This window comes from Heterodontus francisci, unplaced genomic scaffold (genome assembly GCF_036365525.1).
Source record: "Heterodontus francisci isolate sHetFra1 unplaced genomic scaffold, sHetFra1.hap1 HAP1_SCAFFOLD_54, whole genome shotgun sequence".
NCBI classification, from domain to species: domain Eukaryota; kingdom Metazoa; phylum Chordata; class Chondrichthyes; order Heterodontiformes; family Heterodontidae; genus Heterodontus; species Heterodontus francisci.
This window is the reverse complement of record NW_027140250.1, coordinates 3,174,417-3,246,505: the sequence shown is the minus strand read 5'-3', so window position 1 is coordinate 3,246,505 and position 72,089 is coordinate 3,174,417.

The following is a 72,089-nucleotide window of genomic DNA, read 5'->3' as shown; positions in this document are numbered from 1 at the left end:
CACCCAGTAACACAGACAAACACTTACACCAAGTAACAAAGACATACACTGACACCCAGTAACAAAGACATACACTGACACCCAGTAACACAGACACACACTTACACCAAGTAACAAAGACATACACTGACACCCAGTAACAAAGACATGCACTGTCACCCAGTAACACAGACACACACGGACACCAAGTAACAAAGACACACAATTACACCAAGTAACAAAGACACACACTTACACCAAGTAACAAAGACAGACACTGATACCAAGTAACACAGACAGACACTTACACCAAGTAACAAAGACATACACTGACACCCAGTAACAAAGACATACACTGACACCCAGTAACACATCAAACACACACTGACACCCAGTAACACAGAGAAACACTAATAAACAGTAACAAAGACATACACTGACACCAAGTAACACAGTCACACACTGACACCCAGTAACAAAGACATACACAGACACCAAGTAACAAAGACATACACAGATACCAAGTCACAAAGACATACACTGACACCCAGTAACACAGACACACACTGACACCAAGTAACAAAGACATACAATGATGCCAAGTCACAAAGACATACACTGATACCCAGTAACACAGACACACACTGACACCAAGTAACAAAGACATACACTGACACCAAGTAACAAAGACACACAATTACACCAAGTAACAAAGACACACACTGACATCAAGTAACGAAGACACACACTTACACCAAGTAACACAGGCATACATTGACACCAAGTGACAAAGACATACACTTACACCAAGTCACAAAGACACACACTTACACCAAGTAACAAAGAAATACACTGACACCAAGTAACAAAGAAATACACTTACACCAAGTAACACAGACATACACTGACACCAAGTATCAAAGACAAACACTGACACCAAGTATCAAAGACATACACTGACACCAAGTAACAAAGACATACAGTTACACCAAGTAACAAAGACATGCACTGATACCCAGTAACACAGACACACACTTACACCAAGTAACAAAGACGGACACTGATACCCAGTAACAGAGACACACACTTACACCAAGGCACAAAGACATACCTTTACACCCAGTAACAAAGACATACACTGACACCCAGTAACAAAGACACACACTGACACCAAGTAACAAAGACATCCACTGACACAAATTCACAAAGACATACACAGATACCAAGTAACAAAGACATACACTTACATCAAGTAACAAAGACAAACACTGACACCAAGTAACAAAGACATACACTGATACCCGGTAACACATACACCAATTATCACAGACATACACAGACACCAACTAACAAAGACATACACTGATACCCAGTAACACAGACAAAGAATTGCAGCAAGTAACAAAGACATGCACAGACACCAAGTAACAAATACATACACTTACACCAAATAACACAGACATACACTGACACCTAGTAACAAAGATATACACTTACACCAACTAACAAAGACACACACTTACACCAGGTTACACAGACATACACTGACACCAAGTAACAAAGACATGCACTTACACCAAGTAAGAAAGACACACACTTACACCAATTAACACAGACCTACTCTTACACCAAGTAACAAAGACATACACTGATACCCAGCAACACAGACACTCTCTTACACCAAGTGACAAAGACAGTCACTGATACCCAGTAACAAAGACACACACTGACACCCAGTAACAAAGACATACACTGACACCAAGTCACAAAGACATACACTGATACCCAGGAACACAGACACTCACTGACACCCAGTAACAAAGACATACACTGACACCAAGTCACAAAGACATACACTGATACCCAGTAACACAGACACGCTCTTACACCATGTAACAAAGACATACACTGACACCAGGTAACAAAGACATTCATTGACACCCAATAACACAGACACACACTTACACCAAGTAACACAGACATACACGAACACCAAGTAACAAAGACAGACACTGATACCCAGTAACACAGACACACACTTACACCAAGTAACAAAGACATACACTGACACCCAGTAACAAAGACATACACTGACACCCAGTAACACAGACACACACGGACACCAAGTAACAAAGACACACACTTACACCAAGTAACACGGACACACACTGACACCCAGTAACACAGACAAACACTTACACCAAGTAACAAAGACATACACTGACACCCAGTAACAAAGACATACACTGACACCCAGTAACACAGACACACACTTACACCAAGTAACAAAGACATACACTGACACCCAGTAACAAAGACATGCACTGACACCCAGTAACACAGACACACACGGACACCAAGTAACAAAGATACACAATTACACCAAGTAACAAAGACACACACTTACACCAAGTAACAAAGACAGACACTGATACCAAGTAACACAGACACACACTTACACCAAGTAACAAAGACATACACTGACACCCAGTAACAAAGACATACACTGACACCCAGTAACACATCAAACACACACTGACACCCAGTAACACAGAGAAACACTAATAAACAGTAACAAAGACATACACTGACACCAAGTAACACAGTCACACACTGACACCCAGTAACAAAGACATACACAGACACCAAGTAACAAAGACATACACAGATACCAAGTCACAAAGACATACACTGATACCCAGTAACACAGACACACACTGACACCAAGTAACAAAGACATACAATGATGCCAAGTCACAAAGACATACACTGATACCCAGTAACACAGACACACACTGACACCAAGTAACAAAGACATACACTGACACCAAGTAACAAAGACACACACTTACACCAAGTAACAAAGACACACACTGACACCAAGTAACGAAGACACACACTTACACCAAGTAACACAGACATACACTGACACCAAGTGACAAAGACATACACTTACACCAAGTCACAAAGACACACACTTACACCAAGTAACAAAGAAATACACTGACACCAAGTAACAAAGACATACACTTACACCAAGTAACACAGACATACACTGACACCAAGTATCAAAGACAAACACTGACACCAAGTATCAAAGACATACACTGACACCAAGTAACAAAGACATACAGTTACACCAAGTAACAAAGACATGCACTGATACCCAGTAACACAGACACACACTTACACCAAGTAACAAAGACAGACACTGATACCCAGTAACAGAGACACACACTTACACCAAGTCACAAAGACATACCTTTACACCCAGTAACAAAGACATACACTGACACCCAGTAACAAAGACATACACTGACACCCAGTAACACAGACACACACTTACACCAAGTAACAAAGACATACACTGACACCCAGTAACAAAGACATGCACTGACACCCAGTAACACAGACACACACGGACACCAAGTAACAAAGACACACAATTACACCAAGTAACAAAGAAACACACTTACACCAAGTAACAAAGACAGACACTGATACCAAGTAACACAGACACACACTTACACCAAGTAACAAAGACATACACTGACACCCAGTAACAAAGACATACACTGACACCCAGTAACACATCAAACACACACTGACACCCAGTAACACAGAGAAACACTAATAAACAGTAACAAAGACATACACTGACACCAAGTAACACAGTCACACACTGACACCCAGTAACAAAGACATACACAGACACCAAGTAACAAAGACATACACAGATACCAAGTCACAAAGACATACACTGATACCCAGTAACACAGACACACACTGACACCAAGTAACAAAGACATACAATGATGGCAAGTCACAAAGACATACACTGATACCCAGTAACACAGACACACACTGACACCAAGTAACAAAGACATACACTGACACCAAGTAACAAAGACACACACTTACACCAAGTAACAAAGACACACACTGACACCAAGTAACGAAGACACACACTTACACCAAGTAACACAGACATACACTGACACCAAGTGACAAAGACATACACTTACACCAAGTCACAAAGACACACACTTACACCAAGTAACAAAGAAATACACTGACACCAAGTAACAAAGACATACACTTACACCAAGTAACACAGACATACACTGACACCAAGTATCAAAGACAAACACTGACACCAAGTATCAAAGACATACACTGACACCAAGTAACAAAGACATACAGTTACACCAAGTAACAAAGACATGCACTGATACCCAGTAACACAGACACACACTTTCACCAAGTAACAAAGACAGACACTGATACCCAGTAACAGAGACACACACTTACACCAAGTCACAAAGACATACCTTTACACCCAGTAACAAAGACATACACTGACACCCAGTAACAAAGACACACACTGACACCAAGTAACAAAGACATCCACTGACACAAATTCACAAAGACATACACAGATACCAAGTAACAAAGACATACACTTACATCAAGTAACAAAGACAAACACTGACACCAAGTAACAAAGACATACACTGATACCCGGTAACACATACACCAATTATCACAGACATACACAGACACCAACTAACAAAGACATACACTGATACCCAGTAACACAGACAAAGAATTGCAGCAAGTAACAAAGACATGCACAGACACCAAGTAACAAATACATACACTTACACCAAATAACACAGACATACACTGACACCTAGTAACAAAGATATACACTTACACCAACTAACAAAGACACACACTTACACCAGGTTACACAGACATACACTGACACCAAGTAACAAAGACATGCACTTACACCAAGTAAGAAAGACACACACTTACACCAATTAACACAGACCTACTCTTACACCAAGTAACAAAGACATACACTGATACCCAGCAACACAGACACTCTCTTACACCAAGTGACAAAGACAGTCACTGATACCCAGTAACAAAGACACACACTGACACCAAGGAACAAAGAGATACACTTACACCAAGTAACAAAGACATACACTTACACCCAGTAACAAAGACATACACTGAAACCCAGTAACAAATTCATGCACTGACACCCAGTAACAAAGACACACACAGACACCAAGTAACAAAGACATACACTGATACCCAGTAACACAGACACACACTTACACCAAGTAACAAAGACATACACTGTTACCCAGTTACACAGACATACACTGATACCCAGAAACACAGACACACTCTTACACCAAGTAACAAAGACATACACTGACACCAAGCAACAAAGACATACACTTACACCAAGTAAAAAAGACTAACACTGACACCAAGTAACAAAGACATACACTGATACCCAGCCACACTGATACACACTTACAACAAGTATCACAGACATACACAGACACCAAGTAACAAAGACATACACTGAGACCCAGTAACACAGAAACACACTTACACCATGTAACAAAGACATACACTGACACCAAGTAACAAAGACATACACTTACACCAAGTAACAGAGACATACAGTGACACCAAGTAACAAAGACATACACTGATACCCAGGAACACAGACACACACTTACACGAAGTATCAGAGACATACACTGATACCCAGTAACACAGAAACACACTTACACCATGTAACAAAGACATACACTGACACCAAGTAACAAAGACATACACTTACACCAAGTAACAGAGACATACAGTGACACCAACTAACAAAGACATACACAGATACCCAGTAACACAGACAAAGAATTGCACCAAGTAACAAAGACATACACCGACACCAAGTAACATATACATACATTTACACCAAATAACAGAGACATACAATGACACCTAGTAACAAAGATATACATTTACACCATCTAACAAAGACACACACTTACACCAAGTTACACAGACATACACCGACACCAAGTAACAAAGACATGCACTTACACCAAGTAAGAAAGACACACACTTACACCAAGTAACAAAGAAATACACTGACACCCAGTAACAAAGACATACACTGATACCCAGTAACATAGAAACACACTTACACCATGTAACAAAGACATACACTGACACCAAGGAACGAAGACATACACTTACACCAAGTAACAAAGGCATGCATTTACACCAAGTAACAAAGACATGCACTGACACCAACTAACAAAGACATACACTTACACCAAGTAACACAGACATACACTGACACCCAGTAACAAAGAAACACACTGACACCCTGCAACAAAGAAACACACTGACACCAAGTAACAAAGACACACACTTACATCAAATATACAAAGACAAACAGACTCCAAGTAACAAAGACATACACTGATACCCAGTAACGCAGACACACACGTACACCAAGTAACAAAGACATACACTGAGGCCCAGCCACACAGATACACACTTACAACAAGTATCACAGACATACACAGACACCAAGGAACAAAGACATACACTGATACCCAGTAACACAGAAACACACTTACACCGTGTAACAAAGACATACACTGACACCAAGTAACAAAGACATACACTGACACCAAGTAACACAGACATACACTGACACCAAGTAACAAAGACATACACTTACAACAAGTAACACAGACATACACTAACACCAAGTAACACAGACATACACTGACACCAAGTAACAAATACATACACTGACACCAAGTAACAAAGACACAAACTTACACCAAGTAACAAAGACATGCACTGACACCAAGTAACAAAGACATACACTGATAACCAGTAACACAGACACACACTTACACCAAGTAACAAAGACAGACACTGATACCCAGTAACAGAGACACACGCTTACACCAAGTCACAAAGACATACACTGACACCCAGTAACAAAGACATACACTGACACCCAGTAACAAAGACACACACTGACACCAAGTAACAAAGACATCCTTTGACACAAATTAACAAAGACATACACTGATACCCAATAACAAAGACACACACTTACACCAAGTAACAAATACATACACTGACACCAAGTAACAAAGACATACACTTACACCAAGTAACAAAGACATACACTGATACCCGGTAACACAGACACACACTTACACCAAGTAACACAGACATACACAGACACCAACTAACAAAGACATACACTGATACCCAGTAACACAGACAAAGAAGTGCACCAAGTAACAAAGACATACACCGACACCAAGTAACAAATACATACACTTACACCAAATAACACAGACATACACTGACACCTAGTAACAAAGATATACACTTGCACCAACTAACAAAGACACACACTTACACCAAGTTACCCAGACATACACTGACAACCAGTAACAAAGACATGCACTTACACCAAGTAAGAAAGACACACACTTACACCAAGTAACACAGACCTACACTGACACCAAGTAACAAAGACATACACTGATACCCAGCAACACCGACACACACTTACACCAAGCAACAAAGACAGACACTGATACCCAGTAACAAAGACACAAACTTACACCAAGTAACAAAGACATACACTGACACCAAGCAACACAGACACACACTGACACCATGTAACAAAGATATACACTTACACCAAGTAACAAAGACATACACATACACCCAGTGACAAAGACATACACTGACACCCAGTAACAAAGACACACACAGACACGCAGTAACAAAGACATTCACTGATCCCCAGTAACACAGACACACACTTACACCAAGTAACAAAGACATACACTGACACTAAGTAACAAAGACACACACTGACACCAAGTAACAAAGACATACACAGACACCAAGTAACGAAGACACACACTTACACCAAGTAACACAGACATACACTGACACCAAGTAACAAAGACATACACTTACACCAAGTCACAAAGACACACACTTACACCAAGTAACAAAGAAATACACTGACACCAAGTAACAAAGACATACACTTACACCAAGTAACACAGACATACACTGACACCAAGTAACAAAGACACAAACTTACACCAAGTAACACAGACATACACTGACACCAAGTATCAAAGACATACACTGATACCCAGTAACACAGACAGACACTTACACCAAGTAACAAAGACATACACTGATACTCGGTAACAGAGAGACACACTTACACCAAGTCACAAAGACATACCTTGACACCCAGTAACAAAGACACACACTGACACCCAGTAACAAAGACACACACTGACACCAAGTAACAAAGACATACACTGATACTCGGTAACACTTACACCAGGTATCACAGACATAGACAGACACCAACTAACAAAGACATACACTGATACCCAGTAACACAGACAAAGAATTGCAGCAAGTAACAAAGACATGCACAGACACCAAGTAACAAATACATACACTTACACCAAATAACACCGACATACACTGACACCTAGTAACAAAGATATACACTTACACCAACTAACAAAGACACACACTTACACCAGGTTACACAGACATACACTGACACCAAGTAACAAAGACATGCACTAACACCAAGCAAGAAAGAAACACACTTACACCAATTAACACAGACCTACTCTTACACCAAGCAACAAAGACATACACTGATACCCAGCAACACAGACAATCTCTTACACCAAGTGACAAAGACAGTCACTGATACCCAGTAACAAAGACACACACTTACACCAAGTAACAAAGACGGACACTGACACCCAGTAACAAAGACACACACTGACACCAAGGAACAAAGAGATACACTTACACCAAGTAACAAAGACATACACTTACACCCAGTAACAAAGACATACACTGAAACCCAGTAACAAATTCATGCACTGACACCCAGTAACAAAGACACACACAGACACCAAGTAACAAAGACATACACTGATACCCAGTAACACAGACACACACTTACACTAAGTAACAAAGACATACACTGTTACCCAGTTACACAGACATACACTGATACCCAGAAACACAGACACACTCTTACACCAAGTAACAAAGACATACACTGACACCAAGCAACAAAGACATACACTTACACCAAGTAAAAAAGACTAACACTGACACCAAGTAGCAAAGACATACACTGAGACCCAGTAACACAGAAACACTCTTACACCATGGAACAAAGACATACACTGACACCAAGTAACAAAGACATACACTTACACCAAGTAACAGAGACATACAGTGACACCAAGTAACAAAGACATACACTGATACCCAGGAACACAGACACACACTTACACGAAGTATCAGAGACATACACTGATACCCAGTAACACAGAAACACACTTTCACCATGTAACAAAGACATACACTGACACCAAGTAACAAAGACATACACTTACACCAAGTAACAGAGACATACAGTGACACCAACTAACAAAGACATACACAGATACCCAGTAACACAGACAAAGAATTGCACCAAGTAACAAAGACATACACCGACACCAAGTAACATATACATACATTTACACCAAATAACAGAGACATACAATGACACCTAGTAACAAAGATATACACTTACACCATCTAACAAAGACACACACTTACACCAAGTTACACAGACATACACCGACACCAAGTAACAAAGACATGCACTTACACCAAGTAAGAAAGACACACACTTACACCAAGTAACATAGACCTACACTGACACCAAGTAACAAAGACATACACTGATACCCAGCAACACAGACACACACTTACACCAAGTAACAAAGACATACACTGATACCAAGCAACACAGACACACTCTTACGCCAAGTGACAAAGACAGTCACTGATACCCAGTAACAAAGACACACACTTACACCAAGTAACAAAGACAGACACTGACACCCAGTAACGAAGACACACACTGACACCAAGTAACAAAGACATACACTTACACCAAGTAACAAAGACATACACTGACACCCAGTAACAAAGACACACACAGACACCAAGTAACAAAGACATACACTAACACCCAGTAACACAGACACACACTTACACCAAGTAACAAAGATATACACTGACACCAATTAACAAAGACATACACTGATACCCAGTAACACAGACACACAATTACACCAAGTAACAAAGACATACACTGACACCAAGTAACGAAGACATACACTGACACCAAGTAACAAAGACATACACTTACACCAAGTAACAAAGACATACACTGATACCAAGTAACAAAGGCATACACTGATACCCAGTAACACAGACACACACTTACACCAAGTAACAAAGACATACACTGTTACCCAGTTACACAGAAATACACTGATACCCAGTAACACAGACACACTCTTCCACCAAGTAACAAAGACATACAATGACACCAAGCTACAAAGACATACACTTACACCAAGTAAAAAAGACATACACTGACACCAAGTAACAAGGTCATACACTGATACCCAGTAACATAGAAACACACTTACACCAAGTAACAAAGACATACACTGATACCCAGCCACACAGATACACACTTACAACAAGTATCACAGACATACACAGACACCAAGTAACAAAGACATGCACTGATACCCAGTAACACAGAAACACACTGACACCCTGCAACAAAGAAACACACTGACACCAAGTAACAAAGACACACACTTACATCAAATATACAAAGACAAACAGACTCCAAGTAACAAAGACATACACTGATACCCAGTAACGCAGACACACACGTACACCAAGTAACAAAGACATACACTGAGGCCCAGCCACACAGATACACACTTACAACAAGTATCACAGACATACACAGACACCAAGGAACAAAGACATACACTGATACCCAGTAACACAGAAACACACTTACACCGTGTAACAAAGACATACACTGACACCAAGTAACAAAGACATACACTGACACCAAGTAACACAGACATACACTGACACCAAGTAACAAAGACATACACTTACAACAAGTAACACAGACATACACTAACACCAAGTAACACAGACATACACTGACACCAAGTAACAAATACATACACTGACACCAAGTAACAAAGACACAAACTTACACCAAGTAACAAAGACATGCACTGACACCAAGTAACAAAGACATACACTGATAACCAGTAACACAGACACACACTTACACCAAGTAACAAAGACAGACACTGATACCCAGTAACAGAGACACACGCTTACACCAAGTCACAAAGACATACACTGACACCCAGTAACAAAGACATACACTGACACCCAGTAACAAAGACACACACTGACACCAAGTAACAAAGACATCCTTTGACACAAATTAACAAAGACATACACTGATACCCAATAACAAAGACACACACTTACACCAAGTAACAAATACATACACTGACACCAAGTAACAAAGACATACACTTACACCAAGTAACAAAGACATACACTGATACCCGGTAACACAGACACACACTTACACCAAGTAACACAGACATACACAGACACCAACTAACAAAGACATACACTGATACCCAGTAACACAGACAAAGAAGTGCACCAAGTAACAAAGACATACACCGACACCAAGTAACAAATACATACACTTACACCAAATAACACAGACATACACTGACACCTAGTAACAAAGATATACACTTGCACCAACTAACAAAGACACACACTTACACCAAGTTACCCAGACATACACTGACAACCAGTAACAAAGACATGCACTTACACCAAGTAAGAAAGACACACACTTACACCAAGTAACACAGACCTACACTGACACCAAGTAACAAAGACATACACTGATACCCAGCAACACCGACACACACTTACACCAAGCAACAAAGACAGACACTGATACCCAGTAACAAAGACACAAACTTACACCAAGTAACAAAGACATACACTGACACCAAGCAACACAGACACACACTGACACCATGTAACAAAGATATACACTTACACCAAGTAACAAAGACATACACTGACACCCAGTGACAAAGACATACACTGACACCCAGTAACAAAGACACACACAGACACGCAGTAACAAAGACATTCACTGATCCCCAGTAACACAGACACACACTTACACCAAGTAACAAAGACATACACTGACACTAAGTAACAAAGACACACACTGACACCAAGTAACAAAGACATACACAGACACCAAGTAACGAAGACACACACTTACACCAAGTAACACAGACATACACTGACACCAAGTAACAAAGACATACACTTACACCAAGTCACAAAGACACACACTTACACCAAGTAACAAAGAAATACACTGACACCAAGTAACAAAGACATACACTTACACCAAGTAACACAGACATACACTGACACCAAGTAACAAATACATACTCTGACACCAAGTAACAAAGACACAAACTTACACCAAGTAACACAGACATACACTGACACCAAGTATCAAAGACATACACTGATACCCAGTAACACAGACAGACACTTACACCAAGTAACAAAGACATACACTGATACTCGGTAACAGAGAGACACACTTACACCAAGTCACAAAGACATACCTTGACACCCAGTAACAAAGACACACACTGACACCCAGTAACAAAGACACACACTGACACCAAGTAACAAAGACATACACTGATACTCGGTAACACTTACACCAGGTATCACAGACATAGACAGACACCAACTAACAAAGACATACACTGATACCCAGTAACACAGACAAAGAATTGCAGCAAGTAACAAAGACATGCACAGACACCAAGTAACAAATACATACACTTACACCAAATAACACCGACATACACTGACACCTAGTAACAAAGATATACACTTACACCAACTAACAAAGACACACACTTACACCAGGTTACACAGACATACACTGACACCAAGTAACAAAGACATGCACTAACACCAAGTAAGAAAGAAACACACTTACACCAATTAACACAGACCTACTCTTACACCAAGCAACAAAGACATACACTGATACCCAGCAACACAGACAATCTCTTACACCAAGTGACAAAGACAGTCACTGATACCCAGTAACAAAGACACACACTTACACCAAGTAACAAAGACGGACACTGACACCCAGTAACAAAGACACACACTGACACCAAGGAACAAAGAGATACACTTACACCAAGTAACAAAGACATACACTTACACCCAGTAACAAAGACATACACTGAAACCCAGTAACAAATTCATGCACTGACACCCAGTAACAAAGACACACACAGACACCAAGTAACAAAGACATACACTGATACCCAGTAACACAGACACACACTTACACCAAGTAACAAAGACATACACTGTTACCCAGTTACACAGACATACACTGATACCCAGAAACACAGACACACTCTTACACCAAGTAACAAAGACATACACTGACACCAAGCAACAAAGACATACACTTACACCAAGTAAAAAAGACTAACACTGACACCAAGTAGCAAAGACATACACTGAGACCCAGTAACACAGAAACACTCTTACACCATGGAACAAAGACATACACTGACACCAAGTAACAAAGACATACACTTACACCAAGTAACAGAGACATACAGTGACACCAAGTAACAAAGACATACACTGATACCCAGGAACACAGACACACACTTACACGAAGTATCAGAGACATACACTGATACCCAGTAACACAGAAACACACTTACACCATGTAACAAAGACATACACTGACACCAAGTAACAAAGACATACACTTACACCAAGTAACAGAGACATACAGTGACACCAACTAACAAAGACATACACAGATACCCAGTAACACAGACAAAGAATTGCACCAAGTAACAAAGACATACACCGACACCAAGTAACATATACATACATTTACACCAAATAACAGAGACATACAATGACACCTAGTAACAAAGATATACACTTACACCATCTAACAAAGACACACACTTACACCAAGTTACACAGACATACACCGACACCAAGTAACAAAGACATGCACTTACACCAAGTAAGAAAGACACACACTTACACCAAGTAACATAGACCTACACTGACACCAAGTAACAAAGACATACACTGATACCCAGCAACACAGACACACACTTACACCAAGTAACAAAGACATACACTGATACCAAGCAACACAGACACACTCTTACGCCAAGTGACAAAGACAGTCACTGATACCCAGTAACAAAGACACACACTTACACCAAGTAACAAAGACAGACACTGACACCCAGTAACGAAGACACACACTGACACCAAGTAACAAAGACATACACTTACACCAAGTAACAAAGACATACACTGACACCCAGTAACAAAGACACACACAGACACCAAGTAACAAAGACATACACTAACACCCAGTAACACAGACACACACTTACACCAAGTAACAAAGATATACACTGACACCAATTAACAAAGACATACACTGATACCCAGTAACACAGACACACAATTACACCAAGTAACAAAGACATACACTGACACCAAGTAACGAAGACATACACTGACACCAAGTAACAAAGACATACACTTACACCAAGTAACAAAGACATACACTGATACCAAGTAACAAAGGCATACACTGATACCCAGTAACACAGACACACACTTACACCAAGTAACAAAGACATACACTGTTACCCAGTTACACAGAAATACACTGATACCCAGTAACACAGACACACTCTTCCACCAAGTAACAAAGACATACAATGACACCAAGCTACAAAGACATACACTTACACCAAGTAAAAAAGACATACACTGACACCAAGTAACAAGGTCATACACTGATACCCAGTAACATAGAAACACACTTACACCAAGTAACAAAGACATACACTGATACCCAGCCACACAGATACACACTTACAACAAGTATCACAGACATACACAGACACCAAGTAACAAAGACATGCACTGATACCCAGTAACACAGAAACACTCTTACACCATGTAACAAAGACATACACTGACACCAAGTAACAAAGACATACACTTACACCAAGTAACAGAGACATACACTGACACCAAGTAACAAAGGCATACACTGACACCAAGTAACAAAGGCATACACTTACACCAAGTAACAAAGGCATGCATTTACACCAAGTAACAAAGACGTACATTTACACCAAGTAACAAAGACGTACACTTACACCAAGTAACAAAGACGTACACTGACACCAAGTAACAAAGACATACACTTACACCAAGTAACACAGACATACACTGACACCATGTAACAAAGACACACACTTACACCAAGTACAAAGACAGACACTGACACCAAGTAAAAAAGACATACACTGATACCCAGTAACACAGACACACACTAACACCAAGTCACAAAGACATACACTGACACCCAGTAACAAAGAAACACACTGACACCATGTAACAAAGAAACACACTGACACCAAGTAACTAAGACACACATTTACATCAAATATACAAAGACATACAGACTCCAAGTAACAAAGACATGCACTGATACCCAGTAACGCAGACACACACGTACACCAAGTAACAAAGACATACACTGATACCCAGCCACACAGATACACACTTACAACAAGTATCACAGACATACACAGACACCAAGTAACAAAGACATACACTTACACCAAGTAACACAGACATACACTGACACCAAGTAACAAAGACACACACTTACACCAAGTAACACAGACATACACTGACACCAAGTAACAAAGACATACACTGATAACCAGTAAGACAGACACACACTTACCCCAAGTAACAATGACAGACACTGATACCCAGTAACACAGACACACACTTACACCCAGTCACAAAGACATACACTGACACCCAGTAACAAGGACATACACTGACACCCAGTAGCAAAGACAAACAATGACACCAAGTAACAAAGGCCCACACTGACACAAAGTAACAAAGACATGCACTGATACCCAGTAACACAGAAACACACTTACACCATGTAACAAAGACATACACTGACACCAAGTAACAAAGACATACACTTACACCAAGTAACAAAGACATACACTTACACCAAGTAACAGAGACATACACTGACACCAAGTAACAAAGGCATACACTGACACCAAGTAACAAGGGCATACACTTACACCAAGTAACAAAGGCATGCATTTACACCAAGTAACAAAGACGTACACTTACACCAAGTAACAAAGACGTACACTTACACCAAGTAACAAAGACGTACACTGACACCTAGTAACAAAGACATACACTTACACCAAGTAACACAGACATACACTGACACCATGTAACAAAGATACACACTTACACCAAGTACAAAGACAGACACTGACACCAAGTGAAAAAGACATACACTGATACCCAGTAACACAGACACACACTAACACCAAGTCACAAAGACATACACTGACACCCAGTAACAAAGAAACACACTGACACCATGTAACAAAGAAACACACTGACACCAAGTAACAAAGACACACATTTACATCAAATATACAAAGTCATACAGACTCCAAGTAACAAAGAAATGCACTGATAACCAGTAACGCAGACACACACGTACACCAAGTAACAAAGACATACACTGATACCCAGCCACACAGATACACACTTACAACAAGTATCACAGACATACACAGACACCAAGTAACAAAGACATACACTTACACCAAGTAACACAGACATACACTGACTCCAAGTAACAAAGACACACACTTACACCAAGTAACACAGACATACACTGACACCAAGTAACAAAGACATACACTGATAACCAGTAAGACAGACACACACTTACCCCAAGTAACAATGACAGACACTGATACCCAGTAACACAGACACACACTTACACCCAGTCACAAAGACATACACTGACACCCAGTAACAAGGACATACACTGACACCCAGTAGCAAAGACAAACAATGACACCAAGTAACAAAGGCCCACACTGACACCAAGTAACAATGACATACACTGATACCCAGTAACACAGACACACACTTACACCAAGTAACAAAGACATACACTGACACCAAGTAACAAAGACATTCACTGATACCCAGTAACACACACACACTTACCCCAAGTAACAAAGACATACACTGACACCAAGTAACAAAGACAGACACTGACAACAAGTAACAAAGGCATACACTGACACCCAGTAACAAAGACACACACGGACACCAAGTAACAAAGACATACACTGACACCCAGTAACAAAAACAAACACTGACACCCAGTAACAAAGACATACACTGACACCAAGTAACAAGGACATTCACTGATCCCCAGTAACACAGACACACACTTACACCAAGTAACAAAGATATACGCTGACACCAAGTAACAAAGACACACACTGACACCAAGTGACAAAGACATACACAGACACCAAGTAACGAAGAAATACGCAGATACCCAGTAACACAGACACACACTTACACCAAGTAACAAATTCATACACTGATACCCAGTGACACAGACACACACTTACACCAAGTAACAAAGACATACACTGACATCAAGTAACAAAGACATACACTTACACCAAATAACACAGACATACACTGACACCAAGTAACAAAGACATACACTTACATCAAGTCACAAAGACACACACTTACACCAAGTAACAAAGACACACACTTACACCAAGTAGCAAAGACACACACTGACACCAAGTTAGAAAGACATACACTTACACCAAGTAACACAGACATACACTAACACCAAGTAACACAGACAGACACTGACACCAGGTAACAAATACATACACTGACACCAAGTAACAAAGACACAAACTTACACCAAGTAACACAGACATGCACTGACACCAAGTAACAAAGACATACACTGATACCCAGTAACACAGACACACACTTACACCAAGTAACAAAGACAGACACTGATACCCAGTAACAGAGACACACACTTACACCAAGTAACAAAGACATACACTGACATCAAGTAACAAAGACATACACTTACACCAAATAACACAGACATACACTGACACCAAGTAACAAAGACATACACTGACACCCAGTAACAAAGACACACACTGACACCAAGTAACAAAGACATCCACTGACACAAATTAACAAAGACATACACTGATACCCAGTAACAATGACACACACTTACACCAAGTAACAAATACATACACTGACACCAAGTAACAAAGACATACACTGACACACAGTAACAAAGACAAACACTGGCACCCAGTAACAAAGACACACACTGACACCAAGTAACAAAGACATCCACTGACACAAATTAACAAAGACATACACTGATACCCAGTAACAATGACACACACTTACACCAAGTAACAAATACATACACTGACACCAAGTAACACAGACATACACTGACACCAAGTAACAAATACATACTCTGACACCAAGTAACAAAGACACAAACTTACACCAAGTAACACAGACATACACTGACACCAAGTGTCAAAGACATACACTGACACCAAGTAACAAAGACATACATTTACACCAAGTAACAAAGACATGCACTGATACCCAGTAACACAGACACACACTTACACCAAGTAACAAAGACAGACACTGATACCCAGTAACAGAGACACACACTTACACCAAGTCACAAAGACATACCTTGACACCCAGTAACAAAGACATACACTGACACCCAGTAACAAAAACACACACTGACACCAAGTAACAAAGACATCCACTGACACAAATTCACAAAGACATACACAGATACCAAGTAACAAAGACATACACGTACATCAAGTAACAAAGACAAACACTGACACCAAGTAACAAAGACATACACTTATACCCGGTAACACTTACACCAAGTATCACAGACATACAAAGACACCAACTAACAAAGACATACACTGATACCCAGTAACACAGACAAAGAATTGCAGCAAGTAACAAAGACATGCACAGACACCAAGTAACAAATACATACACTTACACCAAATAACACAGACATACACTGACACCTAGTAACAAAGATATACACTTACACCAACTAACAAAGACACACACTTACACCAGGTTACACAGACACACACTTACACCAAGTAACAAAGACAGACACTGATACCCAGTAAGAAAGACACACACTTACACCAATTAACACAGACCTACTCTTACACCAAGCAACAATGACATACACTGATACCCAGCAACACAGACACTCTCTTACACCAAGTGACAAAGACAGTCACTGATACCCAATAACAAAGACACACACTTACACCAAGTAACAAAGACAGACACTGACACCCAGTAACAAAGACACACACTGACACCAAGGAACAAAGAGATACACTTACACCAAGTAACAAAGACATACACTTACACCCAGTAACAAAGACATACACTGAAACCCAGTAACAAATTCATGCACTGACACCCAGTAACAAAGACACACACAGACACCAAGTAACAAAGACATACACTGATACCCAGTAACACAGACACACACTTACACCAAGTAACAAAGACATACACTGTTACCCAGTTGCACAGACATACACTGATACCCAGAAACACAGACACACTCTTACACCAAGTAACAAAGACATACACTGACACCAAGCAACAAAGACATACACTTACACCAAGTAAAAAAGACTAACACTGACACCAAGTAACAAAGACATACACTGATACCCAGCCACACTGATACACACTTACAACAAGTAACACAGACATACACAGACACCAAGTAACAAAGACATACACTGAGACCCAGTAACACAGAAACACACTTACACCATGTAACAAAGACATACACTGACACCAAGTAACAAAGACATACACTTACACTAAGTAACAGAGACATACAGTGACACCAAGTAACAAAGACATACACTGATACCCAGGAACACAGACACACACTTACACGAAGTATCAGAGACATACACTGATACCCAGTAACACAGAAACACACTTACACCATGTAACAAAGACATACACTGACACCAAGTGACAAAGACATACACTTACACCAAGTAACAGAGACATACAGTGACACCAACTAACAAAGACATACACAGATACCCAGTAACACAGACAAAGAATTGCACCAAGTAACAAAGACATACACCGACACCAAGTAACATATACATACATTTACACCAAATAACAGAGACATACAATGACACCTAGTAACAAAGATATACACTTACACCATCTAACAAAGACACACACTTACACCAAGTTACACAGACATACACCGACACCAAGTAACAAAGACATGCACTTACACCAAGTCACAAAGACACACACTTACACCAAGTAACAAAGAAATACACTGACACCAAGTAACAAAGACATACACTTAAACCAAGTAACACAGACATACACTGACACCAAGTATCAAAGACAAACACTGACACCAAGTATCAAAGACATACACTGACACCAAGTAACAAAGACATACAGTTACACCAAGTAACAAAGACATGCACTGATACCCAGTAACACAGACACACACTTACACCAAGTAACAAAGACGGACACTGATACCCAGTAACAGAGACACACACTTACACCAAGTCACAAAGACATACCTTTACACCCAGTAACAAAGACATACACTGACACCCAGTAACAAAGACACACACTGACACCAAGTAACAAAGACATCCACTGACACAAATTCACAAAGACATACACAGATACCAAGTAACAAAGACATACACTTACATCAAGTAACAAAGACAAACACTGACACCAAGTAACAAAGACATACACTGATACCCGGTAACACTTACACCAAGTATCACAGACATACACAGACACCAACTAACAAAGACATACACTGATACCCAGTAACAAAGACAAAGAATTGCAGCAAGTAACAAAGACATGCACAGACACCAAGTAACAAATACATACACTTACACCAAATAACACAGACATACACTGACACCTAGTAAGAAAGATATACACTTACACCAACTAACAAAGACACACACTTACACCAGGTTACACAGACATACACTGACACCAAGTAACAAAGACATGCACTTACACCAAGTAAGAAAGACACACACTTACACCAATTAACACAGACCTACTCTTACACCAAGTAACAAAGACATACACTGATACCCAGCAACACAGACACTCTCTTACACCAAGTGACAAAGACAGTCACTGATACCCAGTAACAAAGACACACACTGACACCAAGGAACAAAGAGATACACTTACACCAAGTAACAAATACATACACTTACACCCAGTAACAAAGACATACACTGAAACCCAGTAACAAATTCATGCACTGACACCCAGTAACAAAGACACACACAGACACCAAGTAACAAAGACATACACTGACACCAAGCAACAAAGACATACACTTACACCAAGTAAAAAAGACTAACACTGACACCAAGTAACAAAGACATACACTGATACCCAGCCACACTGATACACACTTACAACAAGTATCACAGACATACACAGACACCAAGTAACAAAGACATACACTGAGACCCAGTAACACAGAAACACACTTACACCATGTAACAAAGACATACACTGACACCAAGTAACAAAGACATACACTTACACCAAGTAACAGAGACATACAGTGACACCAAGCAACAAAGACATACACTGATACCCAGGAACACAGACACACACTTACACGAAGTATCAGAGACATACACTGATACCCAGTAACACAGAAACACACTTACACCATGAAACAAAGACATACACTGACACCAAGTAACAAAGACATACACTTACACCAAGTTACACAGACATACACCGACACCAAGTAACAAAGACATGCACTTACACCAAGTAAGAAAGACACACACTTACACCAAGTAACAAAGAAATACACTGACACCCAGTAACAAAGACATACACTGATACCCAGTAACATAGAAACACACTTACACCATGTAACAAAGACATACACTGACACCAAGGAACGAAGACATACACTTACACCAAGTAACAGAGACATACACTGACAGCAAGTAACAAAGGCATACACTTACACCAAGTAACAAAGGCATGCATTTACACCAAGTAACAAAGACATGCACTGACACCAAGTAACAAAGACATACACTTACACCAAGTAACACAGACATACACTGACACCCAGTAACAAAGAAACACACTGACACCCTGCAACAAAGAAACACACTGACACCAAGTAACAAAGACACACACTTACATCAAATATACAAAGACAAACAGACTCCAAGTAACAAAGACATACACTGATACCCAGTAACGCAGTCACACACGTACACCAAGTAACAAAGACATACACTGAGACCCAGCCACACAGATACACACTTACAACAAGTATCACAGACATACACAGACACCAAGGAACAAAGACATACACTGATACCCAGTAACACAGAAACACACTTACACCGTGTAACAAAGACATACACTGACACCAAGTAACAAAGACATACACTGACACCAAGTAACACAGACATACACTGACACCAAGTAACAACGACATACACTTACAACAAGTAACACAGACATACACTAACACCAAGTAACACAGACATACACTGACACCAAGTAACAAATACATACACTGACACCAAGTAACAAAGACACAAACTTACACCAAGTAACAAAGACATGCACTGACACCAAGTAACAAAGACATACACTGATACCCAGTAACACAGACACACACTTACACCAAGTAACAAAGACAGACACTGATACCCAGTAACAGAGACACACGCTTACACCAAGTCACAAAGACATACATTGACACCCAGTAACAAAGACATACACTGACACCCAGTAACAAAGACACACACTGACACCAAGTAACAAAGACATCCACTGACACAAATTAACAAAGACATACACTGATACCCAATAACAAAGACACACACTTACACCAAGTAACAAATACATACACTGACACCAAGTAACAAAGACATACACTTACACCAAGTAACAAAGACATACACTGATACCCGGTAACACAGACACACACTTACACCAAGTAACACAGACATACACAGACACCAACTAACAAAGACATACACTGATACCCAGTAACAAATTCATGCACTGACACCCAGTAACAAAGACACACACAGACACCAAGTAACAAAGACATACACTGATACCCAGTAACACAGACACACACTTACACCAAGTAACAAAGACATACACTGTTACCCAGTTACACAGACATACACTGATACCCAGAAACACAGACACACTCTTACACCAAGTAACAAAGACATACACTGACACCAAGCAACAAAGACATACACTTACACCAAGTAAAAAAGTCTAACACTGACACCAAGTAACAAAGACATACACTGATACCCAGCCACACTGATACACACTTACAACAAGTATCACAGCCATACACAGACACCAAGTAACAAAGACATACACTGAGACCCAGTAACACAGAAACACACTTACACCATGTAACAAAGACATACACTGACACCAAGTAACAAAGACATACACTTACACCAAGTAACAGAGACATACAGTGACACCAAGTAACAAAGACATACACTGATACCCAGGAACACAGACACACACTTACACGAAGTATCAGAGACATACACTGATACCCAGTAACACAGAAACACACTTACACCATGTAACAAAGACATACACTGACACCAAGTAACAAAGACATACACTTACACCAAGTTACACAGACATACACCGACACCAAGTAACAAAGACATGCACTTACACCAAGTAAGAAAGACACACACTTACACCAAGTAACAAAGAAATACACTGACACCCAGTAACAAAGACATACACTGATGCCAGTAACATAGAAACACACTTACACCATGTAACAAAGACATACACTGACACCAAGGAACGAAGACATACACTTACACCAAGTAACAGAGACATACACTGACAGCAAGTAACAAAGGCATACACTTACACCAAGTAACAAAGGCATGCATTTACACCAAGTAACAAAGACATGCACTGACACCAAGTAACAAAGACATACACTTACACCAAGTAACACAGACATACACTGACACCCAGTAACAAAGAAACACACTGACACCCTGCAACAAAGAAACACACTGACACCAAGTAACAAAGACACACACTTACATCAAATATACAAAGACAAACAGACTCCAAGTAACAAAGACATACACTGATACCCAGTAACGCAGACACACACGTACACCAAGTAACAAAGACATACACTGAGACCCAGCCACACAGATACACACTTACAACAAGTATCACAGACATACACAGACACCAAGGAACAAAGACATACACTGATACCCAGTAACACAGAAACACACTTGCACCGTGTAACAAAGACATACACTGACACCAAGTAACAAAGACATACACTGACACCAAGTAACACAGACATACACTGACACCAAGTAACAACGACATACACTTACAACAAGTAACACAGACATACACTAACACCAAGTAACACAGACATACACTGACACCAAGTAACAAATACATACACTGACACCAAGTAACAAAGACACAAACTTACACCAAGTAACAAAGACATGCACTGACACCAAGTAACAAAGACATTTACTGATACCCAGTAACACAGACACACACTTACACCAAGTAACAAAGACAGACACTGATAGCCAGTAACAGAGACACACGCTTACACCAAGTCACAAAGACATACATTGACACCCAGTAACAAAGACATACACTGACACCCAGTAACAAAGACACACACTGACACCAAGTAACAAAGACATCCACTGACACAAATTAACAAAGACATACACTGATACCCAATAACAAAGACACACACTTACACCAAGTAACAAATACATACACTGACACCAAGTAACAAAGACATACACTTACACCAAGTAACAAAGACATACACTGATACCCGGTAACACAGACACACACTTACACCAAGTAACACAGACATACACAGACACCAACTAACAAAGACATACACTGATACCCAGTAACACAGACAAAGAAGTGCACCAAGTAACAAAGACATACACCGACACCAAGTAACAAATACATACACTTACACCAAATAACACAGACATACACTGACACCTAGTAACAAAGATATACACTTGCACCAACTAACAAAGACACACACTTACACCAAGTAAGAAAGACACACACTTACACCAAGTAACACAGACCTACACTGACACCAAGTAACAAAGACATACACTGATACCCAGCAACACAGACACAAACTTACACCAAGTAACAAAGAAATACACTGACACCAAGCAACACAGACACACACTGACACCATGTAACAAAGATATACACTTACACCAAGTAACAAAGACATACACATACACCCAGTGACAAAGACATACACTGACAACAAGTAACAAAGACATGCACTGACACCCAGTAACAAAGACACACACAGACACGCAGTAACAAAGACATTCACTGATCCCCAGTAACACAGACACACACTTACACCAAGTAACAAAGACATACACTGACACCAAGTAACAAAGACATACACAGACACCAAGTAGCGAAGACACACACTTCCACCAAGTAACACAGACATACACTGACACCAAGTAACAAAGACATACACTTACACCAAGTCACAAAGACACACACTTGCACCAAGTAACAAAGAAATACACTGACACCAAGTAACAAAGACATACACTTACACCAAGTAACACAGACATACACTGACACCAAGTAACAAATACATACTGTGACACCAAGTAACAAAGACACAAACTTACAGCAAGTAACACAGACATACACTGACACCAAGTATCAAAGGCATACACTTACACCAAGTAACAAAGGCATGCATTTACACCAAGTAACAAAGACATGCACTGACACCAAGTAACAAAGACATACACTTACACCAAGTAACACAGACATACACTGACACCCAGGAACAAAGAAACACACTGACACCCTGCAACAAAGAAACACACTGACACCAAGTAACAAAGACACACACTTACATCAAATATACAAAGACAAACAGACTCCAAGTAACAAAGACATACACTGATACCCAGTAACGCAGACACACACGTACACCAAGTAACAAAGACATACACTGAGACCCAGCCACACAGATACTCACTTACAACAAGTATCACAGACATACACAGACACCAAGGAACAAAGACATACACTGATACCCAGTAACACAGAAACACACTTACACCGTGTAACAAAGACATACACTGACACCAAGTAACAAAGACATACACTGACACCAAGTAACACAGACATACACTGACACCAAGTAACAACGACATACACTTACAACAAGTAACACAGACATACACTGACACCAAGTAACAAATACATACACTGACACCAAGTAACAAAGACACAAACTTACACCAAGTAACAAAGACATGCACTGACACCAAGTAACAAAGACATTTACTGATACCCAGTAACACAGACACACACTTACACCAAGTAACAAAGACAGACACTGATAGCCAGTAACAGAGACACACGCTTACACCAAGTCACAAAGACATACATTGACACCCAGTAACAAAGACATACACTGACACCCAGTAACAAAGACACACACTGACACCAAGTAACAAAGACATCCACTGACACAAATTAACAAAGACATACACTGATACCCAATAACAAAGACACACACTTACACCAAGTAACAAATACATACACTGACACCAAGTAACAAAGACATACACTTACACCAAGTAACAAAGACATACACTGATACCCGGTAACACAGACACACACTTACACCAAGTAACACAGACATACACAGACACCAACTAACAAAGACATACACTGATACCCAGTAACACAGACAAAGAAGTGCACCAAGTAACAAAGACATACACCGACACCAAGTAACAAATACATACACTTACACCAAATAACACAGACATCCACTGACACCTAGTAACAAAGATATACACTTGCACCAATTAACAAAGACACACACTTACACCAAGTTACACAGACATACACTGACAACAACTAACAAAGACATGCACTTACACCAAGTAAGAAAGACACACACTTACACCAAGTAACACAGACCTACACTGACACCAAGTAACAAAGACATACACTGATACCCAGCAACACAGACACACACTTACACCAAGCAACAAAGACAGGCACTGATACCCAGTAACAAAGACACAAACTTACACCAAGTAACAAAGTCATACACTGACACCAAGCAACACAGACACACACTGACACCATGTAACAAAGATATACACTTACACCAAGTAACAAAGACATACACATACACCCAGTGACAAAGACATACACTGACAACAAGTAACAAAGACATGCACTGACACCCAGTAACAAAGACACACACAGACACGCAGTAACAAAGACATTCACTGATCCCCAGTAACACAGACACACACTTACACCAAGTAACAAACACATACACAGACACCAAGTAACGAAGACACACACTTCCACCAAGTAACACAGACATACACTGACACCAAGTAACAAAGACATACACTTACACCAAGTCACAAAGACACACACTTGCACCAAGTAACAAAGAAATACACTGACACCAAGTAACAAAGACATACACTTACACCAAGTAACACAGACATACACTGACACCAAGTAACAAATACATACTGTGACACCAAGTAACAAAGACACAAACTTACAGCAAGTAACACAGACATACACTGACACCAAGTATCAAAGACATACACTGACACCAAGTAACAAAGACATACAGTTGCACCAAGTAACAAAGACATGCACTGATACCCAGTAACACAGACACACACTTACACCAAGTAACAAAGACAGACACTGATACCCAGTAACAGAGACACACACTTACACCAAGTCACAAAGACATACCTTGACACCCAGTAACAAAGACATACACTGACACCCAGTAACAAAGACACACACTGACACCAAGTAACAAAGACATACACTGACACGAAGTAACAAAGACATACACTGACACCAAGTAACACAGACATACACTGACACCAAGTAACAACGACATACACTTACAACAAGTAACACAGACATACACTAACACCAAGTAACACAGACATACACTGACACCAAGTAACAAATACATACACTGAGACCAAGTAACAAAGACACAAACTTACACCAAGTAACAAAGACATGCACTGACACCAAGTAACAAAGACATACACTGATACCCAGTAACACAGACACACACTTACACCAAGTAACAAAGACAGACACTGATACCCAGTAACAGAGACACACGCTTACACCAAGTCACAAAGACATACACTGACACCCAGTAACTAAGACATACACTGACACCCAGTAACAAAGACACACACTGACACCAAGTAACAAAGACATCCACTGACACAAATTAACAAAGACATACACTGATACCCAATAACAAAGACACACACTTACACCAAGTAACAAATACATACACTGACACCAAGTAACAAAGACATACACTTACACCAAGTAACAAAGACATACACTGATACCCGGTAACACAGACACACACTTACACCAAGTAACACAGACATACACAGACACCAACTAACAAAGACATACACTGATACCCAGTAACACAGACAAAGAAGTGCACCAAGTAACAAAGACATACACCGACACCAAGTAACAAATACATACACTTACACCAAATAACACAGACATACACTTACACCAAGTTACACAGACATACACTGACAACAACTAACAAAGACATGCACTTACACCAAGTAAGAAAGACACACACTTACACCTAGTAACACAGACCTACACTGACACCAAGTAACAAAGACATACACTGATACCCAGCAACACAGACACACACTTACACCAAGCAACAAAGACAGACACTGATACCCAGTAACAAAGACACAAACTTACACCAAGTAACAAAGACATACACTGACACCAAGCAACACAGACACACACTGACACCATGTAACAAATATATACACTTACACCAAGTAACAAAGACATACACATACACCCAGTGACAAAGACATACACTGACAACAAGTAACAAAGACATGCACTGACACCCAGTAACAAAGACACACACAGACACGCAGTAACAAAGACATTCACTGATCCCCAGTAACACAGACACACACTTACACCAAGTAACAAAGACATACACTGACACCAAGTAACAAAGACACACACTGACACCAAGTAACAAAGACATACACAGACACCAAGTAACGAAGACACACACTTCCACCAAGTAACACAGACATACACTGACACCAAGTAACAAAGACATACACTTACACCAAGTCACAAAGACACACACTTACACCAAGTCACAAAGACACACACTTGCACCAAGTAACAAAGAAATACACTGACCCCAAGTAACAAAGACATACACTTACACCAAGTAACACAGACATACACTGACACCAAGTAACAAATACATACTCTGACACCAAGTAACAAAGACACAAACTTACACCAAGTAACACAGACATACACTGACACCAAGTATCAAAGACATACACTGACACCAAGTAACAAAGACATACAGTTGCACCAAGTAACAAAGACATGCACTGATACCCAGTAACACAGACACACACTTACACCAAGTAACAAAGACAGACACTGATACCCAGTAACAGAGACACACACTTACACCAAGTCACAAAGACACACACTGACACCAAGAAACAAAGACATACACTGATACTCGGTAACACTTACACCAAGTATCACAGACATACACAGACACCAACTAACAAAGACATACACTGATACCCAGTAACACAGACAAAGAATTGCAGCAAGTAACAAAGACATGCACAGACACCAAGTAACAAATACATACACTTACACCAAATAACACCGACATACACTGACACCTAGTAACAAAGATATACACTTACACCAACTAACAAAGACACACACTTACACCAGGTTACACAGACATACACTGACACCAAGTAACAAAGACATGCACTTACACCAAGTAAGAAAGACACACACTTACACCAATTAACACAGACCTACTCTTACACCAAGCAACAAAGACATACACTGATACCCAGCAACACAGACACACACTTACACCAAGTAACAAAGAAAGACACTGACACCCAGTAACAAAGAGATACACTTACACCAAGTAACAAAGACATACACTTACACCCAGTAACAAAGACATACACTGAAACCCAGTCACAAATTCATGCACTGACACCCAGTAACAAAGCCACACAGAGACACCAAGTAACAAAGACATACACTGATACCCAGTAACACAGACACACACTTACACCAAGTAACAAAGACATACACTGACACCAAGTAACGAAGACATACACTGACACCAAGTAACAAAGACATACACTTACACCAAGTAACAAAGACATACACTGATACCAAGTAACAAAGGCATACACTGATACCCAGTAACAAAGACACAAACTTACACCAAGTAACACAGACATACACTGACACCAAGTATCAAAGACATACACTGACACCAAGTAACAAAGACATACAGTTGCACCAAGTAACAAAGACATGCACTGATACCCAGTAACACAGACACACACTTACACCAAGTAACAAAGACAGACACTGATACCCAGTAACAGAGACACACACTTACACCAAGTCACAAAGACATACCTTGACACCCAGTAACAAAGACATACACTGACACCCAGTAACAAAGACACACACTGACACCAAGTAACAAAGACATACACTGATACTCGGTAACACTTACACCAAGTATCACAGACAAACACAGACACCAACTAACAAAGACATACACTGATACCCAGTAACACAGACAAAGAATTGCAGCAAGTAACAAAGACATGCACAGACACCAAGTAACAAATACATACACTTACACCAAATAACACCGACATACACTGACACCTAGTAACAAAGATATACACTTACACCAACTAACAAAGACACACACTTACACCAGGTTACACAGACATACACTGACACCAAGTAACAAAGACATGCACTTACACCAAGTAAGAAAGACACACACTTACACCAATTAACACAGACCTACTCTTACACCAAGCAACAAAGACATACACTGATACCCAGCAACACAGACACACACTTACACCAAGTAACAAAGACAGACACTGACACCCAGTAACAAAGAGATACACTTACACCAAGTAACAAAGACATACACTTACACCCAGTAACAAAGACATACACTGAAACCCAGTAACAAATTCATGCACTGACACCCAGTAACAAAGACACACACAGACACCAAGTAACAAAGACATACACTGATACCCAGTAACACAGACACACACTTACACCAAGTAACAAAGACATACACTGTTACCCAGTTACACAGACATACACTGATACCCAGAAACACAGACACACTCTTACACCAAGTAACAAAGACATACACTGACACCAAGCAACAAAGACATACACTTACACCAAGTAAAAAAGACTAACACTGACACCAAGTAACAAAGACATACACTGATACCCAGCCACACTGATACACACTTACAACAAGTATCACAGACATACACAGACACCAAGTAACAAAGACATACACTTACACCAAGTCACAAAGTCACACACTTGCACCAAGTAACAAAGAAATACACTGACACCAAGTAACAAAGACATACACTTACACCAAGTAACACAGACATACACTGACATCAAGTATCAAAGACATACACTGACACCCTGCAACAAAGAAACACACTGACACCAAGTAACAAAGACACACACTTACATCAAATATACAAAGACAAACAGACTCCAAGTAACAAAGACATACACTGATACCCAGTAACACAGACACACACTTACACCAAGTAACAAAGACAGACACTGATACCCAGTAACAGAGACACACACTTACACCAAGTCACAAAGACATACCTTGACACCCAGTAACAAAGACATACACTGACACCCAGTAACAAAGACACACACTGACACCAAGCAACAAAGACAGACACTGATACCCAGAAACACAGACACACTCTTACACCAAGTAACAAAGACATACACTGACACCAAGCAACAAAGACAGACACTTACACCAAGTAAAAAAGACTAACACTGACACCAAGTAACAAAGACATACACTGATACCCAGCCACACTGATACACACTTACAACAAGTATCACAGACATACACAGACACCAAGTAACAAAGACATACACTTACACCAAGTCACAAAGACACACACTTGCACCAAGTAACAAAGAAATACACTGACACCAAGTAACAAAGACATACACTTACACCAAGTAACACAGACATACACTGACACCAAGTAACAAATACATACTCTGACACCAAGTAACAAAGACACAAACTTACACCAAGTAACACAGACATACACTGACACCAAGTATCAAAGACATACACTGACACCCTGCAACAAAGAAACACACTGACACCAAGTAACAAAGACACACACTTACATCAAATATACAAAGACAAACAGACTCCAAGTAACAAAGAAATACACTGATACCCAGTAACACAGACACACAATTACACCAAGTAACAAAGACAGACACTGATACCCAGTAACAGAGACACACACTTACACCAAGTCACAAAGACATACCTTGACACCCAGTAACAAAGACATACACTGACACCCAGTAACAAAGACACACACTGACACCAAGCAACAAAGACAGACACTGATACCCAGTAACAAAGACACAAACTTACACCAAGTAACAAAGACATACACTGACACCAAGTAACAAAGACATACACTGACACCAAGTAACACAGACATACACTGACACCAAGTAACAACGACATACACTTACAACAAGTAACACAGACATACACTAACACCAAGTAACACAGACATACACTGACACCAAGTAACAAATACATACACTGACACCAAGTAACAAAGACACAAACTTACACCAAGTAACAAAGACATGCACTGACACCAAGTAACAAAGACATACACTGATACCCAGTAACACAGACACACACTTACACCAAGTAACAAAGACAGACACTGATACCCAGTAACAGAGACACACGCTTACACCAAGTCACAAAGATATACACTGACACCCAGTAACAAAGACATACACTGACACCCAGTAACAAAGACACACACTGACACCAAGTAACAAAGACATCCACTGACACAAATTTACAAAGACATACACTGATACCCAATAACAAAGACACAAACTTACACCAAGTAACAAATACATACACTGACACCAAGTAACAAAGACATACACTTACACCAAGTAACAAAGACATACACTGATACCCGGTAACACAGACACACACTTACACCAAGTAACACAGACATACACAGACACCAACTAACAAAGACATACACTGATACCCAGTAACACAGACAAAGAAGTGCACCAAGTAACAAAGACATACACCGACACCAAGTAACAAATACATACACTTACACCAAATAACACAGACATACACTGACAGCTAGTAACAAAGATATACACTTGCACCAACTAACAAAGACACACACTTACACCAAGTTACACAGACATACACTGGCAACAACTAACAAAGACATGCACTTACACCAAGTAAGAAAGACACACACTTACACCAAGTAACACAGACCTACACTGACACCAAGTAACAAAGACATACACTGATACCCAGCAACACAGACACACACTTACACCAAGCAACAAAGACAGACACTGATACCCAGTAACAAAGACACAAACTTACACCAAGTAACAAAGACATACACTGACACCAAGCAACACAGACACACACTGACACCATGTAACAAAGATATACACTTACACCAAGTAACAAAGACATACACATACACCCAGTGACAAAGACATACACTGACAACAAGTAACAAAGACATGCACTGACACCCAGTAACAAAGACACACACAGACACGCAGTAACAAAGACATTCACTGATCCCCAGTAACACAGACACACACTTACACCAAGTAACAAAGACATACACTGACACCAAGTAACAAAGACACACACTGACACCAAGTAACAAAGACATACACAGACACCAAGTAACGAAGACACACACTTCCACCAAGTAACACAGACATACACTGACACCAAGTAACGAAGACATACACTTACACCAAGTCACAAAGACACACACTTGCACCAAGTAACAAAGAAATACACTGACACCAAGTAACAAAGACATACACTTACACCATGTAACACAGACATACACTGACACCAAGTAACAAATACATACTCTGACACCAAGTAACAAAGACACAAACTTACACCAAGTAACACAGACATACACTGACACCAAGTATCAAAGACATACACTGACACCAAGTAACAAAGACATACAGTTGCACCAAGTAACAAAGACATGCACTGATACCCAGTAACACAGACACACACTTACACCAAGTAACAAAGACAGACACTGATACCCAGTAACAGAGACACACACTTACACCAAGTCACAAAGACATACCTTGACACCCAGTAACAAAGACATACACTGACACCCAGTAACAAAGACACACACTGACACCAAGTAACAAAGACATACACTGATACTCGGTAACACTTACACCAAGTATCACAGACATACACAGACACCAACTAACAAAGACATACACTGATACCCAGTAACACAGACAAAGAATTGCAGCAAGTAACAAAGACATGCACAGACACCAAGTAACAAATACATACACTTACACCAAATAACACCGACATACACTGACACCTAGTAACAAAGATATACACTTACACCAACTAACAAAGACACACACTTACACCAGGTTACACAGACATACACTGACACCAAGTAACAAAGACATGCACTTACACCAAGTAAGAAAGACACACACTTACACCAATTAACACAGACCTACTCTTACACCAAGCAACAAAGACATACACTGATACCCAGCAACACAGACACACACTTACACCAAGTAACAAAGACAGACACTGACACCCAGTAACAAAGAGATACACTTACACCAAGTAACAAAGACATACACTTACACCCAGTAACAAAGACATACACTGAAACCCAGTAACAAATTCATGCACTGACACCCAGTAACAAAGACACACAGAGACACCAAGTAACAAAGACATACACTGATACCCAGTAACACAGACACACACTTACACCAAGTAACAAAGACATACACTGACACCAAGTAACGAAGACATACACTGACACCAAGTAACAAAGACATACACTTACACCAAGTAACAAAGACATACACTGATACCAAGTAACAAAGGCATACACTGATACCCAGTAACAAAGACACAAACTTACACCAAGTAACACAGACATACACTGACACCAAGTATCAAAGACATACACTGACACCAAGTAACAAAGACATACAGTTGCACCAAGTAACAAAGACATGCACTGATACCCAGTAACACAGACACACACTTACACCAAGTAACAAAGACAGACACTGATACCCAGTAACAGAGACGCACACTTACACCAAGTCACAAAGACATACCTTGACACCCAGTAACAAATTCATGCACTGACACCCAGTAACAAAGACACACACAGACACCAAGTAACAAAGACATACACTGATACCCAGTAACACAGACACACACTTACACCAAGTAACAAAGACATACACTGTTACCCAGTTACACAGACATACACTGATACCCAGAAACACAGACACACTCTTACACCAAGTAACAAAGACATACACTGACACCAAGCAACAAAGACATACACTTACACCAAGTAAAAAAGACTAACACTGACACCAAGTAACAAAGACATACACTGATACCCAGCCACACTGATACACACTTACAACAAGTATCACAGACATACACAGACACCAAGTAACAAAGACATACACTGAGACCCAGTAACACAGAAAGACACTTACACCATGTAACAAAGACATACACTAACACCAAGTAACAAAGACATACACTTACACCAAGTAACAGAGACATATAGTGACACCAAGTAACAAAGACATACACTGATACCCAGGAACACAGAAACACACTTACACGAAGTATCAGAGGCATACACTGATACCCAGTAACACAGAAACACACTTACACCATGTAACAAAGACATACACTGACACCAAGTAACAAAGACATACACTTACACCAAGTAACAGAGACATACAGTGACACGAACTAACAAAGACATACACAGATACCCAGTAACAGAGACAAAGAATTGCACCAAGTAACAAAGACATACACCGACACCAAGTAACATATACATACATTTACACCAAATAACAGAGACATACAATGACACCTTGTAACAAAGATATACACTTACACCATCTAACAAAGACACACACTTACACCAAGTTACACAGACATACACCGACACCAAGTAACAAAGACATGCACTTACACGAAGTAAGAAAGACACACACTTACACCAAGTAACAAAGACATACACTTACACCAAGTAACACAGACATACACTGACACCAAGTAACAAATACATACTCTGACACCAAGTAACAAAGACACAAACTTACAGCAAGTAACACAGACATACGCTGACACCAAGTATCAAAGACATACACTGATACCCAGCAACACAGACACACACTTACACCAAGCAACAAAGACAGACACTGATACCCAGTAACAAAGACACAAACTTACACCAAGTAACAAAGACATACGCTGACACCAAGCAACACAGACACACACTGACACCATGTAACAAAGATATACACTTACACCAAGTAACAAAGACATACACATACACCCAGTGACAAAGACATACACTGACAACAAGTAACAAAGACATGCACTGACACCCAGTAACAAAGACACACACAGACACGCAGTAACAAAGACATTCACTGATCCCCAGTAACACAGACACACACTTACACCAAGTAACAAAGACATACACTGACACCAAGTAACAAAGACACACACTGACACCAAGTAACAAAGACATACACAGACACCAAGTAACGAAGACACACACTTCCACCAAGTAACACAGACATACACTGACACCAAGTAACGAAGACATACACTTACACCAAGTCACAAAGACACACACTTGCACCAAGTAACAAAGAAATACACTGACACCAAGTAACAAAGACATACACTTACACCATGTAACACAGACATACACTGACACGAAGTAACAAATACATACTCTGACACCAAGTAACAAAGACACAAACTTACATCAAGTAACAAAGACATGCACTGATACCCAGTAACACAGACACACACTTACACCAAGTAACAAAGACAGACACTGATACCCAGTAACAGAGACACACACTTACACCAAGTCACAAAGACATACCTTGACACCCAGTAACAAAGACATACACTGACACCCAGTAACAAAGACACACACTGACACCAAGTAACAAAGACATACACTGATACCCAGTAACACAGACAAAGAATTGCAGCAAGTAACAAAGACATGCACAGACACCAAGTAACAAATACATACACTTACACCAAATAACACCGACATACACTGACACCTAGTAACAAAGATATACACTTACACCAACTAACAAAGACACACACTTACACCAGGTTACACAGACATACACTGACACCAAGTAACAAAGACATGCACTTACACCAAGTAAGAAAGACACACACTTACACCAATTAACACAGACCTACTCTTACACCAAGCAACAAAGACATACACTGATACCCAGCAACACAGACACACACTTACACCAAGTAACAAAGACAGACACTGACACCCAGTAACAAAGAGATACATTTACACCAAGTAACAAAGACATACACTTACACCCAGTAACAAAGACATACACTGAAACCCAGTAACAAATTCATGCACTGACACCCAGTAACAAAGACACACAGAGACACCAAGTAACAAAGACATACACTGATACCCAGTAACACAGACACACACTTACACCAAGTAACAAAGACATACACTGACACCAAGTAACGAAGACATACACTGACACCAAGTAACAAAGACATACACTTACACCAAGTAACAAAGACATACACTGATACCAAGTAACAAAGACATACACTGACACCAAGTAACAAAGACATACAGTTGCACCAAGTAACAAAGACATGCACTGATACCCAGTAACACAGACACACACTTACACCAAGTAACAAAGACATACCTTGACACCCAGTAACAAATTCATGCACTGACACCCAGTAACAAAGACACACACAGACACCAAGTAACAAAGACATACACTGATACCCAGTAACACAGACACACACTTACACCAAGTAACAAAGACATACACTGTTACCCAGTTACACAGACATACACTGATACCCAGAAACACAGACACACTCTTACACCAAGTAACAAAGACATACACTGACACCAAGCAACAAAGACATACACTTACACCAAGTAAAAAAGACTAACACTGACACCAAGTAACAAAGACATACACTGATACCCAGCCACACTGATACACACTTACAACAAGTATCACAGACATACACAGACACCAAGTAACAAAGACATACACTAACACCAAGTAACAAAGACATACACTTACACCAAGTAACAGAGACATATAGTGACACCAAGTAACAAAGACATACACTGATACCCAGGAACACAGAAACACACTTACACGAAGTATCAGAGGCATACACTGATACCCAGTAACACAGAAACACACTTACACCATGTAACAAAGACACACACTTACACCAAGTTACACAGACATACACCGACACCAAGTAACAAAGACATGCACTTACACCAAGTAAGAAAGACACACACTTACACCAAGTAACATAGACCTACACTGACACCAAGTAACAAAGACATACACTGATACCCAGCAACACAGACACACACTTACACCAAGCAACAAAGACAGACACTGATACCAGTAACAAAGACACACACTTACACCAAGTAACAAAGACATACACTGATACCAAGCAACACAGACACACTCTTACACCAAGTGACAAAGACAGTCACTGATACCCAGTAACAAAGACACACACTTACACCAAGTAACAAAGACAGACACTGACACCCAGTAACGAAGACACACACTGACACCAAGTAACAAAGACATACACTTACACCAATTAACAAAGACATACACTGACACCCAGTAACAAAGACACACACAGACACCAAGTAACAAAGACATACACTAACACCCAGTAACACAGACGCACAATTACACCAAGTAACAAAGATATACACTGACACCAATTAACAAAGATATACACTGATACCCAGTAACACAGACACACAATTACACCAAGTAACAAAGACATACACTGACACCAAGTAACGAAGACATACACTGACACCAAGTAACAAAGACATACACTTACACCAAGTAACAAAGACATACACTGATACCAAGTAACAAAGGCATACACTGATACCCAGTAACACAGACACACACTTACACCAAGTAACAAAGACATACACTGTTACCCAGTTACACAGAAATACACTGATACCCAGTAACAAAGACACACACAGACACCAAGTAACAAAGACATACAATGACACCAAGCTACAAAGACATACACTTACACCAAGTAAAAAAGACATACACTGACACCAAGTAACAAAGTCATACACTGATACCCAGTAACATAGAAACACACTTACACCCAGTAACAAAGACATACACTGAAACCCAGTAACAAAAACATACACTGATACCCACTAACACAGACACACACTTACACCAAATAACACAGACATACACTGACACCAAGTTACAAAGACACACACTGACACCAAGTTAGAAAGACATACACTTACAACAAGTATCACAGACATACACAGACACCAAGTAACACAGACATACACTGACACCAAGTAACAAATACATACACTGACACCAAGTAACAAAGACACAAACTTACACCAAGTAACAAAGACATGCACTGACACCAAGTAACAAAGACATACACTGAGACCCAGTAACACAGACACACAATTACACCAAGTAACAAAGACAGACACTGATACCCAGCAACAGAGACACACGCTTACACCAAGTCACAAAGACATACACTGACACCCAGTAACAAAGACATACACTGACACCCAGTAACAAAGACACACACTGACACCAAGTAACAAAGACATCCACAGACACAAATTAAAAAAGACATACACTGATACCCAATAACAAAGACACACACCTGCACCAAGTTACAAATACATACACTGACACCAAGTAACAAAGACATACACTTACACCAAGTAACAAAGACATACACTGATACCCGGTAACACAGACACACACTTACACCAAGGAACACAGACATACACAGACACCAACTAACAAAGACATACACTGATAGCCGGTAACACAGACATACACTGACACCTAGTAACAAAGATATACACTTGCACCAACTAACAAAGACACACACTTACACCAAGTTACACAGACAGACACTGACAACAAGTAACAAAGACATGCACTTACACCAAGTAAGAAAGACACACACTTACACCAAGTAACACAGACCTACACTGACACCAAGTAACAAAGACATACACTGATACCCAGCAACACAGACACACACTTACACCAAGCAACAAAGACAGACACTGATACCCAGTAACAAAGACACAAACTTACACCAAGTAACAAAGACATACACTGATACCAAGCAACACAGACACACACTGACACCATGTAACAAAGATATACACTTACACCAAGTAACAAAGACATACACATACACCCAGTGACAAAGACATACACTGACACCCAGTAACAAAGACATGCACTGACACCCAGCAACAAAGACACACACAGACACGCAGTAACAAAGACATTCACTGATACCCAGTAACACAGACACACACAGACACCCAGTAACAAAGACGTACACTGACACCAAGTCACAAAGACATACACTGATGCACAGACACACACTTATACCAAGAAACACAGACATACACTGTTACCCAGTATCACAGACACACAATTATACCAAGTAACAAAGACATACACTGACACCAAGTCACAAAGACACACACTGACACCCAGTAACAAAGACATACACTGACACTAAGTCACAAAGACATACACTGATACCCAGGAACACAGACACTCACTGACACCCAGGCACAAAGACATACACTGACACCAAGTCACAAAGACATACACTGATACCCAGTAACACAGACACGCTCTTACACCATGTAACAAAGACATACACTGACACCAGGTAACAAAGACATTCATTGACACCCAATAACACAGACACACACTTACACCAAGTAACAAAGACATACTCAAACACCAAGTAACAAAGACAGACACTGATACCCAGTAACACAGACACACACTTACACCAAGTAACAAAGACATACACTGACACCCAGGAACAAAGACATACACTGACACCCAGTAACACAGACACACACGGACACCAAGTAACAAAGACACACACTTACACAAAGTAACACGGACACACACTGACACCCAGTAACACAGACAAACACTTACACCAAGTAACAAAGACATACACTGACACCCAGTAACAAAGACATACACTGACACCCAGTAACACAGACACACACTTACACCAAGTAACAAAGACATACACTGACACCCAGTAACAAAGACATGCACTGACACCCAGTAACACAGACACACACGGACACCAAGTAACAAAGACACACAATTACACCAAGTAACAAAGACACACACTTACACCAAGTAACAAAGACAGACACTGATACCAAGTAACACTGACACACACTTACACCAAGTAACAAAGACATACACTGACACCCAGTAACAAAGACATACACTGACACCCAGTAACACATCAAACACACACTGACACCCAGTAACACAGAGAAACACTAATAAACAGTAACAAAGACATACACTGACACCAAGTAACACAGTCACACACTGACACCCAGTAACAAAGACATACACAGACACCAAGTAACAAAGACATACACAGATGCCAAGTCACAAAGACATACACTGATACCGAGTAACACAGACACACACTGACACCAAGTAACAAAGACATACACTGACACCAAGTAACAAAGACACACACTTACACCAAGTAACAAAGACACACACTGACACCAAGTAACGAAGACACACACTTACACCAAGTAACACAGACATACACTGACACCAAGAGACAAAGACATACACTTACACCAAGTCACAAAGACACACACTTACACCAAGTAACAAAGAAATACACTGACACCAAGTAACAAAGACATACACTTACACCATGTAACACAGACATACACTGCCACCAAGTATCAAAGACAAACACTGACACCTAGTATCAAAGACATACACTGACACCAAGTAACAAAGACATACAGTTACACCAAGTAACAAAGACATGCACTGATACCCAGTAACACAGACACACACTTACACCAAGTAACAAAGACAGACACTGATACCCAGTAACAGAGACACACACTTACACCAAGTCACAAAGACATACCTTTACACCCAGTAACAAAGACATACACTGACACCCAGTAACAAAGACACACACTGACACCAACTAACAAAGACACACACTTACACCAGGTTACACAGACATACACTGACACCAAGTAACAAAGACATGCACTTACACCAAGTAAGAAAGACACACACTTACACCAATTAACACAGACCTACTCTTACACCAAGTAACAAAGACATACACTGATACCCAGCAACACAGACACTCTCTTACACCAAGTGACAAAGACAGTCACTGATACCCAGTAACAAAGACACACACTGACACTCAGTAACAAAGACATACACTGACACCAAGTCACAAAGACATACACTGATACCCAGGAACACAGACACTCACTGACACCCAGTAACAAAGACATACACTGACACCAAGTCACAAAGACATACACTGATACCCAGTAACACAGACACGCTCTTACACCATGTAACAAAGACATACACTGACACCAGGTAACAAAGACATTCATTGACACCCAATAACACAGACACACACTTACACCAAGTAACACAGACATACACGAACACCAAGTAACAAAGACAGACACTGATACCCAGTAACACAGACACACACTTACACCAAGTAACAAAGACATACACTGACACCAAGTAACAAAGACATACACTTACACCAAGTAACAGAGACATACAGTGACACCAAGTAACAAAGACATACACTGATACCCAGGAACACAGACACACACTTACACGAAGTATCAGAGACATACACTGATACCCAGTAACACAGAAACACACTTACACCATGTAACAAAGACATACACTGACATCAAGTAACAAAGACATACACTTACACCAAGTAACAGAGACATACAGTGACACCAACTAACAAAGACATACACAGATACCCAGTAACACAGACAAAGAATTGCACCAAGTAACAAAGACATACACCGACACCAAGTAACATATACATACATTTACACCAAATAACAGAGACATACAATGACACCTAGTAACAAAGATATACATTTACACCATCTAACAAAGACACACACTTACACCAAGTTACACAGACATACACCGACACCAAGTAACAAAGACATGCACTTACACCAAGTAAGAAAGACACACACTTACACCAAGTAACAAAGAAATACACTGACACCCAGTAACAAAGACATACACTGATACCCAGTAACATAGAAACACACTTACACCATGTAACAAAGACATACACTGACACCAAGGAACGAAGACATACACTTACACCAAGTAACAGAGACATACACTGACACCAAGTAACAAAGGCATACACTTACACCAAGTAACAAAGGCATGCATTTACACCAAGTAACAAAGACATGCACTGACACCAAGTAACAAAGACATACACTTACACCAAGTAACACAGACATACACTGACACCCAGTAACAAAGAAACACACTGACACCCTGCAACAAAGAAACACACTGACACCAAGTAACAAAGACACACACTTACATCAAATATACAAAGACAAACAGAATCCAAGTAACAAAGACATACACTGATACCCAGTAACGCAGACACACACGTACACCAAGTAACAAAGACATACACTGAGACCCAGCCACACAGATACACACTTACAACAAGTATCACAGACATACACAGACACCAAGGAACAAAGACATACACTGATACCCAGTAACACAGAAACACACTTACACCGTGTAACAAAGACATACACTGACACCAAGTAACAAAGACATACACTGACACCAAGTAACACAGACATACACTGACACCAAGTAACAAAGACATACACTTACAACAAGTAACACAGACATACACTAACACCAAGTAACACAGACATACACTGACACCAAGTAACAAATACATACACTGACACCAAGTAACAAAGACACAAACTTACACCAAGTAACAAAGACATGCACTGACACCAAGTAACAAAGACATACACTGATAACCAGTAACACAGACACACACTTACACCAAGTAACAAAGACAGACACTGATACCCAGTAACAGAGACACACGCTTACACCAAGTCACAAAGACATACACTGACACCCAGTAACAAAGACATACACTGACACCCAGTAACAAAGACACACACTGACACCAAGTAACAAAGACATCCTTTGACACAAATTAACAAAGACATACACTGATACCCAATAACAAAGACACACACTTACACCAAGTAACAAATACATACACTGACACCAAGTAACAAAGACATACACTTACACCAAGTAACAAAGACATACACTGATACCCGGTAACACAGACACACACATACACCAAGTAACACAGACATACACAGACACCAACTAACAAAGACATACACTGATACCCAGTAACACAGACAAAGAAGTGCACCAAGTAACAAAGACATACACCGACACCAAGTAACAAATACATACACTTACACCAAATAACACAGACATACACTGACATCTAGTAACAAAGATATACACTTGCACCAACTAACAAAGACACACACTTACACCAAGTTACACAGACATACACTGACAACAAGTAACAAAGACATGCACTTACACCAAGTAAGAAAGACACACACTTACACCAAGTAACACAGACCTACACTGACACCAAGTAACAAAGACATACACTGATACCCAGCAACACCGACACACACTTACACCAAGCAACAAAGACAGACACTGATACCCAGTAACAAAGACACAAACTTACACCAAGTAACAAAGACATACACTGACACCAAGCAACACAGACACACACTGACACCATGTAACAAAGATATACACTTACACCAAGTAACAAAGACATACACATACACCCAGTGACAAAGACATACACTGACACCCAGTAACAAAGACACACACAGACACGCAGTAACAAAGACATTCACTGATCCCCAGTAACACAGACACACACTTACACCAAGTAACAAAGACATACACTGACACTAAGTAACAAAGACACACACTGACACCAAGTAACAAAGACATACACAGACACCAAGTAACGAAGACACACACTTACACCAAGTAACACAGACATACACTGACACCAAGTAACAAAGACATACACTTACACCAAGTCACAAAGACACACACTTACACCAAGTAACAAAGAAATACACTGACACCAAGTAACAAAGACATACACTTACACCAAGTAACACAGACATACACTGACACCAAGTATCAAAGACATACACTGATACCCAGTAACACAGACAGACACTTACACCAAGTAACAAAGACATACACTGATACTCGGTAACAGAGAGACACACTTACACCAAGTCACAAAGACATACCTTGACACCCAGTAACAAAGACATACACTGACACCCAGTAACAAAGACACACACTGACACCAAGTAACAAAGACATACACTGATACTCGGTAACACTTACACCAAGTATCACAGACATAGACAGACACCAACTAACAAAGACATACACTGATACCCAGTAACACAGACAAAGAATTGCAGCAAGTAACAAAGACATGCACAGACACCAAGTAACAAATACATACACTTACACCAAATAACACCGACATACACTGACACCTAGTAACAAAGATATACACTTACACCAACTAACAAAGACACACACTTACACCAGGTTACACAGACATACACTGACACCAAGTAAAAAAGACATGCACTAACACCAAGTAAGAAAGACACACACTTACACCAATTAACACAGACCTACTCTTACACCAAGCAACAAAGACATACACTGATACCCAGTAACAAATTCATGCACTGACACCCAGTAACAAAGACACACACAGACACCAAGTAACAAAGACATACACTGATACCCAGTAACACAGACACACACTTACACCAAGTAACAAAGACATACACTGTTACCCAGTTACACAGACATACACTGATACCCAGAAACACAGACACACTCTTACACCAAGTAACAAAGACATACACTGACACCAAGCAACAAAGACATACACTTACACCAAGTAAAAAAGACTAACACTGACACCAAGTAGCAAAGACATACACTGAGACCCAGTAACACAGAAACACACTTACACCATGGAACAAAGACATACACTGACACCAAGTAACAAAGACATACACTTACACCAAGTAACAGAGACATACAGTGACACCAAGTAACAAAGACATACACTGATACCCAGGAACACAGACACACACTTACACGAAGTATCAGAGACATACACTGATACCCAGTAACACAGAAACACACTTACACCATGTAACAAAGACATACACTGACACCAAGTAACAAAGACATACACTTACACCAAGTAACAGAGACATACAGTGACACCAACTAACAAAGACATACACAGATACCCAGTAACACAGACAAAGAATTGCACCAAGTAACAAAGACATACACCGACACCAAGTAACATATACATACATTTACACCAAATAACAGAGACATACAATGACACCTAGTAACAAAGATATACACTTACACCATCTAACAAAGACACACACTTACACCAAGTTACACAGACATACACCGACACCAAGTAACAAAGACATGCACTTACACCAAGTAAGAAAGACACAAACTTACACCAAGTAACATAGACCTACACTGACACCAAGTAACAAAGACATACACTGATACCCAGCAACACAGACACACACTTACACCAAGTAACAAAGACATACACTGATACCAAGCAACACAGACACACTCTTACGCCAAGTGACAAAGACAGTCACTGATACCCAGTAACAAAGACACACACTTACACCAAGTAAAAAAGACAGACACTGACACCCAGTAACGAAGACACACACTGACACCAAGTAACAAAGACATACACTTACACCAAGTAACAAAGACATACACTGACACCCAGTAACAAAGACACACACAGACACCAAGTAACAAAGACATACACTAACACCCAGTAACACAGACACACACTTACAGCAAGTAACAAAGATATACACTGACACCAATTAACAAAGACATACACTGATACCCAGTAACACAGACACACAATTACACCAAGTAACAAAGACATACACTGACACCAAGTAACGAAGACATACACTGACACCAAGTAACAAAGACATACACTTACACCAAGTAACAAAGACATACACTGATACCAAGTAACAAAGGCATACACTGATACCCAGTAACACAGACACACACTTACACCAAGTAACAAAGACATACACTGTTACCCAGTTACACAGAAATACACTGATACCCAGTAACACAGACACACTCTTCCACCAAGTAACAAAGACATACAATGACACCAAGCTACAAAGACATACACTTACACCAAGTAAAAAAGACATACACTGACACCAAGTAACAAAGTCATACACTGATACCCAGTAACATAGAAACACACTTACACCAAGTAACAAAGACATACACTGATACCCAGCCACACAGATACACACTTACAACAAGTATCACAGACATACACAGACACCAAGTAACAAAGACATGCACTGATACCCAGTAACACAGAAACACACTTACACCAAGTAACAAAGACATACACTGACACCAAGTAACAAAGACATACACTTACACCAAGTAACCGAGACATACACTGACACCAAGTAACAAAGGCATACACTGACACCAAGTAACAAAGGCATACACTTACACCAAGTAACAAAGGCATGCATTTACACCAAGTAACAAAGACGTACATTTACACCAAGTAACAAAGACGTACACTTACACCAAGTAACAAAGACGTACACTGACACCAAGTAACAAAGACATACACTTACACCAAGTAACACAGACATACACTGACACCATGTAACAAAGACACACACTTACACCAAGTACAAAGACAGACACTGACACCAAGTAAAAAAGACATACACTGATACCCAGTAACACAGACACACACTAACACCAAGTCACAAAGACATACACTGACACCCAGTAACAAAGAAACACACTGACACCATGTAACAAAGAAACACACTGACACCAAGTAACAAAGACACACATTTACATCAAATATACAAAGACATACAGACTCCAAGTAACAAAGACATGCACTGATACCCAGTAACGCAGACACACACGTACACCAAGTAACAAAGACATACACTGATACCCAGCCACACAGATACACACTTACAACAAGTATCACAGACATACACAGACACCAAGTAACAAAGACATACACTTACACCAAGTAACACAGACATACACTGACACCAAGTAACAAAGACACACACTTACACCAAGTAACACAGACATACACTGACACCAAGTAACAAAGACATACACTGATAACCAGTAAGACAGACACACACTTACCCCAAGTAACAATGACAGACACTGATACCCAGTAACACAGACACACACTTACACCCAGTCACAAAGACATACACTGACACCCAGTAACAAGGACATACACTGACACCCAGTAGCAAAGACAAACAATGACACCAAGTAACAAAGGCCCACACTGACACAAAGTAACAAAGACATGCACTGATACCCAGTAACACAGAAACACACTTACACCATGTAACAAAGACATACACTGACACCAAGTAACAAAGACATACACTTACACCAAGTAACAAAGACATACACTTACACCAAGTAACAAAGACATACACTTACACCAAGTAACAGAGACATACACTGACACCAAGTAACAAAGGCATACACTGACACCAAGTAACAAGGGCATACACTTACACCAAGTAACAAAGGCATGCATTTACACCAAGTAACAAAGACGTACACTTACACCAAGTAACAAAGACGTACACTTACACCAAGTAACAAAGACGTACACTGACACCAAGTAACAAAGACATACACTTACACCAAGTAACACAGACATACACTGACACCATGTAACAAAGATACACACTTACACCAAGTACAAAGACAGACACTGACACCAAGTGAAAAAGACATACACTGATACCCAGTAACACAGACACACACTAACACCAAGTCACAAAGACATACACTGACACCCAGTAACAAAGAAACACACTGACACCATGTAACAAAGAAACACACTGACACCAAGTAACAAAGACACACATTTACATCAAATATACAAAGTCATACAGACTCCAAGTAACAAAGAAATGCACTGATACCCAGTAACGCAGACACACACGTACACCAAGTAACAAAGACATACACTGATACCCAGCCACACAGATACACACTTACAACAAGTATCACAGACATAAACAGACACCAAGTAACAAAGACATACACTTACACCAATTAACACAGACATACACTGACTCCAAGTAACAAAGACACACACTTACACCAAGTAACACAGACATACACTGACACCAAGTAACAAAGACATACACTGATAACCAGTAAGACAGACACACACTTACCCCAAGTAACAATGACAGACACTGATACCCAGTAACACAGACACACACTTACACCCAGTCACAAAGACATACACTGACACCCAGTAACAAGGACATACACTGACACCCAGTAGCAAAGACAAACAATGACACCAAGTAAAAAAGGCCCACACTGACACCAAGTAACAATGACATACACTGATACCCAGTAACACAGACACACACTTACACCAAGTAACAAAGACATACACTGACACCAAGTAACAAAGACATTCACTGATACCCAGTAACACACACACACTTACCCCAAGTAACAAAGACATACACTGACACCAAGTAACAAAGACAGACACTGACAACAAGTAACAAAGGCATACACTGACACCCAGTAACAAAGACACACACGGACACCAAGTAACAAAGACATACACTGACACCCAGTAACAAAAACAAACACTGACACCCAGTAACAAAGACATACACTGACACCAAGTAACAAGGACATTCACTGATCCCCAGTAACACAGACACACACTTACACCAAGTAACAAAGATATACACTGACACCAAGTAACAAAGACACACACTGACACCAAGTGACAAAGACATACACAGACACCAAGTAACTAAGAAATACGCAGATACCCAGTAACACAGACACACACTTACACCAAGTAACAAATTCATACACTGATACCCAGTGACACAGACACACACTTACACCAAGTAACAAAGACATACACTGACATCAAGTAACAAAGACATACACTTACACCAAATAACACAGACATACACTGACACCAAGTAACAAAGACATACACTTACATCAAGTCACAAAGACACACACTTACACCAAGTAACAAAGACACACACTTACACAAAGTAGCAAAGACACACACTGACACCAAGTTAGAAAGACATACACTTACACCAAGTAACACAGACATACACTAACACCAAGTAACACAGACAGACACTGACACCAGGTAACAAATACATACACTGACACCAAGTAACAAAGACACAAACTTACACCAAGTAACACAGACATGCACTGACACCAAGTAACAAAGACATACACTGATACCCAGTAACACAGACACACACTTACACCAAGTAACAAAGACAGACACTGATACCCAGTAACAGAGACACACGCTTACTCCAAGTCACAAAGACATACACTGACACCCAGCAACATAGACATACACTGACATACAGTAACAAAGACATACACTGACACCCAGTAACAAAGACACACACTGACACCAAGTAACAAAGACATCCACTGACACAAATTAACAAAGACATACACTGATACCCAGTAACAATGACACACACTTACACCAAGTAACAAATACATACACTGACACCAAGTAACAAAGACATACACTGACACACAGTAACAAAGACAAACACTGGCACCCAGTAACAAAGACACACACTGACACCAAGTAACAAAGACATCCACTGACACAAATTAACAAAGACATACACTGATACCCAGTAACAATGACACACACTTACACCAAGTAACAAATACATACAATGACACCAAGTAACACAGACATACACTGACACCAAGTAACAAATACATACTCTGACACCAAGTAACAAAGACACAAACTTACACCAAGTAACACAGACATACACTGACACCAAGTATCAAAGACATACACTGACACCAAGTAACAAAGACATACAGTTACACCAAGTAACAAAGACATGCACTGATACCCAGTAACACAGACACACACTTACACCAAGTAACAAAGACAGACACTGATACCCAGTAACAGAGACACACACTTACACCAAGTCACAAAGACATACATTGACACCCAGTAACAAAGACATACACTGACACCCAGTAACAAAGACACACACTGACACCAAGTAACAAAGACATCCACTGACACAAATTCACAAAGACATACACAGATACCAAGTAACAAAGACATACACGTACATCAAGTAACAAAGACAAACACTGACACCAAGTAACAAAGACATACACTTATACCCGGTAACACTTACACCAAGTATCACAGACATACAAAGACACTAACTAACAAAGACATACACTGATACCCAGTAACACAGACAAAGAATTGCAGCAAGTAACAAAGACATGCACAGACACCAAGTAACAAATACATACACTTACACCAAATAACACAGACATACACTGACACCTAGTAACAAAGATATACACTTACACCAACTAACAAAGACACACACTTACACCAGGTTACACAGACATACACTGACACCAAGTAACAAAGACATGCACTTACACCAAGTAAGAAAGACACACACTTACACCAATTAACACAGACCTACTCTTACACCAAGCAACAATGACATACACTGATACCCAGCAACACAGACACTCTCTTACACCAAGTGACAAAGACAGTCACTGATACCCAATAACAAAGACACACACTTACACCAAGTAACAAAGACAGACACTGACACCCAGTAACAAAGACACACACTGACACCAAGGAACAAAGAGATACACTTACACCAAGTAACAAAGACATACACTTACACCCAGTAACAAAGACATACACTGAAACCCAGTAACAAATTCATGCACTGACACCCAGTAACAAAGACACACACAGACACCAAGTAACAAAGACATACACTGATACCCAGTAACACAGACACACACTTACACCAAGTAACAAAGACATACACTGTTACCCACTTACACAGACATACACTGATACCCAGAAACACAGACACACTCTTACACCAAGTAACAAAGACATACACTGACACCAAGCAACAAAGACATACACTTACACCAAGTAAAAAAGACTAACACTGACACCAAGTAACAAAGACATACACTGATACCCAGCCACACTGATACACACTTACAACAAGTAACACAGACATACACAGACACCAAGTAACAAAGACATACACTGAGACCCAGTAACACAGAAACACACTTACACCATGTAACAAAGACATACACTGACACCAAGTAACAAAGACATACACTTACACCAAGTAACAGAGACATACAGTGACACCAAGTAACAAAGACATACACTGATACCCAGGAACACAGACACACACTTACACGAAGTATCAGAGACATACACTGATACCCAGTAACACAAAAACACACTTACACCATGTAACAAAGACATACACTGACACCAAGTAACAAAGACATACACTTACACCAAGTAACAGAGACATACTGTGACACCAACTAACAAAGACATACACAGATACCCAGTAACACAGACAAAGAATTGCACCAAGTAACAAAGACATACACCGACACCAAGTAACATATACATACATTTACACCAAATAACAGAGACATACAATGACACCTAGTAACAAAGATATACACTTACACCATCTAACAAAGACACACACTTACACCAAGTTACACAGACATACACCGACACCAAGTAACAAAGACATGCACTTACACCAAGTCACAAAGACACACACTTACACCAAGTAACAAAGAAATACACTGACACCAAGTAACAAAGACATACACTTACACCAAGTAACACAGACATACACTGACACCAAGTATCAAAGACAAACACTGACACCAAGTATCAAAGACATACACTGACACCAAGTAACAAAGACATACAGTTACACCAAGTAACAAAGACATGCACTGATACCCAGTAACACAGACACACACTTACACCAAGTAACAAAGACAGACACTGATACCCAGTAACAGAGACACACACTTACACCAAGTCACAAAGACATACCTTTACACCCAGTAACAAAGACATACACTGACACCCAGTAACAAAGACACACACTGACACCAAGTAACAAAGACATCCACTGACACAAATTCACAAAGACATACACAGATACCAAGTAACAAAGACATACACTTACATCAAGTAACAAAGACAAACACTGACACCAAGTAACAAATTCATGCACTGACACCCAGTAACAAAGACACACACAGACACCAAGTAACAAAGACATACACTGATACCCAGTAACACAGACACACACTTACACCAAGCAACAAAGACATACACTGTTACCCAGTTACACAGACATACACTGATACCCAGAAACACAGACACACTCTTACACCAAGTAACAAAGACATACACTGACACCAAGCAACAAAGACATACACTTACACCAAGTAAAAAAGACTAACACTGACACCAAATAACAAAGACATACACTGATACCCAGCCACACTGATACACACTTACAACAAGTAACACAGACATACACAGACACCAAGTAACAAAGACATACACTGAGACCCAGTAACACAGAAACACACTTACACCATGTAACAAAGACATACACTGACACCAAGTAACAAAGACATACACTTACACCAAGTAACTGAGACATACAGTGACACCAAGTAACAAAGACATACACTGATACCCAGGAACACAGACACACACTTACACGAAGTATCAGAGACATACACTGATACCCAGTAACACAGAAACACACTTACACCATGTAACAAAGACATACACTGACACCAAGTAACAAAGACATACACTTACACCAAGTAACAGAGACATACAGTGACACCAACTAACAAAGACATACACAGATACCCAGTAACACAGACAAAGAATTGCACCAAGTAACAAAGACATACACCGACACCAAGTAACATATACATACATTTACACCAAATAACAGAGACATACAATGACACCTAGTAACAAAGATATACACTTACACCATCTAACAAAGACACACACTTACACCAAGTTACACAGACATACACCGACACCAAGTAACAAAGACATGCACTTACACCAAGTCACAAAGACACACACTTACACCAAGTAACAAAGAAATACACTGACACCAAGTAACAAAGACATACACTTACACCAAGTAACACAGACATACACTGACACCAAGTAACACAGACATACACTGACACCAAGTATCAAAGACATACACTGACACCAAGTAACAAAGACATACAGTTACACCAAGTAACAAAGACATGCACTGATACCCAGTAACACAGACACACACTTACACCAAGTAACAAAGACAGACACTGATACCCAGTAACAGAGACACACACTTACACCAAGTCACAAAGACATACCTTTACACCCAGTAACAAAGACATACACTGACACCCAGTAACAAAGACACACACTGACACCAAGTAACAAAGACATCCACTGACACAAATTCACAAAGACATACACAGATACCAAGTAACAAAGACATACACTTACATCAAGTAACAAAGACAAACACTGACACCAAGTAACAAAGACATACACTGATACCCGGTAACACTTACACCAAGTATCACAGACATACACAGACACCAACTAACAAAGACATACACTGATACCCAGTAACAAAGACAAAGAATTGCAGCAAGTAACAAAGACATGCACAGACACCAAGTAACAAATACATACACTTACACCAAATAACACAGACATACACTGACACCTAGTAACAAAGATATACACTTACACCAACTAACAAAGACACACACTTACACCAGGTTACACAGACATACACTGACACCAAGTAACAAAGACATGCACTTACACCAAGTAAGAAAGACACACACTTACACCAATTAACACAGACCTACTCTTACACCTAGTAACAAAGACATACACTGATACCCAGCAACACAGACACTCTCTTACACCAAGTGACAAAGACAGTCACTGATACCCAGTAACAAAGACACACACTGACACCAAGGAACAAAGAGATACACTTACACCCAGTAACAAAGACATACACTGAAACCCAGTAACAAATTCATGCACTGACACCCAGTAACAAAGACACACACAGACACCAAGTAACAAAGACATACACTGACACCAAGCAACAAAGACATACACTTACACCAAGTAAAAAAGACTAACACTGACACCAAGTAACAAAGACATACACTGATACCCAGCCACACTGATACACACTTACAACAAGTATCACAGACATACACAGACACCAAGTAACAAAGACATACACTGAGACCCAGTAACACAGAAACACACTTACACCATGTAACAAAGACATACACTGACACCAAGTAACAAAGACATACACTTACACCAAGTAACAGAGACATACAGTGACACCAAGTAACAAAGACATACACTGATACCCAGTAACATAGAAACACACTTACACCATGTAACAAAGACATACACTGACACCAAGGAACGAAGACATACACTTACACCAAGTAACAGAGACATACAGAGCTCATTTCCCGGCGGAGCAGCAGGAGAAGGTAGCGACTCTTCGGTGGGTGAGTGAAGGCATCAGGAGCTGTGTTTTAAAAGTAAGTACTTACTGTTTTCCTTGTCTTTGAGTTTCTTTTGGCGCCGGAGGAACCGGAAGCTGGTCGGCAGCGTGGGCTCCTGGGTAGGTATTTTCCTTAAAGGTGCGGAGCTGTGGGCGCAGGCGAGACGCACGGATGGTTTGTTGCCTCCCTGGTGCCAGGGTCCGTGATGTTTGTGATCGCGTCTTCAGGATCCTTAAAGGGGAGGGGGAGCAGCCAGAGGTCGTGGTGCACATTGGCACCAACGACGTAGGAAGGAAGGGTGGCACAGATGTTAGAAGTGAGTTTAGGGAGTTAGGCTGGAAGCTGAAAGCTCGGACGGACAGAGTTGTTATCTCTGGTTTGTTGCCGGCGCCACGTGATAGTGAGGCTAGGAATAGGGAGAGAGCACAGCTGAACACGTGGCTGCAGGAATGGTGTAGGAGGGAGGGCTTCCAGTTCTTGGATAATTGGACTGCATTCTGGGGAAGATGGGACCTGTTCAAACAGGACGGGCTGCATCTGAACCAGAGGGGCACCAATATCCTGGGAGGGAGGTTTGCTAGTACTGTTCGGGAGGGTTTAAACTAGTTTGGGAGGGGGATGGGAACCGGACTTGTAATCCAGGGACCAGTGGGTCCACTCAGAAAGACAAAGAGTGTAGTGAGGTATTGGGGAAGGTAGCACTGTCACAGAGGACAGATGGGCACGGAGAAGGGTTAAAGTGCGTATACTTCAACGCAAGAAGCATCAGGAATAAGGTGAGTGAATTGAAGGCGTGGATGGGCACTTGGGACTACGATGTTGTGGCCATCACTGAAACGTGGATAGGTGAGGGGGAGGAATGGTTTTTGGAGGTACCTGGTTATAGATGTTTTCATAAGATTAGGAATGGTGGTAAAAGAGGTGGGGGGGGTGGCATTGTTAGTTAGAAATAGTGTAACAACTGCTGAAAGAATTTTCGAGGAGGATCTGCCGACTGAGGCACTGTGGGTTGAGGTCAGGAACAGGAAAGGAGCAGTCACCTTGATGGGAGTTTTCTATAGGCCCCCCAATAGCAGCAGGGAGGTGGAAGAGCAGATTGGGAAACAGATTTTGGAAAGGAGCAGAAGTCACAGGGTAGTAATTATGGGGGATTTCAACTTCCCAAATATTGATTGGCAACTCTTTAGATCGAATAGTTTGGATGGGGTAGTGTTTGTGCAGTATGTCCAGGAAGCTTTTCTGACTCAGTATGTAGACTGCCCGACCAGAGGGGAGGCAATATTGGATTTGGTACTAGGTAATGAACCAGGGCAAGTGATAGAGCTGTTGGTGGGCGAGCACTTTGGAGATAGTGATCACAATTCTGTAGCATTCACTGTGGTAATGGAGAGGGATAGGTATGTGCAACAGGGCAAGGTTTACAATTGGGGGAAGGGTAGATATGATGCTGTCAGGCAGGAACTGAGGAGCATAAGTTGGGAGCATATGCTGGCAGGGAAGGGCACGGTCGAAATGTGGAACTTTTTCAAGGAGCAGATAGTAGGGGCCATTGATAAGCATGTCCCTGTCAGACAGGGAAGGGATGGTCATGTGAGGGAACCGTGGTTGACAAGAGAGGTTGAGAGTCTTGTTAGGAAGAAGAAGGATGCGTATATAAAGTTGAGGAAAAAGGGCACAGGCATAGCTCTGGAGGGATACAAGATGGCCAGGAAGGATCTGAAGAAAGGGATTAGGAGAGCTAAGAGAGGGCATGAAAAATGCTTGGCGGGTAGGATAAAAGAAAACCCCAAGGCCTTTTACGCGTATGTCAGAAATATGAGGATGACTAGGGGGACCATAGGTCCGGTCAAGGACAATAGCGGGAGACTGTGTGTTGAGCCGGAAGAGATAAGTGAGGTTTTGAATGAGTACTTCTCTTCGGTATTTACGAATGAGAAGGGGTGTATTACTGAAGAGGACGGTGTGAAACAGACTGGTAAGCTCGAGGAAGTGCTCGTTAGGAGGGAAGATGTGTTGGGGTTTTTGAATAACTTGAAGATAGACAAGTCTCCCGGGCCTGACGGGGTATATCCAAGGATGTTATGGGAAGCAAGGGATGAAATTGCAGAGCCGCTGGCAATGATCTTTTCATCTTCTCTGCTGACGGGGGTGGTACCAGGTGATTGGAGGGTGGCAAATGTTGTGCCCCTGTTCAAGAAAGGGAATAGGAACAACCCTGGGAATTACAGGCCAGTTAGTCTTACTTCGGTGGTAGGCAAGTTGATGGAAAAGGTGCTGAGGGATAGGATTTCTGAGCATCTGGAAAGACACTGCTTGATTCGGGACAGTCAGCACGGTTTTGTGAGGGGTAGGTCTTGCCTCACAAGCCTGATTGAATTCTTTGAGCAGGTGACCAAGCAAGTGGATGAGGGTAAACCAGTGGATGTGGTGTACATGGATTTTAGTAAGGCATTTGATAAGGTCCCCCATGGTAGACTTATGGAGAAAGTCAGGAGGCATGGGATAGTGGGGAATGTGGCCAGTTGGATTAAGAATTGGCTAACTGATAGAAGGCAGAGAGTGGTCTTAGATGGTAAATACTCAGCCTGGAGCCCAGTTACCAGTGGCGTGCCGCAGGGATCAGTTCTGGGTCCTCTCCTGTTTGTGATTTTTATTAACGACTTGGATGAGGAAGTCGAAGGGTGGGTCAGTAAATTTGCAGATGATACAAAGGTTGGTGGAGTTGTGGATACCGAGGAGGGCTATTGTCGTCTGCAAAGGGACTTGGATAGGTTGCAGTGCTGGGCTGAAAAGTGGCAGATGGAGTTTAACCCTGAAAAGTGTGAGGACGTCCATTTTGGAAGGACAAACACGAATGCAAAATACTGGGTTAACGGTAGGGTTCTTGGGCATGTGGAGGAGCAGAGAGACCTTGGGGTCTATGTGCATAGATCATTGAAAGTTGCAACTCAAGTGGATAGGGCTGTGAAGAAGGCATATGGGGTGTTAGCGTTCATTAGCAGAGGGATTGAATTTAAGAGCCGTGAGGTGATGATGCAGCTGTACAGGACCTTGGTAAGGCCTCATTTGGAGTACTGTGTGCAGTTCTGGTCGCCTCATTTTAGGAAGGATGTGGAAGCCTTGGAGAGGGTGCAGAGGAGATTTACCAGGATGTTGCCTGGAATGGAGAATAAGTCTTACGAGGAAAGGCTGAACATTCTAGGCCTCTTCTCATTAGAACGGAGAAGGATGAGGGGTGACATGATAGAGGTTTATAAGATGATCAGGGGAATAGATAGGGTAGACAGTCAGAAACTTTTTCCCCGGGTGGAGCAAAGCGTTACAAGGGGTCATAAATTTAAGGTGAAGGGTGGGAGATATAAGGGGGATGTCAGGGGAAGGTTCTTTACCCAGAGAGTGGTCGGGGCATGGAATGCCTTGCCTGGGGAAGTTGTTGAGTCAGAAACTTTAGGGACCTTCAAACGGCTTTTAGATAGGTATATGGATAAAGGAGAATGATGGGGTATAGATTAAATTGTCCTTGACAGAGGACAAAGGATCGGCACAACATCGTGGGCCGAAGGGCCTGTTCTGTGCTGTATTTTTCTATGTTCTATGTTCTATGTTCTACACTGACACCAAGTAACAAAGGCATACACTTACACCAAGTAACAAAGGCATGCATTTACACCAAGTAGCAAAGACATGCACTGACACCAAGTAACAAAGACATACACTTACACCAAGTAACACAGACATACACTGACACCCAGTAACAAAGAAACACACTGACACCCTGCAACAAAGAAACACACTGACACCAAGTAACAAAGACACACACTTACATCAAATATACAAAGACAAACAGACTCCAAGTAACAAAGACATACACTGATACCCAGTAACGCAGACACACACGTACACCAAGTAACAAAGACATACACTGAGACCCAGCCACACAGATACACACTTACAGCAAGTATCACAGACATACACAGACACCAAGGAACAAAGACATACACTGATACCCAGTAACACAGAAACACACTTACACCGTGTAACAAAGACATACACTGACACCAAGTAACAAAGACATACACTGACAAAAAGTAACACAGACATACACTGACACCAAGAAACAAAGACATACACTTACAACAAGTAACACAGACATACACTAACACCAAGTAACACAGACATACACTGACACCAAGTAACAAATACATCCACTGACACCAAGTAACAAAGACACAAACTTACACCAAGTAACAAAGACATGCACTGACACCAAGTAACAAAGACATACACTGATACCCAGTAACACAGACACACACTTACACCAAGTAACAAAGACAGACACTGATACCCAGTAACAGAGACACACGCTTACACCAAGTCACAAAGACATACACTGACACCCAGTAACAAAGACATACACTGACACCCAGTAACAAAGACACACACTGACACCAAGTAACAAAGACATCCACTGACACAAATTAACAAAGACATACACTGATACCCAATAACAAAGACACACACTTACACCAAGTAACAAATACATACACTGACACCAAGTAACAAAGACATACACTTACACCAAGTAACAAAGACATACACTGATACCCGGTAACACAGACACACACTTACACCAAGTAACACAGACATACACAGACACCAACTAACAAAGACATACACTGATACCCAGTAACACAGACAAAGAAGTGCACCAAGTAACAAAGACATACACCGACACCAAGTAACAAATACATACACTTACACCAAATAACACAGACATACACTGACACCTAGTAACAAAGATATACACTTGCACCAACTAACAAAGACACACACTTACACCAAGTTACACAGACATACACTGACAACAAGTAACAAAGACATGCACTTACACCAAGTAAGAAAGACACACACTTACACCAAGTGACACAGACCTACACTGACACCAAGTAACAAAGACATACACTGATACCCAGCAACACCGACACACACTTACACCAAGCAACAAAGACAGACACTGATACCCAGTAACAGAGACACAAACTTACACCAAGTAACAAAGACATACACTGACACCAAGCAACACAGACACGCACTGACACCATGTAACAAAGATATACACTTACACCAAGTAACAAAGATATACACATACACCCAGTGACAAAGACATACACTGACAACAAGTAACAAAGACATGCACTGACACCCAGTAACAAAGACACACACAGACACGCAGTAACAAAGACATTCACTGATCCCCAGTAACACAGACACACACTTACACCAAGTAACAAAGACATACACTGACACTAAGTAACAAAGACACACACTGACACCAAGTAACAAAGACATACACAGACACCAAGTAACGAAGACACACACTTACACCAAGTAACACAGACATACACTGACACCAAGTAACAAAGACATACACTTACACCAAGTCACAAAGACACACACTGACACCAAGTAACAAAGAAATACACTGACACCAAGTAACAAAGACATACACTTACACCAAGTAACACAGACATACACTGACACCAAGTAACAAATACATACTCTGACACCAAGTAACAAAGACACAAACTTACACCAAGTAACACAGACATACACTGACACCAAGTATCAAAGACATACACTGATACCCAGTAACAAAGACACACACTTACACCAAGTAACAAAGACATACACTGATACTCGGTAACAGAGAGACACACTTACACCAAGTCACAAAGACATACCTTGACACCCAGTAACAAAGACATACACTGACACCCAGTAACAAAGACACACACTGACACCAAGTAACAAAGACATACACTGATACTCGGTAACACTTACACCAAGTATCACAGACATAGACAGACACCAACTAACAAAGACATACACTGATACCCAGTAACACAGACAAAGAATTGCAGCAAGTAACAAAGACATGCACAGACACCAAGTAACAAATACATACACTTACACCAAATAACACCGACATACACTGACACCTAGTAACAAAGATATACACTTACACCAACTAACAAAGACACACACTTACACCAGGTTACACAGACATACACTGACACCAAGTAACAAAGACATGCACTAACACCAAGTAAGAAAGACACACACTTACACCAATTAACACAGACCTACTCTTACACCAAGCAACAAAGACATACACTGATACCCAGCAACACAGACAATCTCTTACACCAAGTGACAAAGACAGTCACTGATACCCAGTAACAACGACACACACTTACACCAAGTAACAAAGACGGACACTGACACCCAGTAACAAAGACACACACTGACACCAAGGAACAAAGAGATACACTTACACCAAGTAACAAAGACATACACTTACACCCAGCAACAAAGACATACACTGAAACCCAGTAACAAATTCATGCACTGACACCCAGTAACAAAGACACACACAGACACCAAGTAACAAAGACATACACTGATACCCAGTAACACAGACACACACTTACACCAAGTAACAAAGACATACACTGTTACCCTTTTACACAGACATACACTGATACCCAGAAACACAGACACACTCTTACACCAAGTAACAAAGACATACACTGACACCAAGCAACAAAGACATCCACCTTCACCAAGTAAAAAAGACTAACACTGACACCAAGTATCAAAGACATACACTGAGACCCAGTAACACAGAAACACACTTACACCATGTAACAAAGACATACACTGACACCAAGTAACAAAGACATACACTTACACCAAGTAACAGAAACATACAGTGACACCAAGTAACAAAGACATACACTGATACCCAGGAACACAGACACACACTTACACGAAGTATCAGAGACATACACAGATACCCAGTAACACAGACAAAGAATTGCACCAAGTAACAAAGACATGCACCGACACCAAGTAACATATACATACATTTACACCAAATAACAGAGACATACAATGACACCTAGTAACAAAGATATACACTTACACCATCTAACAAAGACACACACTTACACCAAGTTACACAGACATACACCGACACCAAGTAACAAAGACATGCACTTACACCAAGTAAGAAAGACACACACTTACACCAAGTAACATAGACCTACACTGACACCAAGTAACAAAGACATACACTGATACCCAGCAACACAGACGCACACTTGCACCAAGTAACAAAGACATACACTGATACCAAGCCACACAGACACACTCTTACGCCAAGTGACAAAGAATGTCACTGATACCCAGTAACAAAGACACACACTTACACCAAGTAACAAAGACAGACACTGACACCCAGTAACGAAGACACACACTGACACCAAGTAACCAAGACAGATACTTACACCAAGTAACAAAGACATACACTGACACCCAGTAACAAAGACACACACAGACACCAAGTAACAAAGACATACACTAACACCCAGTAACACAGACACACACTTACACCAAGTAACAAAGATATACACTGACACCAATTAACAAAGACATACACTGATACCCAGTAACACAGACACACAATTACACCAAGTAACAAAGACATACACTGACACCAAGTAACGAAGACATACACTGACACCAAGTAACAAAGACATACACTTACACCAAGTAACAAAGACATACACTGATACCAAGTAACAAAGGCATACACTGATACCCAGTAACACAGACACACACTTACACCAAGTAACAAAGACATACACTGTTACCCAGTTACACAGAAATACACTGATACCCAGTAACACAGACACACTCTTCCACCAAGTAACAAAGACATACAATGACACCAAGCTACAAAGACAGACACTTACACCAAGTAAAAAAGACATACACTGACACCAAGTAACAAAGTCATACACTGATACCCAGTAACATAGAAACACACTTACACCAAGTAACAAAGACATACACTGATACCCAGCGACACAGATACACACTTACAACAAGTATCACAGACATACACAGACACCAAGTAACAAAGACATGCACTGATACCCAGTAACACAGAAACACACTTACACCATGTAACAAAGACATACACTGACACCAAGTAACAAAGACATACAATTACACCAAGTAACAGAGACATACACTGACACCAAGTAACAAAGGCATACACTGACACCAAGTAACAAAGGCATACACTTACACCAAGTAACAAAGGCATGCATTTACACCAAGTAACAAAGACGTACACTTACACCAAGTAACAAAGACGTACACTTACACTAAGTAACAAAGACGTACACTGACACCAAGTAACAAAGACATACACTTACACCAAGTAACACAGACATACACTGACACCATGTAACAAAGATACACACTTACACCAAGTACAAAGACAGACACTGACACCAAGTGAAAAAGACATACACTGATACCCAGTAACACAGACACACACTAACACCAAGTCACAAAGACATACACTGACACCCAGTAACAAAGAAACACACTGACACCATGTAACAAAGAAACACACTGACACCAAGTAACAAAGACACACATTTACATCAAATATACAAAGACATACAGACTCCAAGTGATAAAGAAATGCACTGATACCCAGTAACGCAGACACACACGTACACCAAGTAACAAAGACATACACTGATACCCAGCCACACAGATACACACTTACAACAAGTATCACAGACACACACAGACACCAAGTAACAAAGACATATACTTACACCAAGTAACAAAGACATACACTGACACCCAGTAACAAAGACACACACAGACACCAAGTAACAAAGACATACACTAACACCCAGTAACACAGACACACACTTACACCAAGTAACAAAGATATACACTGACACCAATTAACAAAGACATACACTGATACCCAGTAACACAGACACACAATTACACCAAGTAACAAAGACATACACTGACACCAAGTAACGAAGACATACACTGACACCAAGTAACAAAGACATACACTTACACCAAGTAACAAAGACATACACTGATACCAAGTAACAAAGGCATACACTGATACCCAGTAACACAGACACACACTTACACCAAGTAACAAAGACATACACTGTTACCCAGTTACACAGAAATACACTGATACCCAGTAACACAGACACACTCTTCCACCAAGTAACAAAGACATACAATGACACCAAGCTACAAAGACAGACACTTACACCAAGTAAAAAAGACATACAATGACACCAAGTAACAAAGTCATACACTGATACCCAGTAACATAGAAACACACTTACACCAAGTAACAAAGACATACACTGATACCCAGCGACACAGATACACACTTACAACAAGTATCACAGACATACACAGACACCAAGTAACAAAGACATGCACTGATACCCAGTAACACAGAAACACACTTACACCATGTAACAAAGACATACACTGACACCAAGTAACAAAGACATACAATTACACCAAGTAACAGAGACATACACTGACACCAAGTAACAAAGGCATACACTGACACCAAGTAACAAAGGCATACACTTACACCAAGTAACAAAGGCATGCATTTACACCAAGTAACAAAGACGTACACTTACACCAAGTAACAAAGACGTACACTTACACCAAGTAACAAAGACGTACACTGACACCAAGTAACAAAGACATACACTTACACCAAGTAACACAGACATACACTGACACCATGTAACAAAGATACACACTTACACCAAGTACAAAGACAGACACTGACACCAAGTGAAAAAGACATACACTGATACCCAGTAACACAGACACACACTAACACCAAGTCACAAAGACATACACTGACACCCAGTAACAAAGAAACACACTGACACCATGTAACAAAGAAACACACTGACACCAAGTAACAAAGACACACATTTACATCAAATATACAAAGACATACAGACTCCAAGTGACAAAGAAATGCACTGATACCCAGTAACGCAGACACACACGTACACCAAGTAACAAAGACATACACTGATACCCAGCCACACAGATACACACTTACAACAAGTATCACAGACATACACAGACACCAAGTAACAAAGACATACACTTACACCAAGTAACACAGCCAAACACTGACTCCAAGTAACAAAGACACACACTTACACCAAGTAACACAGACATACACTGACACCAAGTAACAAAGACATACACTGATAACCAGTAAGACAGACACACACTTACCCCAAGTAACAATGACAGACACTGATACCCAGTAACACAGACACACACTTACACCCAGTCACAAAGACATACACTGACACCCAGTAACAAGGACATACACTGACACCCAGTAGCAAAGACAAACAATGACACCAAGTGACAAAGGCCCACACTGACACCAAGTAACAATGACATACACTGATACCCAGTAACACAGACACACACTTACACCAAGTAACAAAGACATACACTGACACCAAGTAACAAAGACATTCACTGATACCCAGTAACACAGACACACACTTACACCAAGTAACAAAGACATACACTGACACCAAGTAACAAAGACATTCACTGATACCCAGTAACACACACACTTACCCCAAGTAACAAAGACATACACTGACACCAAGTAACAAAGACAGACACTGACAACAAGTAACAAAGGCATACACTGACACCCAGTAACAAAGACACACACGGACACCAAGTAACAAAGACATACACTGACACCCAGTAACAAAAACAAACACTGGCACCCAGTAACAAAGACATACACTGACACCAAGTAACAAGGACATTCACTGATCCCCAGTAACACAGACACACACTTACACCAAGTAACAAAGATATACACTGACACCAAGTAACAAAGACACACACTGACACCAAGTGACAAAGACATACACAGACACCAAGTAACGAAGAAATACGCAGATACCCAGTAACACAGACACACACTTACACCAAGTAACAAATTCATACACTGATACCCAGTGACACAGACACACACTTACACCAAGTAACAAAGACATACACTGACATCAAGTAACAAAGACATACACTTACACCAAATAACACAGACATACACTGACACCCAGTAACAAAGACACACACTGACACCAAGTAACAAAGACATCCACTGACACAAATTAACAAAGACATACACTGATACCCAGTAACAATGACACACACTTACACCAAGTAACAAATACATACACTGACACCAAGTAACAAAGACATACACTGACACACAGTAACAAAGACAAACACTGGCACCCAGTAACAAAGACACACACTGACACCAAGTAACAAAGACATCCACTGACACAAATTAACAAAGACATACACTGATACCCAGTAACAATGACGCACACTTACACCAAGTAACAAATACATACACTGACACCAAGTAACACAGACACACACTGACACCAAGTAACAAATACATACTCTGACACCAAGTAACAAAGACACAAACTTACACCAAGTAACACAGACATACACTGACACCAAGTATCAAAGACATACACTGACACCAAGTAACAAAGACATACAGTTACACCAAGTAACAAAGACATGCACTGATACCCAGTAACACAGACACACACTTACACCAAGTAACAAAGACAGACACTGATACCCAGTAACAGAGACACACACTTACACCAAGTCACAAAGACATACCTTGACACCCAGTAACAAAGACATACACTGACACCCAGTAACAAAGACACACACTGACACCAAGTAACAAAGACATCCACTGACACAAATTCACAAAGACATACACAGATACCAAGTAACAAAGACATACACGTACATCAAGTAACAAAGACAAACACTGACACCAAGTAACCAAGACATACACTGATACCCGGTAATACTTACACCAAGTATCACAGACATACACAGACACCAACTAACAAAGACATACACTGATACCCAGTAACACAGACAATGAATTGCAGCAAGCAACAAAGACATGCACAGACACCAAGTAACAAATACATACACTTACACCAAATAACACAGACATACATTGACACCTAGTAACAAAGATATACACTTACACCAACTAACAAAGACACACACTTACACCAGGTTACACAGACATACACTGACACCAAGTAACAAAGACATGCACTTACACCAAGTAAGAAAGACACACACTTACACCAATTAACACAGACCTACTCTTACACCAAGCAACAAAGACATACACTGATACCCAGCAACACAGACACTCTCTTACACCAAGTGACAAAGACAGTCACTGATACCCAATAACAAAGACACACACTTACACCAAGTAACAAAGACAGACACTGACACCCAGTAACAAAGACACACACTGACACCAAGGAACAAAGAGATACACTTACACCAAGTAACAAAGACATACACTTACACCCAGTAACAAAGACATACACTGACACCCAGTAACAAATTCATGCACTGACACCCAGTAACAAAGACACACACAGACACCAAGTAACAAAGACATACACTGATACCCAGTAACACAGACACACACTTACACCAAGTAACAAAGACATACACTGTTACCCATTTACACAGACATACACTGATACCCAGAAACACAGACACAGTCTTACACCAAGTAACAAAGACATACACTGACACCAAGCAACAAAGACATACACTTACACCAAGTAAAAAAGACTAACACTGACACCAAGTAACAAAGACATACACTGATACCCAGCCACACTGATACACACTTACAACAAGTAACACAGACATACACAGACACCAAGTAACAAAGACATACACTGAGACCCAGTAACACAGAAACACACTTACACCATGTAACAAAGACATACACTTACACCAAGTAACAGAGACATACAGTGACACCAAGTAACAAAGACATACACTGATACCCAGGAACACAGACACACACTTACACGAAGTATCAGAGACATACACTGATACCCAGTAACACAGAAACACACTTACACCATGTAACAAAGACATACACTGACACCAAGTAACAAAGACATACACTTACACCAAGTAACAGAGACATACAGTGACACCAACTAACAAAGACATACACAGATACCCAGTAACACAGACAAAGAATTGCACCAAGTAACAAAGACATACACCGACACCAAGTAACATATACATACATTTACACCAAATAACAGAGACATACAATGACACCTAGTAACAAAGATATACACTTACACCATCTAATAAAGACACACACTTACACCAAGTTACACAGACATACATCGACACCAAGTAACAAAGACATGCACTTACACCAAGTAAGAAAGACACACACATACACCAAGTAACATAGACCTACACTGACACCAAGTAACAAAGACATACAATGTTACCCAGCAACACAGACACACACTTACACCAAGCAACAAAGACAGACACTGATACCAGTAACAAAGACACACACTTACACCAAGTAACAAAGACATACACTGATACCAAGCAACACAGACACAATCTTACACCAAGTAACAAAGACATACACTTACACCAAGCAACAAAGACAGTCACTGATACACAGTAACAAAGACAGACACTTACACCAAGTAACAAAGACAGACACTGACACCCAGTAACGAAGACACACACTGACACCAAGTAACAAAGACATACACTTACACCAAGTAACAAAGACATACACTGACACCCAGTAACAAAGACACACACAGACACCAAGTAACAAAGACATACACTAACACCCAGTAACACAGACACACACTTACACCAAGTAACAAAGATATACACTGACACCAATTAACAAAGACATACACTGATACCCAGTAACACAGACACACAATTACACCAAGTAACAAAGACACACACTGACACCAAGTAACAAAGAGATACACTTACACCAAGTAACAAAGACATACACTTACACCCAGTAACAAAGACATACACTGAAACCCAGTAACAAATTCATGCACTGACACCAAGTAACAAAGACACACACAGACACCAAGTAACAAAGACATACACTGATACCCAGTAACACAGACACACACTTACACCAAGTAACAAAGACATACACTGTTACCCAGTTACACAGACATACACTGATACCCAGAAACACAGACACACTCTTACACCAAGTAACAAAGACATACACTGACACCAAGCAACAAAGACATACACTTACACCAAGTAAAAAAGACTAACACTGACACCAAGTAACAAAGACATACACTGATACCCAGCCACACTGATACACACTTACAACAAGTAACACAGACATACACAGACACCAAGTAACAAAGACATACACTGAGACCCAGTAACACAGAAACACACTTACACCATGTAACAAAGACATACACTGACACCAAGTAACAAAGACATACACTTACAGCAAGTAACAGAGACATACAGTGACACCAAGTAACAAAGACATACACTGATACCCAGGAACACAGACACACACTTACACGAAGTATCAGAGACATACACTGATACCCAGTAACACAGAAACACACTTACACCATGTAACAAAGACATACACTGACACCAAGTAACAAAGACATACACTTACACCAAGTAACAGAGACATACAGTGACACCAACTAACAAAGACATACACAGATACCCAGTAACACAGACAAAGAATTGCACCAAGTAACAAAGACATACACCGACACCAAGTAACATATACATACATTTACACCAAATAACAGAGACATACAATGACACCTAGTAACAAAGATATACACTTACACCATCTAACAAAGACACACACTTACACCAAGTTACACAGACATACACCGACACCAAGTAACAAAGACATGCACTTACACCAAGTAAGAAAGACACACACATACACCAAGTAACATAGACCTACACTGACACCAAGTAACAAAGACATACACTGATACCCAGCAACACAGACACACACTTACACCAAGCAACAAAGACAGACACTGATACCAGTAACAAAGACACACACTTACACCAAGTAACAAAGACATACACTGACACCAAGCAACAAAGACAGTCACTGATACACAGTAACAAAGACACACACTTACACCAAGTAACAAAGACAGACACTGACACCCAGTAACGAAGACACACACTGACACCAAGTAACAAAAACATACACTTACACCAAGTAACAAAGACATACACTGACACCCAGTAACAAAGACACACACAGACACCAAGTAACAAAGACATACACTAACACCCAGTAACACAGACACACACTTACACCAAGTAACAAAGATATACACTGACACCAATTAACAAAGACATACACTGATACCCAGTAACACAGACACACAATTACACCAAGTAACAAAGACATACACTGACACCAAGTAACGAAGACATACACTGACACCAAGTAACAAAGACATACACTTACACCAAGTAACAAAGACATACACTGATACCAAGTAACAAAGGCATACACTGATACCCAGTAACACAGACACACACATACACCAAGTAACAAAGACATACACTGTTACCCAGTTACACAGAAATACACTGATACCCAGTAACACAGACACACTCTTCCACCAAGTAACAAAGACATACAATGACACCAAGCTACAAAGACATACACTTACACCAAGTAAAAAAGACATACACTGACACCAAGTAACAAAGTCATACACTGATACCCAGTAACATAGAAGCACACTTACACCAAGTAACAAAGACATACACTGATACCCAGCCACACAGATACACACTTACAACAAGTATCACAGACATACACAGACACCAAGTAACAAAGACATGCACTGATACCCAGTAACACAGAAACACACTTACACCATGTAACAAAGACATACACTGACACCAAGTAACAGAGACATACACTTACACCAAGTAACAGAGACATACACTGACACCAAGTAACAAAGGCATACACTGACACCAAGTAACAAAGGGTTACACTTACACCAAGTAACAAAGGCATGCATTTACACCAAGTAACAAAGACGTACACTTACACCAAGTAACAAAGTCGTACACTTACACCAAGTAACAAAGACGTACACTGACACCAAGTAACA